The following is a 72,089-nucleotide window of genomic DNA, read 5'->3' on the forward strand; positions in this document are numbered from 1 at the left end:
GAGTGTATAACAAGCGGCCATCAAACACCACCAGTTTTCTGCCCCTCCCAAAAGTGAAAATTATCAATAGAGTTTTCTACTCCCACTACTAGTGTGCTCCCCGCACCTATAGTTATGGGCATGAACTAAGCTCAAAACTTGGTTTCAAACAGAAACCTTCCATTGGAATCAATCTAAAAGCCACCACTAGTCATTCAGGTCTAAAGTACTGAAAATCTAATCTAAGCCAACAGAAGTAGTATCTCGTGTTGGTGAGACTTGTCTGGTTTTGGTTTCCATATTACAGAAAAGATGTAGAACAATTAGAAGGAGTCCGGAGAGAGGCCAGTAGGCTGATTTCTGAACTCAGATGCTATATCATGAGCAAAGGTTAAAAAAAACTCTGTGACCTTACTTTCTTGAAAGGAGGATGAGTGAGGACTTGATGGAGGTCTTTAACGTTTTCAAAGGTATGGAGAAATTAGGTGCAGAAACATTCTTTCTCTTTATTAAGCAACTGTGATAATTCTCCAGAAGTTTGTATCAGAATCTGAATTCGAATGATTGCGTTCATTGGCTACTTTTCACTTATTTATACAGTTAGAGCAGCCTCTTGTAATGATTAACGATTTTTCTTACATGGGGTGTTGTTTTTAAACAAATGTAACTTTTTGCATGCGCAGTGTATATATGTCTAATAGATACCTTTCTGAGGTTCATCCATATTTCTGTCCAGCCAAATAGAACACTGGGCTCCCAGTCCATGGGTCTGAGTTTCAATCCTAACCTGGGTAAACAGGCGGGTTTCAGTGACCTATTCGATGGTTTATCTGCACAAATGTGGTTTCCGAAGGAATTTCTGCTGAAGTTACAGTGGAGGAGGGGGGAGAAGCACTGAGTTATCTCAACATCTTACTGGATTGGCAAAGATTGTTCTTGTAAAGGCTTCCATGCCACAAAATGTCTTAATAGATCTATAATATATTTTTCCTAAAAAAAACTTACAATATTCTGACATCTTTCAATATTCTTTTCCCTTCCAGTTGCAATGGACTGACAATAATACAATGTATAGGATATATCACGGTTACTGATGAGTTATAAAGCAGCTCTAACCACTGATGGATTTGGTTGGCATCACCTTACAGTATCATCTAAACTGGTGGATTAGTATAACCATCTTGAACGCACTCACTGCTGTCATTTGTTATAATGTACAAAATAATTGTGAATTACAATAACAGCCCTCAGTCGAAAGCAATATCATCATTTGTTCAGGTGTGTAAATCATTGATCACAAGTAGAACATGTGAGTTTTAGGTGATTCAGTGTGTTGTATATAATGGAGTAGAGCCCATTATTGATCAGCTTTGATAAATCCAATTCTGGATTAAGACTAAAACATTCACTATAATGTCAAATATTGTGGTTATGATCAAACTGATTACTATCCTTGAGTAAAATTTTACTTTATGACTCTTTAGGGGTAATTTTGACTTTGGGCGATAGTGTAAAACGGGTGATATCGGACAAGCTACCTATTATACATCTCTCCCGATGTTAATCTCTCCTGATTTTCAGTGACTTCAACGGAAATGAAAATGGGGAGAGATGTACAACGGGTAGCTGATCTGATATAGCCCGTTTTACACTATCGCCCAAAGTCAAAATGACCCCCTTTAAGATTAAATGCCATCTCTTTTCCCTCATTAAAGTTACTATTTTTTATCTTGTAAGTTTAGTATTTCCTCATCTTCCCTACTGAAGGTCTCTGTCCACCATACATCATGGTGCATCACTTTGCCACTGAAAGGGCACAGCCGCTCCCGGATTCATTCAAATGCTGCTGCTGAACTGAAATAAAGTAACGTCAATTATTTTTAACTGTGCAATTGTCAATCAGCCATGCAGCTTGTAGTGTCTGTTACTAACATTGGTAGCAAAGTAGAAGACTCATAACATGATGTGTACTGATCAGCCAATTCGACAGGACCAAATGCAGCTGTCATAGCATGTAAACACTTCCAGATCAGAGGTAATGAGGAACTTTCTGTAGTTGGCTAAGGATACAGAATTACACCAATGTAAGACCATGAGTTCATCCAACATGGCAGTAGCCACGAGGTCTTGCTTGGCTCTGCATGGTTGTTTGGCAGCTTTAAAACATTTTATCAGGTTCATAAACAGAGGAACTTGCAGTGATGCCATCACATCACCTTTCAAATCAGCTGCTCAGCATTTAGAAACATTCTAAATTTAAAGTGCAAATGAAAAATACAAAACCCAATAAATGCACTGCAGTCGTTCTCACAGGAACAGATAGAAGCAATGCAAACCTTTCCGTGCAGTCACCATGCTCCAATCTGCTGCAGCACTGAGACAACTTAAAAACCTCCCAATATGCTCAGACTTTCCCTTTAATAAATGTATTCTTGATTGTTGCAGTTCGATATAAACAAGATTCACAACACATAAAAGGTCTAAGACAGTACCAGAAACATAAACAATGATTAAAAAGTGCCTACTGCCTGCAATAGGTAGTTAATCAATTTATAATAGAATAGTGGAAAAATACAATTTTTACATTTAAGAGTACAGATAGAAAACTGTACCAAGATTAGACAATCATTAGGACTTAAAATGTATTGTAACTTCACCAGTAGGCCACAGCTGTATTATGTTCAAAATCTTAAAGTCCTTGTCTGGATATTTACCTGTACACTGTTTGGACCTTATGAGGACAAATAAACTTCACCATGGTGCGCCCCTCCCCACCCTCCCGGTCGATTGTCACCAGTGTTTCTAATGGACCACTTTAAGAATGGGAGAGTTAAATCAAAAACTATCTGTTCTGCTCCTCTAAAAAAATAATTAATATTATGCAGCCTTTCTACATGTTCAAACAAGGAGCTCTTTAATCTGCCTCAGCTTAATTAAAAAAGAAATCTTTCATTGATTAAGCAATTTGATCATGGAGGCAACATGATCTGTTCAGTATTTCATTGCTGTTTGTGGGACCTTGCTGTTCTTTCTCCCTTTCTAACATGCATCAGCACTCACAGTGGCAAGCAACAGGAGGGCAACTGTCATCCTGACTGAGGTTGCACTATTCTTTCTCTTGCCCCTTCAGACTCCCTTTGTTCAGTGACGGGACAGCTCAACTGGGCGTATTACAAGTCTTGAAAAAGTGTAATGCTGACAACTGGAAAAAGAGGTTAATTAGCCGTAGCAGTCTTCAGACCGAGCTACCTTAGAATGTGAAGCTCAGAGCAGAAGAAAACAAATCATCGTGGGGTTTTTTCAGTCTGTATTCTTTGCAATTACAGCTGTGATGGCATTTTGTGTGTTATTCCATAATGACGGAATCAGCAGTGATATTGTAATCAGAAAATAATTAATAAAAATGTAAAATGAAAGTTTGGCTGGTGGTTCAGTGGTTAACTGTGCAGATTGCTATGCCCTTAAAGCAGTGAATGAGGAAGGTCACAGATCAATCTGTGGTACACAGAGTTTTGTCTGTTTTCACTAGTGAAAGCCCAGCATATCTTGCACTGGTAGTTTGCAAGGACTAAGGACCTTTTCCTTTTTTTAAGTTCTTATATTCTTACAAAAGCAATTGGCAGATTTTTTTGAAGTGCAGCCTTACTGTGCAGTGCGTATTAGATCTTGCTCTATTTAGTTCAGTCTCCTCTACACTAGTAACCATGCCATGTATATCTTCATGTATGTAGATAATAAACCAAGGTAACCCTATATACCATAAAAAAATAAATAAACTCAAAACACCAATGCATTTTGTACATCGTGCATGTATGACTGTAGGAGAGGAGGTAATCAGTAGCATGATATTGAAAGTACCATACTTTATGATACAGGCACAATGGGCCGAATGGATTCCTTCTGTGCTGTACGATTCTATGATTATGTGAAAAAAGGTTCTAATTGTTAATTAAAAGTTTCAGAATGGACGGTGATAGTCCCGTTTCACTCACACTTTAATATTCTAGATCTGGGGGGGGGGCCTAGATTCACAACCGCGGACATTTCAAATAACCCAGTACATGGAAACTTTTGAGAGACTTCAGGGCAACTTTCCACTAACAAACACTAGAAACATCACGATTTGTTTCTCAAGTTTTATCTCCATTGCTGGACTTAGCTCAAGGTTGTGTTGAAGGAACCCACTACTGGGAACCACTGCTGTATGGGAATGGTTGTGGACCTCACACAGACTCCCTCATCGATTTGATTCTGGATGACTGGATACGAGCACTATTATCTGATATAATTAGTTAGGCTCTGATGTATCGTCAGTAAACATGGATGCCCCCCAGAATTCTTCAGGCATTCGACTCAGATTGATGATCTGAAGTTGTAAAATATAAACATCAGACGACACCATGAAATTAATATCACGTGATCAACTTCACATTATATTTAAAGCCCTGTGCAATTCATCTGCAATTGTATCAAATTTCAGCAACAGCTAGGATGAGGAATAGTGGCTTCATAAAAGGTGATGTTTCAGTAAGATAATCACTATGATAAAACACAAAGAGTTGCACTTTATCAATAAAATTAACAAGCAGTTATAAAAAACATAAATTACTGAATAGTTTGCTGTTCTTTAGCATAAATTCTCGTTACAATTTATACAAGTTGCATTATTCCGCGCTTTAAAAATAGTACCTAGGCATCCATAAAACCTTCACACCCATACAGTCCTCATGTAGAAGCAAATTGTAGTCATAGCTTAACATGATCAAGCCTTACGTTCGACCTTTACTTTGCAAATTAGGAACGGATCTCAAGGCTCCCAAGTATATTTATGAAGATTGCATATGTTATTAACCTTAACTCAGTGCTATGTTAGGTAGATACAGTTGTATAATCTATAGAGTTTTTGACAAATATCATTCAAGAACTTATAAAAGTGAATTATTGCTTAGTTTCCATATTCAGACAGAGTAGTTTAGTACTGCCTCGCTGAGTGGTTGTCCTTCAGAACTGGAGTGTTGATAATGCAATCCACCCCTCACTTCAAGAGCCTCTGTTTGTTAGGAAGTTCCTGAGCGAATACTGCAGGGCTTGTTTTGCCAGTCTCAACACCAAAATTCCCTGAAATAAAGAGAGAAAAAGCATCACTGACAATTCTACAGTAGACAGCATCTTAACTTTTAATTTATTCTATCCCAATATATGCAGACTTGCTGTGTGATTGATAATATTTATGCGCCTTATCAATGTAAGAGGGCAAACACATTAGTGAATAGCATGTTGCTCCAGTTTAAGATCCACAAACAGGACTGCCGCGGAAGGCCCATCATTTCAGCCTGTTCTTGGAACTTATTTCTTCCTATCTATTTTTTCTCCCCTTGTTCAGTTTCTTCCAACCTACATTCGCGACTCTTCCGACGCCCTCCGCCACTTTAAGTTTCCAGTTCCCCGGCCCTAACTGACTCCTTTTCACCATGGACGTCCAGTCCCTCTACACCTCCATCCTCCACCAGGATGGCCTGCGGGCCCTCCGCTTCTTCCTTGAACAGAGGCCCAACCAGTCACCATCCACACCACCCTCCTCCACCTGGCTGAACTTGTTCTTACGTTGAACAACTTCTCCTATGACTCCACTCACTTCCTCCAAATAAAAGGTGTCGCTATGAGAACCCGTATGGGTCCCAGCTTTGCCTGCCTTTTTGTGGGATACGTGGAACACTCTTTATTCCAGTCCTACTCAGGTCCCCTCCCTCACCTCTTTTTCCGGTACATTGATGACTGTATCGGTGCCGTTTCCTGCTTTCGCCCTGAACTGGAAAATTTCATCAACTTTGTTTCCAATTTCCACCCATCCCTCTTGTTCACATGGTCCATCTCCAACTCTTCCCTTCCCTTCCTCGACTTCTCTTTCTCAATTTCTTGGGATAGGCTGTCAACTAATATCTACTATAAGCCCACCGACTCCCACAGCTACCTTGATTACACTTCCTCCCACCCTGCTTCCTGTAAGGACCTTTGCCCTTCTTCCAGTTTCTCCGTCTCCATCACACTTGTTCCGACAATGCCACCTTCCACACCAGTGCTTCCAATGTGTCTTCCTTTTCCTCAACCGAGGATTCCCCTCCACTATAGTTGACAGGGCCCTCAACTGTGTCCGTCCCATTTTCCTTCTGCCCTCACTCCTTCCCCTCCCTCCCAGAACCATGATACGGTCCACTTTGTCCTCAAATTCCACTCAACCAGCTTCCACATTCAATGTATCATCTTCTGCCACTTTTGTCACCTCCAGTGTGATGCCACCACCAAACACATCTTCCCCTCCCCTCCATTTTCAGCATTCCGAAGGGACCGTTCCCCCCGCGATACCCTGGTCCACTCTTCCATTAATCCCAACACCCGCTTTCCTTCCCACGGCACCTTCCTGTGTGAGCATAAGAGATGCAACACCTGCCCTTTCACCTCCTCCCTTCCCACTATCCAGGGCCCCAAAATTTCAGGTGAAGGGGCGATTTACTTGTACTTCTTTCAATTTAGTATACTGTATTCGCTGATCACAATGCGGTCTCCTCTACATTGGGTAATCACTTTGCTGAACACCTCCGCTCAGTCCGCAAGTGTGACCCTGAACTGCCGGTCACTTGCCATTTTAATTCTCTGTCCCACTCCCACTTCTCTGTCCTTGGCCTTCTACACTGTTCCAATGAAGCTCAACGTGAGCTCAAGGAACAGCACCTCATCTTTCAATTAGACACTTTACAACCTTCTGGACTTAGCATTGATTTCAATAACTTCAGACCATAACCACTGCTCCCATTTTTTTTTGGACAGCAGGTGCTGGTAATGGTTCTGCTGTTGCCATTTACAGCTCATCTTTTATTTCTTAACCTGTCCCATTACCACCCTCCTTGCCTTGCACCATCATCCCTTTTGTCATTTAATCAGTCCTGCCTTCCACCATATCAGAGACCTTCTATCCTCCCCTCACCTTCCCCCCCCCCCTTTCCCTGGCTCTGTACTTGCTAAAAACTGTTGAATCTTCAACATCTTCCAATTCTGACGAAAGGTCTTCGACCTGAAACATTAACTCTGTTTCTTTCTCCACAGATGCTGCCTGACTAGCTGAGTATTTCCAGTATTTTCTGTTTTTATTTCAGATTTCCAGCATCCGCAGTATTTTGCTTTTGATTAAGTTAGCATTAGTTTAGCAACATTGTTTGAGATAGTGTTAGTTTGGTAACATTGAGTTAGTATTGGTATATAACATAGATACTGTTAGTAGGTAACACTGTTTGAATCAGTGCTGATTTAGTAACACAGTTTGAATTAGTATTAGTTTGGTAACACTAATGACAACTCACTGATAAGGGTCCTACAATAAAAAATACCCATGCTACACAAAACCACATCTAAGCTGTTGACTACTGCATTACTATAACCTCCCAGCTCCACCTCCCCACCCCCCCCCCCCCGCCTCATTGTATCAGACAGTTTCCCCTGTCTAAGTAGGGTTAAATTGGATTCTTGATAAGACCACAGTTATTATAGTGGTAAGTATTACTAGTACATTTAAAGTTACTAATAATTGCTGAAGGCAAAACATTATAGCAGGTACCGAGGACATGACTTGATCTTGTTAAGTGACTATAAAAAGTGGCTGGTCTCAATAAACCAGATGGAATAAGAAAAATGTTAAATAGTTATTGAGTTTGAATTCCTTTGTACACTATTTTAGTGCACCATTAATGTATTCAGGTTAATTCTTTTATTTTGCAGCTGTTAATTTGTATACTTTAAACAGGTTAATGTCAGGGCTAAGATAATGCAGACAGGGGATAGATCATGGCTTCGCGCGATAATGTAAAATGGGTAATAGAGAATTGGCAGCTTGTTTTACATCTCTTCCCATTTTTACTTCCATTGACTTTGATAAAGTGCATTTATCTACTATTTCTATAGCCTCCCCTGCAATACGTTTCATGCATCCATCTGAGTGTGCAAGTGTGGAGATCTGTCACCATTCCCACCCTCTGCAACATACCAGTACAAGTGGAAGGCACGACCTGAGACTCCCTGCTCAGATACTAACAGTACTGTGCTGGCGAGTGCTGGGCAATAATAGCATTAGGATACTTAAGTTAAAAACTATTAAAAAGGTTTCTTCATACAGTCTGCTAGCCTCTCCCTCCCCAATTTTCTCTCCTTCCTCCCCTGCACGTTGTGACTCATGCTGGGTCAAGTTCTACAGGCAAAGCAACACTCGGCCAAGGGCCGCCATTCACGTGTGAATCTCGACAGTCAGTGCTGGCAAAGACTACTTGAATGTGGGCAACCAACAGCGCTGTGCCAGATCCTGCCCGCACCCCACACCCATATCCCACACTTCTGGAAGAGGTCACTGGATGGTAATCAGGAGTGGGAACCCTTTGCTGATTTTTTTCCCCTTCATTGTCAAAGACACTGAGCCCAACTGCAGTATTCTGACCCAGCACAATGGTTGGTGCGGCATTTACTATGGGATTGAACCGTTTCTGGGCCTTTGAACTCAATAACGCACATAAAGTGTATTTATCTACTGAATACTGTTCAGGTAAACAAATTACATGCCTTCTAGGATTTCTACATTGAGCGAGATTCTTGGATCTCTCAGTATTGTTTTCTTCAGAGAAAAGAAATTTAATGAATGTCTCAGAAAAGCCAGCCAAATATGTGTTTGGTCAGTCAGCATTTTTAATCACAGCTTTTGCAAAGTCTGATCCAATGGCTGATTGCTGAATTACTATCTTCATAACCATGCCTTATTAGATATCTGGGTATTTACATTTCAATACCTGGGAGGCTGACTGGCACTTTTTGTACAGTAATCCTATGGTTTTTCTTTAAACCCAGGCAAAACAGAATGAACATACATGCTTGCGACACAGTGAGGCAGCAACATTAAAGCTTAATACCTACAGAATGGAACCAGAATTAAATTGTTTATATTGAGTCAAACAGCAGTGAGTGTAGCTCCCTACAAATAAATCAATACATCAAAATAAAGAACACAACACCGCAACAAATGTGTTTAGTACTAAAAATTTCTTTTAAGCACAGTTCAAAAACACAGTTCCACGACAAAGCCTTACCCATGAATTTCTATTGTATGGCTACGTTGAATTTAGTTAGTAATCAAAGTGTTTATCAATTTCTTATAAAAAGAAAAGACTTGCATTTATATAGCACCTTTCATGACCTCAGGACATCCCCAAGCACTTTACAGCCAATGCAGTACTTTTGAAGTGTAGTCACTGTTGTAATGTAGGAAACGCAGCAGCCAATTTGCACACAGCAAGATCCCACAAACAGCAATGCGATAATGGGCAGATCATCTGTTTTAGTGATGTTAGTTGAGGAACAAATGTGGGCCAGGACACTGGGGAGAACTCCCCTGCTCTTCTTTGAAATAGTGCCATGAAATCTTTTATGTCCACCTGAGAGGGCAGGCGGGGCCTCAGTATAATGTCTCATCCAAAAAACAGCACCTCCAACAGTGCAGCACTAGCCTCAGTGCAGCAGTGAAGTGTCAGCCTAGGTTTGGTGCTCAAGTCTCTGGAGTGAGAGTTGAACCCAGTACCTTCTGACACAGAGAAGAGAGTGCTACCACTGAGCCACGGCTGACACCTTTGTTAAGGAATTCGATCTTTAGGGATTTTAACATTTAGTTGATTAAACTACTTTGAATGCAGATTGCCAAATCTATACTGTAATCTTGGACATTAAACAGAATTTTGTTTTATTGTTACTAAGTAAAACTCAGATAATGCCTGAGGGGGTGGTGGAGGCAGATTCAATCGTGGCTTTCACAAGGGAATTGGATAAATACTTAAAGGGAAAAAATGTGCAGGGCTACAGGGAAAGGGCAGGGGAGTGGGGCTAGCTGGATTGCTCTTGCAGAGAGCCGGCACGGGCTCAATGGGCCGAATGGCCTCCTTCTGTGCTTAACCGTTCTATGATTTTATATTATGATGAGATTACAGTTGTGTTTATGATCATTTCGAGTCTGCTAATGATATTAAGTATCAGTTTACCTTTTCCTGTAGTCACCAATATTTAATTTTGTGATGGCATTAATTGGACTATCATAGATATTGTTAAATAAAGTAATGTCAGTTAAAGCATCTCTGTGTCTGACTCAATCTTTAATGCCCCTGGCAAGTAAGAGTTAATATACACTTTAGTCAGTGTTGCAACACAGCCCTGTTATGTACAAATCCAGTTTGGTTAACAGTCGCTATCTTTCAGACTGGGGTATATGGGACAGTCTGAGGTGAGCTAATGTAGGCGTCATATAGGAAACTATAAACATGAATGGTAAATCCTGATCCAGTTTTACAACGTGCAGATGTTGGTGAAATGGGGGGAAGGGGTTGGGGGAGGATTTGTCTGATACCCTTCAGCTAACATTAGTTGCAGATTGGGATACAATATTCTTTACACCTCGTGACATTATGCAGGATTTATTGCTTCCTATATCCTACATAAGCATAAGTTAGATGGTAAATATTGCACCAAAGTAATTAGATTCAACATTCTCTATTTATAAGGGAACTTTAATTTTACTCAAACAATTTTCAAATACAGATTCAGTCTTTGTATTATTTAGAAACTGTGTTCATTTTTCCAATCAATAAAATATATAATTTTTCCAAAGGTGAGATTGTCTTTTTAAAGCAAGTTCTTTCGTTCCCCTTCCTTGGTTTTCCCTGTATCTCACATCTTCCCTAGCTGAGAGAGGGGATGGACAACCTACTTCCAATATCACTCCAACGCTGGCTACTAGGGATGCCCGGTGTTGTTGGGGGGGTGGGTGGAGTGACTGTTCCTCTGAGTTTCTTCTAGTGTGTGGAAGATTGTGAGCCTTTATTCCATCACCATGTCAAAAAGGGCACCCTTACGTATAGAAAATATTTGTCATAACTCCACCACCCAACCCATGCACCATTCTCCAGCTGAAAAGATGGCTGACTGCTTGCTCTCAATTACCTGCCAAGAGCAGCACAAACCTTTGGGATTTGTGTCTACTCCCTGCAGAAGAAGTATCTGAATTTCACCAAGTGCCTCCATCTGACTCTAAGGGGCTAAACTGGTTAACCCCCGAACACAGGCGCAGGGATCGCGGTGCGCGATTAACCCGTGCCCGGTCGTTGAGATGCAGGTAGCACGTACCATTTGTGCTGCCTGCTGTTTTACATGATTGCTGCGTGCAGCCAGCCCTACCTGCGCTGTTGAGTGGCTGCTCACCAGCTGGGGCCCAGATATCACGAGTGGCTAGCACCTCTTAAAGGCAGCCTGCACCTCTTAAAGGGAAGGCGCATTGTGGCTGCAGGAAATGGTGGAAGTCAATGGTGAAGTGAATCTGTGCTTCAATATAGTGAAGCATGGTGATGATGGGAACTCTGGAGTTTTTAATAAGCAACAACTTGGCTGCTCAAAGTTTGCGGGACTCTTATATTTTCAAAATATAAGATACGGTTCTGAACAGAGATTAGAAATCGCATATGTATAACACAGATGCAGGTCCTGTCCTTATGTTTACAAACTGTTGAGTTCCTTCAAAACAATGAATAAAGATTGCTCACAACTACATCCCACATCCTCCAATGTGCACGCCAGACCCCACCAATCTGCCGATCTGAGTTTGTACCAGGCCTGCGAGAGAGTGTGCACCAAGGTTCTCTGATGATGCGCTAGAGGCCTTGGTGCAAGAGGTGGACAAAAGGAGGGGCATCCCATATCTGCAGTGGGGCAAGAGGCCCTCCAGACATATGCTCCCAAGGCAGTGGGAGGCAGTAGGGGACGAGGTCAGGAGCATAGCACCACGAACATGGATGCAGTGCAGGAAGAAGTGCAATGATTTGACATGAGTGGTCAAGGTGCGTGAGGTCAACTGTCAAGTGGCATCTCCAACCAGCTGCATTACTAACTGCATCCACTGCTCCAAGCACTACACCCCCCCATCACCCACCTACTAACAAACTCTTTGAATCAGTGCACAACCCTTCAAATCAGATACTTCATCTCACCCATTACCACTGTTTCAAGCCCCACACCCACAACTCACAGGTCACACACACTGGCAGCTATTCAACCATGACAGCCATATCACCCAAACATCTTGCAGGACACACCGACACACGTCCCACTTTCTTGCAGGAGAAGGTGGCGCATAACAGGAGGCAGCAATGGCAGTGGCGCCATGGAACATGAACCCACTGTCCTCTCTCAGGATGACAGCATTCCTGTCTCACCCCTGCCAATCTGCCAGTGCCCTTGCTGTTGCCTGTCAGCTAGCCTGCCCACTCCCTGTAGAGTATTGAAACTTTATTATAGGAACATAGGAAAATAGGAACAGGAGTAGGCTATTTAGCCTCGAGCCTGTTCCACCATTCAATGAGATCATGGCTGATCTGTGACCTAACTCCATACCCCCGCCTTAGCCCCATTTCCCTTATCTATCAATCTCAGATTTAAAATTAACAATTGAGCTAGCATCAATGTCATTTGTGGAAGAGAGTTCCAAAATTCGACCACCCTTTGCGTGTAGAAGTATTTCCTAACTTCACTCCTGCAAGTTCTGGCTCTAATTTTTAGGCTATGACCCCTCATCCTAGTATTCAAGAATAGTGCGTTGGCTGGAGCGCGGAGTTCCAAAATCGCATCTGTCCCTTTAAATCAGCATTGCACACTGAACTACAGCATGATCGCCCTACTTTACATGCTGCTGTCGTTCGTTAAGTACGCGTGTGCAAATGCCTTTACCAATATGGCGCCCTGCACGTCACGCCGGAAGTCCGCGTGCGCATCTTGGACGCCATTTTGGGTCCTTAGGAGTCGGCATAGCACCGGGCGCTACGTGGGCCAATTTAGTCCTCTATAACTTAAATCTGCAGCTCATTAAAAGGCAAGTGGTAAAAGTAATTTGTTACAGTGGAATAATTTGGTGATAAATAGAAAGAAGAAAGAAAGACTTGGATTTATAGGAAAGACTTGCATTTATATAGTGCCTTTCACGACCTCAGGATGTTCCAATTCGCTTTACAGCCAATGAAATATTTAGAAGCGTAGTCACTGGAATACATTTGTTTATTATAAATCGAACTGGTTTAGTTAAAAAAGCTGTTTAGAACAAAATCAGATTGTAACAAGCTGAAGCTCATTATTCTATTAAAACACATCCAAACAGCAATATGTCAGCCATACGCACCGTTCACATTGGGGTGTGAGCAATAATCCCGGGCCAGAAAAAGGGAGGCATTAGACTGTAAGGAGTTGGAAGCTGAGGACAGAGTCACGGCCTGGGCCAGAGGCTGCAGTTTCTTAGTGTTATTTGTTGCTGTTCTGCTCCACTCTGTAGGATAAACAATAATATTTTAAAAGAATATATCCTGTACTATAATGCAGGATTAAGTTCATTTGCAAAGGCTTCCCATTCCTTTTTCTACTTGGTCATGTTCATTTTGACTTTGGGTGATAGTGTAAAATGAGCAATATCGACTCAGCCACCCGTTATCCATCTCTCCCCATTTCCATCGGGAGAGATGTATGACGAGCAGCTGAATCAATGTCGCCTATTTTGCACTATCACCCAAAGTCAAAATTACCCCCATTGACTCTACAGTGAGATGAAAATTGGGAGAAGAGGCTAATGGTGGTCTCAATCCTCTCCCTGACTATTATCAATGATCTAAAAGCAGAAAATGGTGGGGGTCCTGGGGCAGTAGCACAAAAATAATTCAACGCTTACCTCTGGTGGGCCTCTTCGGTTTCATTGTCTGTACGCACAGCACAGGCTCCAACAAGTCCTGACTTAAGATGGCAATCAGGGTCCTATTTATGTCACAGGACCCCAATTTCCACGTTAAAAGGGGCCTATCGCCTGAAATAGGCGGGCATTTTGCACACCCGGCGGTAGGCCCTTTTCAAAATGGAGCCGGTTATTGGGGACCTTTTAAGTTCAGGAGGTAGACACCTGATATGAGTGGAGGTAGTCAGACTGTGTCTCCATTCATACTGAGCTGTCAGACAGCAAATAATCGACCAGTTGCTCATCTTGTTTTACAGGATGTGGAGATGCCGGTGATGGACTGGGGTTGACAATTGTAAACAATTTTACAACACCAAGTTATAGTCCAGCAATTTTATTTTAAATTCACAAGCTTTCGGAGGCTACCTCCTTCCTCAGGTGAACGATGTGGAAATGAAATCCTTGAATGAAATCCTTCCCTCATTTCGAGGATTTCATTTCCACATCGTTCACCTGAGGAAGGAGGTAGCCTCCGAAAGCTTGTGAATTTAAAATAAAATTGCTGGACTATAACTTGGTGTTGTAAAATTGTTTACACTTGTTTTACAGGATTAGCACCTGATGGTTGAAACTTTTTCCAATTCAATAGCACAAAGGCAGGATATTAGTGAAGTACAAACAGAAAAGCTCAGCAAGTGAGGCAGCATCTGTGGAGAAAGAAACAGAGTTAATGTTTCAGGTTGAAGACCTTTCATCAGAACTGGAAGATGTTAAAGAGTTAACAGTTTTTAAGCAAGTACAGAGTCAGGGAAAGCGGGGGGGGGAGCGGAGGGAGGGAAGGGAGTAAAGAACAAAAGGGAAGGTCTGTGATAAGGTAGAGGGCACGAGTGATTAAATGACAAAAGGGATGATGGTGCAAGGCAAGGAAGATGGTAATGGGACAGGTTAAGAAACAAAAGATCGGTCTAGAGTAGCTAAATGCCCTTTACCCTATCATAGACCTTCCCTTTTGTTCTTTCCTTCCCTCCCCCCTCCCCTCCCTTTCCCTGACTCTGTACTTGCTTAAAAACTGTTAACTCTTTAACATCTTCCCGTTCTGACGAAAGGTCTTCAACCTGAAACGTTAACTCTGTTTCTTTCTCCACAGACGCTGCCTCACTTGCTGAGCTTTTCCAGCATTTTCTGTTTTTATTTCAGATTTCCAGCATCCGTAGCTTTTGATATTAGCTAATTGATGGTCTCTTTAATACTCTGTTAAAAAAAGTAGGTGCTAAACTAGGTGAGAGGAGTGGTCATCATGAAATAGATCTTCTTGTTTACATGGAGTTTATTGCAGTGCTTTATTTAGATGCATGTTGTTTTCTTCACAGTGCACAACACCTGCAAAGTTCACCCTATGAACCAATGGGTTTAGTTCTTCATAGTGCGACAGAATTCCGTAAAAGGCAAGCACTTTACAGAAGAGATGTGTGTAAGGTTTGGGTGCAGGTAGATTAATCCAGGAATGCCAATTTTGGCTTCGTTGGTGAATTATATAATTGTTCCTTAGCTTGAAGCTCAGTCGGATGGTAGGGCTTCATCTGTGAACCGAATGAAGTGAAATTCTAGAATTAGGCAAACTTTCCAGAAATTAGTCACAAATCTGTGACAAAACAGCCCCTGAAAAATAATGAGTTGATAAAACAGAGGGTGAAATTACATGGGATAGATTAATAAATAATTCTTGTTCATCGACACCTAACTTCTGCTTGCCACCTTCCCGTACAACATGGCTGCAACTGGGGAACTGAAGGAACAGACCATGTTCTATTACACTATGGTGTAGCATGTTGCACCATTCTAGAAGAGTGGCCCTCTGGCTAGACATTGGTTGAGGAACACTGATCAATGTGGCAGGTCCCTGTGAATATGCCCCTAGTTGCTTTGTTAGATTGTCTTACCTGAATTTTCAGCCAGCCTCAATTTGCCGCAGCACAAATACCTCCTCCACTGTTTCTGGACATTTTCTTTGGCCGCACAGTGAAAAGTGAAGATATAAAGTCCTGCACAAATATAAAACTTGATTAATTTCCTTTTCAACCACAGTCTTGATGCAATTTAGCTAAATCTGCAGATGACAACAAGCTGGGGGTGAGGGTGAGGGGGTGCAGAATATTGTGGACTTACAGGAGGTATCCGAGCACTTACAATGAGATCTAGTAATTGGGCTGCACAGTGGTAAATGATGATCAAGGTACAGGGTATTGAAATACAAACAGAAGGAACCTTTCATTCATAGGTGAACCTGCCAAAGGGGAAGTTACTCAGGAGGGGAGATTTAATAGAGGGGTTCAAAATGATGAGGGATTTTGTTAGTGTAAATAAGGAGAAACTCGACCCCAACCAACGGCCCCTGGCCCCGATCTTGCAACCAATCCCCAGACCCACTTACCTGTCGGCCGCTGTGATGTAAGCAGCAGCCCAAAATCGCAGAACTCTTCCCCGGGGGGCTCTGATGCCAACCGTTCCCTTCGCACCCAGCGATAAAGCCGAAAATCAGGGCCATTTCCTCTTGGTAACCGAAAGGGTCTAACTGGCAGGACACTGTCAGTTACTGTGGTCAATTTTAACAAGTGTGTGTTCAACCAATGGAGCAATAATTAAAGTGTACCTTGCAGAGTATTGAAGATGGCAAAGAGGTACATAAACGGAAGATTAATTGGTCCCCACGCGAAGAAGGCAAATCCCCAGGTGATTCCTAGTAAGAAGGTGAGGCTGGCCACACTTTTCATGTCTTGTAACGTGCTCTTCTGTGCACTTTGATGGTGCTTCTTGTTTTTTATTCGGCAGAGTTGAATCATCACCACAATGAACATACTGAGGTTCACGAGGAACATTACACAGAAATAGGCCACTACAGCAACATAATACGCAGTGTCATTCATGATCCAGCAGCTGAAATGCAGAAGGAAAGTGCAAAACAGATTAAAAAATGGTCTTCAAATCTGTCAAAGGTATTTTTTATTTAAAGATGTTCAATTAGATGTTTACCAAAAGCCAAATAACTGCAATTAATACTAGGGTAGTTTCAGCACTAAGATTGGTCAATTGAGAGGCAATAGCTGAGAGTTTGTTCCTCGAGTTCTCTCTGCAGCCCGTCAATAGGAGTTGATTCTTTACTGGGTTGTGGTTCCGTGGGTGCCCACTTCCCTCCAAGGAATCATTATTCGCGTGTGAGCCTAGATAGAGTGTCTGCAGGCTATTACACCATAAGAGGCATCACAACTGAACCTGATCATTCACCCACTCAAAGATGCACTGAAAAGAAATCAGGAGTGGTCACCTTGGTTAAATTCTTTCCCCTCCCTAGCTCAGGGTGCTGAGGCCATAGGTCAATGACTTAATCAGTACAAGGTTTGCCTCTCCCATTCCCATCCCACAGACGTGAATTTGAGTATGGAGGTCAGGATACCTGTATTAGCTCTGACACAATATTTGCCTCCATTAATTTTAAAGGGCAGAAAATCATGTGGGCTGTGATTGACATTCCGTACTCAGTGCCTGATTTATGTCCTGTTATTCAAAACTCTGCACTGGGAGCCCTAATTCGTAACATTTAGCCTTCACATTTATTAGAAGAACGGATCCATTTTTTTTTCATGGTTAAACATTTGTGTTTTGCTCTTTTCCCTTTAATTTAAATTTGATGTTGGCTGAGGCCTAAGGGCAGCTCTCCTGCCCACCATTTTAACTGGGCAATAGCCTATACTAACAAAACAAATTAGAAAAGGCAAACAATACATATTGAAAACTTGCTTCTTTTCAGAATGAAGAAAGAGAGTAAAATCACTGTGACTTCGAAATGAAAAAAATGTGAACTAATAGAAACCTGAGTGAATTCAGAAATTGATGTTGTGGAATATGGGAAAGATCACATTAATATCACAGGGCAAAGGTTGAAGGCCAGTTCTTCTGAGGTTGTTTAAAGTATATTGTTGAGGCAAATCATTAGGAACTTTGAATCTGTATTCCCAGCACAAATATCCCTTACCATGATCACTAAAAAATGTGGGGAAAGAGCGGAACTGAATTATATTTTGCTTAGCAAATTACAATATCGAACCCTTTATAATAATAGGTTGTGTGTACAATAAAGCATCTAATTTTATATTGGACTGGCTGGTTGTTACAAAAGATTTCAGTGTACTTACTAACAATTAAACTACATAATAACAATCGAGAGGGGACATTTTCCTTTATGTGCTATGTGTTGTAAATGCGTCCTTAATAAATGTGTTTACGGTTTCACTGCATGTGGTGCACAAAGGAAATGTTTCACAAGAGAGGGCACAACGAATGGGCAGAAATAATATTTCCATTGCTATTTATCTGAATTGAAAAAAGAGGGCAATTAACGGCAGGAGGACAGAATTTGTGCTATTTGATACCAGCAGCCTTCCTCCGGCAAACCCACTTACAATATATCCCAGCTGTCATCACTCTGTTTTCCATATTGTCCAGGTCCATAGTTGTTTGGATTAAGACCGAGGACAATGACTATCACCACAATGGGAGTGCCTATTACAGACAGGAAGAAGAATGCTGTTAGCAAGGTGCTTCTTATAGTTACTAGTTGTACAGCAGTAATTTAGGCAACTACTTTAGCATCAACTCTATTACTGGACAGTGAATTCTTCTGCAATTCAGTATTGAAATGAACCAATAATAATTCACAGAGTACACACTATTTGAGGTCCTGCAATCATAAAACATAAGGCTGTCATTTGGATCAATGCACTCCTACTCGCAAAAAGCTGGTTTGCCACTAATGGGAATTTTCTCTAAATGTGTTGCTATCAACAAATTTATTTGTTAAATGTTGCCTTTTAATATAATAAAACCCTCAACTTTAAATGCTGGAAACAGTAAGAGTATCAGCTGTGGTGCACTCGCCCTGCTGTATCAGCTGTGGTGCACTCGCCCTGCTGTATCAGCTGTGGTGCACTCGCCCTGCTACATCAGCTGTGGTGCACTAGCCCTGCTACATCAGCTGTGGTGCACTAGCCCTGCTGTATCAGCCGTGGTGCATTAGCCCTGCTGTATCGGCCGTGGTGCACTAGCCCTGCTGTATCAGCCGTGGTGCACTAGCCCTGCTGTATCAGCCGTGGTGCACTCGCCCTGCTGTATCAGCTGTGGTGCACTAGACCTGCTGTATCAGCCGTGGTGCACTAGCCCTGCTGTATCAGCTGTGGTGAACTCGCCCTGCTGTATCAGCTGTGGTGCACTCGCCCTGCTGTATCAGCCGTGGTGCACTCGCCCTGTTGCATCAGCCGTGGTGCACTAGCCCTGCTGTATCAGCCGTGGTGCACTAGCTCTGCTGTATCAGCCGTGGTGCACTAGCCCTGCTGTATCAGCCGTGGTGCACTAGCCCTGCTGCATCAGCCGTGGTGCACTAGCCCTGCTGTATCAGCCGTGGTGCACTAGCTCTGCTGTATCAGCTGTGGTGCACTAGCCCTGCTGTATCAGCCGTGGTGCACTAGCTCTGCTGTATCAGCCGTGGTGCACTAGCTCTGCTGTATCAGCCGTGGTGCACTAGCCCTGCTGTATCAGCCGTGGTGCACTAGCTCTGCTGTATCAGCCGTGGTGCACTAGCTCTGCTGTATCAGCCGTGGTGCACTAGCCCTGCTGTATCAGCCGTGGTGCACTAGCCCTGCTGTATCAGCTGTGGTGAACTCGCCCTGCTGTATCAGCTGTGGTGCACTCGCCCTGTTGCATCAGCTGCGGTGCACTAGCCCTGCTGTATCAGCTGTGGTGCACTAGCTCTGCTGTATCAGCTGTGGTGCACTAGCCCTGCTGTATCAGCTGTGGTGCACTAACCCTGCTGCATCAGCTGTGGTGCACTCGCCCTGCTATATCAGCCGTGGTGCACTCGCCCTGCTATATCAGCTGTTGTGCACTTGCCCTGCTATATCAGCTGTGGTGCACTCGCCCTGCTGTATCAGCTGTGGTGCACTCACCCTGCTGCATCAGCCGTGGTGCACTAGCCCTGCTGTATCAGCCGTGGTGCACTAGCCCTGCTGTATCAGCCGTGGTGCTCTAGCCCTGTTGTATCAGCCGTGGTGAACTCGCCCTGCTGTATCAGCCATGGTGCACTAGCCCTGTTGCATCAGCCGTGGTTCACTAGCCCTGCTGTATCAGCTGTGGTGCACTCGCCTTCTGTATCAGCTGTGGTGCACTCGCCCTGTTGCATCAGCTGTGGTGCACTCGCCCTGCTGTATCAGCTGTGGTGCACTAGCCCTGCTGTATCAGCTGTGGTGCACTAACCCTGCTGTATCAGCTGTGGTGCACTCGCCCTGTTGCATCAGCTGTGGTGCACTAGCCCTGCTGTATCAGCTGTGGTGCACTAGCCCTGCTGTATCAGCTGTGGTGCACTAACCCTGCTATATCAGCTGTGGTGCACTTCCCCTGCTATATCAGCTGTGGTGCACTCGCCCTGTTGCATCAGCCGTGGTGCACTCGCCCTGCTGCATCAGCCGTGGTGCACTCGCCCTGCTATATCAGCCGTGGTGCACTTGCCCTGCTATATTAGCTGTACTGCATTAGCACTGCTGTATCTGGTAATGTAACACGGTTATTTAAAAAGGGTAGTAGGCAGAAGGCTGGAAATTATAGGCCAGTTAACCTAACATCTGTGGTGGGTAAAATTTTGGAGTCTATTATTAAGGAGACAGTAACGGAATATTAGATAAACATAATTTAATAGGACAAAGTCAGCATGGCTTTATGAAGGGGAAGTCATGTCTGACAAATTTGCTTGAGTTCTTTGAGGACATAACATACAGGGTGGATAAAGGGGAACCAGTGGACGTAGTGTATTTAGACTTCCAGAAGGCATTCGACAAGGTGCCACATAAAAAATTATTGCTTAAGATAAAAAATCACGGGATTGGGGGTAATATTCTGGCATGGGTGGAGGATTGGTTATCTAACAGGAAGCAGAGAGTTGGGATAAATGGTTCATTCTCGGACTGGCAACCAGTAACCAGTGGTGTTCCACAGGGGTCGATGCTGGGTCCACAACTCTTTACAATCTATATTAATGATTTGGAGGAGGGGACCGAGTGTAACATATCAAAATTTGCAGATGATACAAAGATGGGAGGGAAAGTAGAGAGTGAGGAGGACATAAAAAACCTACAAGGGGATATAGACAGGCTGGGTGAGTGGGCGGAGATTTGGCAGATGCAATATAATATTGGAAAATGTGAGGTTATGCACTTTGGCAGGAAAAATCAGAGAGCAAGTTATTATCTTAACGGCGAGAAACTGGAAAGTACTGCAGTACAAAGGGACCTGGGGATCCTAGTGCAAGAAAATCAAAAAGTTAGTATGCAGGTGCAGCAGGTGATCAAGAAGGTCAATGGAATGTTGGCTTTTATTGCTAGGGGGATAGAATATGAAAACAGGGAGGTATTGCTGCAGTTATATAAGGTATTGGTGAGACCGCACCTGGAATACTGCATACAGTTTTGGTGTCCACACTTAAGAAAAGACATACTTGCTCTCGAGGCAGTACAAAGAAGGTTCACTCGGTTAATCCCGGGGATGAGGGGGTGGACATATGAGGAGAGGTTGAGTAGATTGGGACTCTACTCATTGGAGTTCAGAAGAATGAGAGGCGATCTTATTGAAACATATAAGATTGAGAAGGGGCTTGATCGGGTGGATGTGGTAAGGATGTTCCCAAAGATGGGTGAAACTAGAACTAGGGGGCATAATCTTAGAATAAGGGGCTGCTCTTTCAAAACTGAGATGAGGAGAAACTTCTTCACTCAGAGGGTAGTAGGTCTATGGAATTTGCTGCCCCAGGAAGCTGTGGAAGCTACATCATTAAATACATTTAAAACAGAAATAGACAGTTTCCTAGAAGTAAAGGGAATTAGGGGTTATGGGGAGCGGGCAGAAAATTGGACATGAAGCTGAGTTCGGATCGGTCAAGGCCCTGTGGGTGGCGGAGAGGGCCCAGGGGCTGAGTGGCCGGGTCCTGCTCCTACTTCTTGTGTTCTTTAGATTTGTGGTTGGGATCAGATCAGCCATGATCTTATTGAATGGCGGAGCAGGCTCGAAGGGCCGATTGGCCTACTCCTGCTCCTATTTCTTATGTTCTTATGTTCTTATGTATCAGCTGTCGTGCATTCGCCTGCTATAGTTCACTAGCACTACTGTATCAGCTGTCGTGCACTAGCACTACTGTATCAGCTATTAAGCGCTGGCCTTACTGTATCAGCTGTAGTGCACAGGCACCACTATATCAACAGTAGTGCACCGGCACTACTGCAGCAACTATTGTGCACTGACACTATTGTATCAGTTGTAGTACCCCAGCACTATTGTATCAGCTGTACTGCACTAGCAGTATTGTAACAGCTGTGGTGCATTGGCACTACTGTACCATCGATAGTTGTGGAGTGCCTGTGCATTATATTACAGCTCCAGCTGATTCGGTACACCACTTCAGCTCATTTCATGTTTCATTTTCTACGAGCTCAAAAGGCACAATTTAATGACCACAGGAAGAGAGGAGCAGACTTGAAAAAAATATTCCGTAAAGTAATCAGCTTTTTTCTAAAGGACACTACTTGGGCCAGAATCCTGCTCCTTACATTAGTAACAAAGATCATGGGATCATTTACCACGGTTACAAATCCCCAGTCTTAATTGTGACTCCCTCAGAGTCCCTTCGATTTAAACAGTAACAGCAGTGTGTGGGAAACAGGTGGCAGCTTCAGATTGGGGGGTGGGGTGGTGGAAGGGGGATTTCCAAATGTTTCAGACTTCACAGCACCTCTATTCAGGACTAATAAAAAAAAAGGAGCTTAATACTAACTGGTCTGTGATTAGTTATCTGACCTCTATTGGGGCAGTGACAGAGTTGTACAATTGGTGTCAGCACTCCTGATGGGATATACCAGCCAGGTTTGCCAGCCCTGATTATTGTCCAATGACCGCCCGCCCCCCACCCCCCCATTCCCGAGCCTTCCACCCTCTCAAAAACGCTTGTGTGGGTGTCAAGCCAATCTTAAATAATGCACACGCTAATTAGAGTGGGAATATTCTTCTCTGGGGTCGCACTTGCCATGGGCCTCCCATGTTTACCCTCGGAGTTAATTTTGTACGTGACATTTTCTTTTTTACAATGAAAGCTGTGAAGCTTACTCACCCCAGCCGACAATGCAGAATTTCAACATGTATCTGTGCACGTAAGTGTTAAAGACTTTAACCAGGGACAGGTACATGTGGAAGGCCTCGAGGCTCATCCAGGTGAAGGAAACCAACAGAAAATAATGGAGGAAGACAGCCACTGTGATGCACAGGCCAGTGATTTCATAGATAGAAATCCAGGCATCAATGAGGAACATCATATTGAGGAGCAGCAGGGCTGTGCAAAGGTTTATTAGGATTTTTGAGGGATAGTCTCTGCGGAGTTTTCTGAAAGAAAAACAAAAGTTACTTAGTAACTAGAAATTAGTCATTCAATCATTTGCAATCTCATATCCATTATTCCATATTGTGCAGCATATAAATTTAGGATGATTAAATAAGTAGTTATATTACAGGATGTCAAATATAATTTTATATCTGCACAGACCAAAGGTCAGTAAGTATATGTATCCTTTAGTACAAATTAAACTGTTATTAACCGTATGACATTAAATAACATACCGATATCTTTAGAGAGCTGAGATCACAATACTGGTGGGAAGCTTCACCCAAGGGCAGTACATATCAGCAAATCACAGACTTGCTGCCCACGGTTCTCCATTCATTAATCTCATCAGTGCACCCGCGCTCTCCTGGCCAGCGGGTGAGGTCACGTGACCTCAGAAAAAGATTCCTTTTCCTTCACCTTTGGGATACTCATCACTCCACTTTTGAGGTCAGAGAACAGCCATTTCCCACACTCCATTTTCATCACCATGGTGGCAAGTGATGTAATGATGCTCTCTAACATGAATCATTTGATGAACTTGTGCATCGACAGAAAATAAAATGAGTTGCCAAGCACTTTCTATTGGTTGCAATGCCCCTGAACATCCACCTCTGCTGGAAGTGGGTGGCAGGAATGAGAGACTTTGTGACCTTGTCCCTGTAATGAGTCTGTCTTTCAATGGTGCCTTTTTAAAACATATGTTCAAATTTTAGTTTCAAAAGCAATAGGTAGAAAAGTAAAAGTAGTAGAAAATAAACATCAGTGATTTATCCATTTCGGTGTATATCCTCACCACTGTTCTAAGCCTCTCTGAAAAAGATGCCTTTTTTAACAGGTACCCTTGCTTGCAAACAGGTTTTACTATATCCCCCATCCAATCTGGCAAGTTAAGGGATGGCAGCACTTTTGAAAATAATGGGATAAATAAACCTTACCACTAGAGGCTTGGTTTTCTATAAGAGCACAATATAAAAACTTTTTGGACTAACTTCTATATTCACAGTGTGCATACGCATGTGCTGCACAAACTAAATCAGCTGGCAATTAACTTATTTCATTATCTGTGTTTTGAAGAATTTGGTTTCAATCAAGATGAAGGATATCATTGATCTGAATCAATGTTTCACTTGGGCCCCAAATCTCAACATTCATCACTCTGCTTAAACACAGGTTAGCTTCCTCTACTCTACCACATTGAGGCACCTTAGGGTAAAAATTCTGATGTGCCATTTCTTGGTGGGCACCAAGAGAACATATCAAAAAAATTGGGCACTCCATTAAAGTTAACAGATGGCAAATCACAGCTATGGGGCACAACTTTTCCATATGTGCTCCCAGCATGCTTAAAAAAGCAATAGATCAGAATTCTCATCCTTTTATTCCCAACTCAGAAACCCCGCTTACTGCAGCACTGTGAACTTCTCCATATCAGCCAGCCTTGTGGCCTCTCTGATGGTGATTGCCAATTCAATGACAATTATTCTGGAATTATAGGAATGATGTGCTTTAGCATCACATGCGTTTCCAATGGGTATGGAAAGAGAGGGAGGGTGGTGGGATTAGTTTTATATTGCTCTAGCAAAGGGTGGAATGATCTCTTTCTGTCCTGTAAACTTCTTCGGTCCTATAAGAATTGGGTGAGCCAGCACTGCCCAAACCCATTTCAAATGGGGGAAGGGGGAGGTTTCCTTTGTGTACTACATACAAGAAGATTGTAAACCCATTTCTAAAGAACAGGTTTACAATTTTGTTATGCATAGCACACAGGATTAATCTGCCCCTAGGTCAGCCACATCGAACAGTCAGAGAAGACTTTCATCCCAGCGGTCTTTGGCTGGATTTGAATGCAGGTGCCAGAGCTGACAGGACAGTGCCCAAAGCCAGTGAATCATCTTCTCCCTTCATTGCCTGTAGTTACTTATCATCTGACAAACGTACACATTTTCCATGTTGTTGATGAAGAACAAGAACAACAACTTGCATTTATATAGCGCCTTTAACATAGTAAAACAGCCCAAGGTGCTTCACAGGTGCGTAATCAGACAAAAAAATTGACACCGAGCCAAAGAAGGAGACATTAGGACAAATGACCAAAAGCTTGGTCAAAGAGGTAGGATTTAAGGGGCGTCATAAAGGAGAGGTGAAGAGGCGGAGAGATTTAGGGAGGGAATTCCAGAGCTTAGGGTCTAGTCAGCTCAAGGCACGGCCGCCAATGGTGGGGTGAAGGAAGTCGAGGATGCACAAGAGAAGACATACAATCAGCAGTCTATTACTGGAAACTTATTCTACGAGCTGTGTTTGTACTCAGTCCGAACAATGAAATATTACTCCCATCATTTCAAAGGTAATTTACTTAACCAACCCAAGCAGAAAATGGCTTTGCTATATCGCAACAAGTCTTTATTTTGTCAATGTCATGACTTGTCATAAACACAGACAGAAGAATAGGCTTCCTGTGCAGCAGTGCAATAAATATTATAAACAATACATCTCTCATGGTGACTCCTGATCGCACAAACAAAGGCTTTCCTCCCACGTCCCAAGTTGAAAGTAAATCCTAAGTCAGTAAAATGTCTCATCAGTTATGAGTGAAAAATGAAACGCGATTAGTTAAAGACCTTTTTAGGCTGAGGAATGCTGCCAAAATCGAATAGAAATCCTGGCCACTGGCTGATTCTTAGAAAACATTCTGTTCAATGCTTATGGCACCATGAAAAAGTTTCTCCAACAACACAGGGCTTAACCCTTGAGTTGAAGTTTAATTCCTTTCTCCTCCTCCACCCCGCAAATGATTTAGGCTGGGGTATGGTACCATGGGCATTGGCTGCCTTTCAGCACCTTGCCCAAAGGGCCATTCTATACGAATGAGCCTGGATAGTGAGTGTTTACAAACATTTTAATCATGGGGTCATCACAGTCAAACCTATATGTCGCAGACATGTCAATCCACATTGGAATTAGTAGGAGTGACCATTGCACAGTTGTAATTCAGTGCAGCACTGAGTACATGGCAGCTGCAGATGATCACTACTCGAGTTTCTCATGGAAGCATAAACTATCTTAAGTTGCATCATCAATGACCTTCAACATAAACAACAAGAACAATTTGCACTTATATAGCGTCTTTAACATAGTAAAATGTCCCAAGTCCCCAACCTTCCCTCTGTCATGAGGTCAGGAATAGGGATTTTTACTCACGGTGCCAAGTTCAGGTCCTATCATAACTCCTCTGATAATAAAACAACTCATGCCAGCTTACGGCAGAACTTGGACAACATTACAGCTTGGGTTGAAAAGTGGCAGGTAACATTCATACCGCAGAAGTGCCAGGCAATAACCATTTCCAACAAGAAAAATCCCCAACCATCACCCCCAAACCTTCAATGGCACTATCATCTCTGAGCCCCCCACCATCAACATCCTGGGGGTCACCATGGACCAGAAATTTAACTGGACCAGCCATATCAACGCTGGTTACAAGATCAAGGCAGAGGTTGGGTACTCTGCGATGAGTGATTCACCTCCTAATCTCTCAAAGACTATCGAGCATCTACAAGACTCAAGTCAGGAATGTGATGAAACACTCGTAGTCATTTGGATGGGTGCAGCTGCAACAATGCTCAAGAAACTCAACACTTTCTGGCACAAAGCAATTCATTTGATTTGCACCCCTGTCAGTGGAGGAGCTCAGCTAAAGTTTTATTTCAAAAATGAACTTGAATAAATTCTTTGGCACGACAGATGAGAAATCTAACATTTCAGAAGATATGTCAACCAATATGTTTTATAATGTTTTTCTACTCTTCAAGATGAGAGATATTTGTGCTGATATTGGTTGACATATTTTCTGAAATGGTACATTTCTCACCAGTAGTGCCAAAGGGTTTATCCATGTTCATGTTAGCCTTCATTGCAAGAGGATTTGGGTACAGGAGCAAGGATGTATTACTGCAATTATACAGTGCCTTAGTGAGACCACACCTGGAATATTGTGTGCAGTTTTGGTTTCCTTACCCAAGAAAGGATAAACTTGCCATAGAGGGAGTGCAGTGAAGGTTCACCAGACTGATCCCTGGGATGGCAGGACTCTCGTATGAGGAGAGATTGGGTCGTCTAGACCTGTACTCACTAGAATTTAGAAGAATGAGAGGGGATCTCATTGAAACGTATAAAATTCTGACAGGGCTAAACAGACAGGATGCAGGGAGGATGTTTCCCCTGGCTGGGGGGTCTAGAACGAGGGGTCACAGTCTCAGGATATGGGGTAGGACATTTAGGACTGAGATGAGGAGAAATTTCTTCACTCAGAGGGTGGTGAAGCTGTGGAATTCTCTACCACAGAAGGTTGTGGAGGCCAAGTCACTGAATATATTTAAGAAGGAGATAGATAGATTTCTAGATGCAGAAGACATCAAGGGATATGGGGAGAGAGCGGGAATATGGTATTGAGATAGAGGATCAGCCATGATCATATCGAATGGCGGAGCAGGCTCAAAGGGCCGAAAGGCCTACTCCTGCTCCTATTTTCTATGTTTCTATGTTTCATTTTAGAAATAAAACTTTAGCTATGCTCCTCCACTGAATTGGTACTGAATTGGTAATTGCCCTGCCCAGTGTGGAACTGAACAATACAGATGATGGTCCAAGTTTCATCTCCCACTTGTATTAACTTTGCTGATCTCATTTGAGTACTCTTCCCATTTCAGCAAGAAGCACTTCCTGGGCAGGTATATCACTATCAGCTGGAGAGTAAAATTCCCTCTACTTTGCCTCAAAACATGTATTAACCTCAATCTCAGAATGGGAGCTACCGAGGCACCTGTGCGACATTTTTTCCTTTTCTCCATATTAGCTACCTGTGATCTTTCTTGGTGAAATTGCCGATTTGTGTCAAAATAAGGACATCTTAATTCTCTAGGTGCATGTCCATGAGGTAATTGATTGAAACTGCCCAAACTCACTTCAGCTAACAGCTTCCAAAGACTGCCATGTCATTAGTATGGGCTGGTTTTGAACCTAGGTCCTGGAAGTGAAAGCCTAGTGTATAACACACTGCAGCACATAGGTCTAGCAACCAATGTTTTGTGCAACAGGTAGAGTACCTTGAACAAATGTTCTTGCCCTAGACCAGGGGTTTTCAAACATTTTTTGTGTGTGGTGGATGTCTATAAATATTGACACACTCCTGCAAATACCATCTAATGTCCAAAACAGTGTCAACTAGCTAAAGGAAAATACCTCTATAATTAAAAAAAAAACATTTTTTATTAGCATACAGAAATAACATGCTAATAAGTCAACAATTGTAGAAAAATACAGATATCTGATTGCCTTGTGGACCTCCTGGAATTCCCTCAGAGACATCCTAGGATCCAGGGATCCCAGTTTGAAACCTATGTACCTACTTTCTTTCCTCTTTTAAATGCATAGTTTGTACTTTAATAAATAATGAAGATTTCACAGTATTTGAAGATTTTGATGTATATTCTTTGTCTTTATAATCGAAAGTGAATGCTGAATCTCTCTGGGGTAACATGATGGAGCTGTTACTAAGAGTTACTACATAAGACTAATGCTTTGGGAAGGGGGAAAAGAAGAGTGAGCTCACATTGATGTAGAGCCTTTCATGCCCTTAGCATATCTCAGTCACTGACAGTCACTGATTTACTTTTGGAGTGCTGCCACTATTGATTTTGTAGCAAACACAGCATCCAATTTGTGCACAGCAAAGTCCCACAAACAGCAACAAGATGACTGGCCAGTTAATCTGTTTTTTGCTGGTGTAGGTTGTGGAATGAAGATTGTCCAAGCCACCAGGAGAACTGCCCGCTCTTCTTTGAAAAAATGCCTTGGGAATGTTTTACACCCACCTGATCTCAAGCACACAGGGTTTAACTTTTCTTCTGAAAGAAAAGCACCTCTGACAATGTGACATTCCCTCAGTACAACATTGAAGGGTCAGCCTATTAGATGCTCAAGTCCGGTAGTGGGGCTTGAATCCACAACCTTCTGACTTAGAGATGTGAGTACTACAATTGGGCCCAGCTGACCCTTGGAGTGAAAGCAAATAAACTCATGCCATATTACAGCTGTAAAATGTAAAACAGGTTTGACTCCGTGATTCTTTTTAAGTATGTTACACACTCCAATATAATAGTTCGATGAGGGAATTTCTCAGCATTGGAGTTTTTGAAGGTTTTTAATAAAACAAAAAAACTTACTCAAAGGCAAGGTATGTCACCAGGGTCACTGCCAAGAAAATCGATGAAAGGCCACAGCCTATGTATGTGATGAAAGTGAGGATTTGGTTGTTAACTGGATCGATCATAGGATCTCTGGAAAAATCCTATAAAAATAGCAAAATTCAAGGTAAAAAGAAATGAAACAACTACTGGAAATCTGAAATAAAAAGAGAAATGCTGAGCAGGTCAATCAACACCTGGGAGAGAGAGATAGGTTAATGGTTCAGTGTGAGGCTTCATCAGAACTACTACTGTAATTTGTTTAATGTAACTCTTGCTTCGTCTAGCTAAGTATAGCAACAGCACAGCTCCACTTTACACAATAATACTCCATAGCCTAGAAATTACTGTTGGAGATATCAGTAGATAAACATTTAGCTTGTTCATCTATGCACTGTTTTAATGCAGGTGTTAACCCACTTATTTTAAATGGGTTAACAGTTCCACGGGATAACAGAGAGAAGAACGCAATGTTAGTATGTTAGGTATTCATCTGCTAATATCGCCAAAAATAATTCTCAGGCTTCTAAACCTCAACCTAATGTTTAGGGTCAGAGTGCTGTAGCGCCCCTATTTTGTCTACCTGGGAATGATTTCTTTCTTCTATACCTTTGCCGAAATGGCACCTGTAAGACCCTTTTTGATAGTTGTTCCATCCCAGGACTCTCCAAAATGGCTTCCCTCTTCCTCTTCCTCCCCTGTCCTCCAACAAGAGATCAGATTTTTTTTTTCGGCTACTGTTTTTGAGCAGAAAAAATTGTTGCTGGTCTAGCTTGCTTGGCAAAATACTAAGACATGGCTTCATGCCAACCCAACTGAGTTCTCAATCCAGTCTGCATCACCCACGGTAGGCTGCCAAGCAGAAGCTGGCACTTCCCTATTGGAAGGGTGGGAAAATCAAAGAAAAAGTCATCATAGATTGCAGTCACATACTGTCTCAGCTGTTGGATTATAGAATAAGGTTGGTATGGGCCTGGGGACCCTGCCTGCATCTTTGGAGAACAGAGTATACTCAAGGTGACCTTAAAGAGGGAGCAGAGGAGAGGATACTAAAAGCAAATGCCAGTCATCTGTGGTTCTCATGGAAAAATGGATACGGTCACGGAAAGCATCCTCGAGACATGAGTAAAAATCCAGGAGTTATATATATATTTAATAAAAATGGAATTTGACTTAGTCAGTTAAAATAAAACTTTTACCTTGAAGATTATGTAAAATAAACAACTTTACACGTTATTATTTTAAAATACAGTTTGCCAGAGAATATTTTGTTCTTTATATAATTTGAGGAGCTTAAATCAATTTTTTTTAAGTACATATTCACGCTGTAGAAAGGAACTTAACAATGCATGTGTGTTCTGGGAACGGCAAAGGTATTTTCTAATTTCCAAATTAGATTTTAAGCATGTAGAATAGATAGACCATTTCGTGGCAACACTGAGGTAAGAGGGCAGTGGAGGGTGAGGGGTAGGTTTTACATGCTCCTGCTCCTGGTGCAGAGCTTCAGGGGACGGGTAGGAATTCAGGTGTCATTGTTCCTGATCCGCAGTCAGCTGGGTTTCCCCTCCCTTAGTTTTAAAGGACAGGACTGCAAATTTGATGCACTGGCCTTCGGCAGCTCTGAATTGTAACATTTGCCCCATTTAAACATCTCACACTTGTGAAGTGGACAATGAATCAATCATGAATTTGTCACTTGTGAGTTCTCCAGTAACCTTAGTTATGGAGATAGCTGACTGCTGGACAAAACCAGGTAATAATAGGCAGGTGATGTTCTTACACTTAAAAAGTTGAAAGTATGAAATACAGTTCCACACTAATAAAGTCATAATGATCTGGTGACATCACTAAGTAGTTTACTAGGCAAAATAAAATGCCCCAGATAATTTGTGGAATGAAAAAAATTGATCTATAAACCAATCTAATTCATGGAAGCAATAATTATACCACCCAGAGTGTAGGTACTGAGCATCCTTTACATTTGTCCTGATGATTTATTTCTTAAATTCTGCTACTTGTTTCCGATCCTATCCTGTTATGCCCTGTAACATGTTCATCTGATAATGGGCAAACTGTAGTTTTATTGCAATGTCTGATCAGACTGCAGATATTGTCTAGGTGTTTAGATGGATGGGTTCTACCATAGCTACAGCCAGGCTAAGAGTTTACACTGTATAGCTCAGAAGAAAGTTACACACTTTATTACTTCATTAACAAATTTCCTGGCAAAACAAGTCTGCCTCTGAAATGAAGCACTGTAAGTCCCTTTAGGTGCAAGACTCATTTCAGAAACTGTCAGGGATGCAGGAGACCAAACCAGGTTGAGACAAACTGGGTTAGACTGTAAGATCCCTGTATGGGCATCTATAGGGGACATCTATTTATCCCCCCAATTCCTAGAAATGTTCATCTTCTAACCAATATCACTAAAAACAGATTATCTGGTCATTTATCTAAGTGCTGTTTGTGGAACAATGCTGTGTGCAAATTGGCTGCCGCGTTTCCTACATTACAACAGTGACTACACTTTCAAAGTCCTTCATTGGCTGTAAATGCTTTGGGACATCCTGAGGTCATGAAAGGCATTTCTCCATTCTAGAAATAGGAAGAATTAAGAGATGTCCTTAATGGGCACCAAACTAATTAGGGTCAAACTGATTTTGTCTATTTTGACAGAATCATTGTACTTGGCACCTGGATCATATTTAACATCAGTCCAGTTCTGACAAAAGTCTGGCCCTTGAGGCATGATTGTGGGATCTTTCATTTTGTTTACATACCAGTAAGATGCCAAAGTGTGTGAGATGATTGCATTCACATACTGTCTCATTGGATGTTTTCTGTTCCGTACTACAGCCATCCGAACTCCATCCAGGAGTGCCATCTGCAAACATACAAAAACACATTATGACTGAAACCATCAGAGATTAAGTTCTGGCATCTAAGAGACAAATCCTTTCAGCTCCTGTGCAGATATCAAACTAGGAGGAGCAGTTGAATTAGAGAAGGCAGCTCATATGTGACAGAATGAGTTGGATAAAATATGCAATTGGGCCGAACAATGATAGAAGAAATTTAATGCAGACAAGTGTAAAGTACTGCACATAGGAAGGGAAAATGGGAAAGACACACGTACTCCATGAAGGGTGCTGAAATAGCTAAGGATAAAGTTGAAAGAGACCTAGGTGTTTTAGTAGACTCAATGCTCATGATGTCCAATCAATGCAGAGTAGCAATGAACAATGCCAACAGGATGTTGTACTACATAATCAAAACAGTAGAATACAAGCCAAAAGATGTTGTGATCAGCTCTGTAGGTCTAGTCAGACTACAGAATATTGTGCCCAGTTCTGATTACTGAGACACAAAGGAGACATTCAAGCGCTAGCGGCAGTGCAGAGAAAAGCCTCGGGGCTGGTCCCTAGTGTTAAAGATCCGATCTATAAGGAAAGACTGGAGAACCTGAAAAAGATGCATCTGAGAGGTCATCTTATCGAGTTATATAGATTGTTAAGGGAATGGAAAAGGTAAATCTCTAAAATGACTTTAAAGTAAATTGCGAGAGTAGGACAAGGGGACACAAGCTAATAACAAACAAATACAGGACTGGTATCAGGAAGTTCTCCATCACAATAAAGAGTGATCAACATATGGCATAGACCCCCAAATAGAATAGAGTGGGCAAAAATTCTCCAATCATTTAAGAATTGGATGCTGCAAAGGGGGAACTATTGACTCTTTCTGGATGGATGAACCAAGATGGGCTGAATGGCCTTCCTCATCCGTGGTGGTCTTATGATATTTAGATTAACAAACAACACCTTCTACAGGGCATTAAGTTAAAGATTAGCGACTCTCGGGTAAGAATTCCTCTGGTTGTTCTGAATAGCAATATGGTAAAAGCATTCCTGCCGAATTCCTCTGATCCCTATTTGTAGTGAAATTGTGAACACATCCTTTACAATCATATAGACTGGGCAAACTAAATTGGCAAAAGTAATTTGGAGGATGAGTTCATGGAATGGGTTTTGAAAGAGGTGGCTGCAGAGATAGTGAATGCATTGGTTTTGATCTTCCAAAATTCCTTAGATTCTGGAATGGTCCCCATGGATTGGAAGGTAGCAAATGTAACCCTGCTATTCAAGAAAGGAGGGAGAGAGAAAATAGAGACCTATAGGCCAGTTAGCCTGACATTAGTAGTAGGGAAAATGTTAGAATGTATTATTAAGGATGTAGTAACAGGGCACTTAGAAAATCATTATGTGATTAGGCAGAGTCAACATAGTTTTATGAAAGGGAAATTGTATTTGACAAATCTATTAGAGTTTTTTGAGGGTGTAACTAGCAGGGTAGGTAAGGGAGAACCAATAGATAGAGTATATTTGGATTTTCAAAAAGCATTCGATAAGGTGCCACATAAGAGGTTGTAACACAAGATTAGGGCTCATGAGATTGGGGTTAATATATCAGCATGGATTGAGGATTAGTTAACAGAGAGAAAACAGAGAATGGGAATAAACAGGTCACAAAAACATAAGAAATAGGAGCAGGAGTAGGCCATATCGCCCCTCGAATCTGCTCTGCCATTCACTAAGATCATAGCTGATCTTCTACCTCAACTCCACTTTCTTGCCTGTACCCCATATCTTTGATTCCCTCAGTGTCCAAAAGTTTTTGGGTTGGCAGGTTGTAACTAGTGGGGTGCCACAAGGATCAGTGCTTGGGCCTCAGCTGTTTACAATATATATCAATGACTTAGATGAAGGGACCGAGTGCAATGTATCCAAGTTTTCTGACAATGCAAAGCTAGGTGGGAAAGTAAGCTGTGAGGAGGACGCAAAGAGGCTACAAAGGGATATAAGCTGGTGAAATGAATGGGTGAGATGGTGGCAGCTGGACTATAATGTGGGGAGTTGTGAAATTATCCACTTTGGAGGAAGAATAGAAAAACAGAATATTTGTTAAAAGGTGACTAAGAAATGTTGGTAGCCAAAGGGATTTGGATGTCCTTGTACATGAATCACACTATCACGTGCAGGTACAGCAAGGAAGGCAAATGTATGTTAGCCTTTATTGCAAGGGGGTTGGAGTATAAGATTAAGAAGATCTTGCTGCAATAATATAGGGCTCTGGTGAGACCACACCTGGAGTACTGTGTACGGTTTTGGTCTCCTTACCAAAGGAAAGATATACTTGCCTTAGAGGGGGTGCAACAAAGGTTCACTAGATTGATTGCTGGGATGAAAAGATTGTCCTATGAGGAGAGATTGAGTAGAATGGGCCTAACCTCTCTGAAGTTTAGAAGAATAAGTGGTGATCTCTTTGAAACATATAAAATTCTTAGAGGGTTTTACAGAGTAGATGCTGAGAGGTCGTTTCCTTTGGCTGGAGAATCTAGATCTAGGGGTCATAGTCTCAAGAAAGGGGGTCGGCCATTTAGGACCGAGATGAGGAAAAATGTCTTCACTCAGAGGGTTGTGAATCTTTGGAATTCTCCACCCCAGAGGGCTGTGGATGCTCAGTCATTGAGCACGTTCAAGACTGAGATCAATAGATTTTTGGACACTAAGGGAATCAAGGGATATGAAAGTAGGGCAGGAAAGTGGAGTTGAGGTCGATCAGCCATGATCTTATTGAATGGCAGAGCAGCCTCAAGCGGCCAAATGGCCTACTCCAGTTCCTATTTCTTATGGTCTTACATTCTTATAATGGACGGCTGATCTGATATTGCCCGTTTTACACGATCACCAAAGATAAGCACTCTTATCTCTGAGTCAGCAGATCTTGCGTTCAAGACCCACTCCAGCAACTTGAGTACAAATATAGCCTGACACTCCAGTGCAGTACTGAGGGAGTGCTGCACTGTTGGAGGTGCTGCCTTCGGGATGAAACTGAGGTCCCTTTTGCCCTTTTGTGGATGTAAAAGATCCCATGGCACTAGTCAAAGAAGAGATAGGGAGGTGTCCTGGCCAATATTTATCCCTAAACTAAAATTAATAAAACAGATATAAAAACAGAAAATGCTGGAAAAGCTCAGTAAGTGAGGCAGCATCTGTGGAGAAAGAAACAGAGATAACGTTTCAGGTCGAAGACCTTTCGTCAGAACTGGTCCAGTTCCAGCATTTTCTGTTTTTATTTCAGATTTCCAGCATCCACAGTATTTTGCTTTTGATTTAATAAAACAGATTATCTGTTCATTTATAACACTGTTGTTTGTGGGACCTTAATGTGCACAAATTGGCTGCCGTGTTTTCTACATCACAACAGTGACTACACTTCAAAAGTACTTCATTGGCTGTGAAGTGCTTTGGGATGTCCTGAGATTGTGAAAGGTAGTGTTTGAATGGAATTTTGTTTGTCCATTCGAATATGGGGTGAAGTACTTACTGCTTTTATTGCAGTCCCAGAACACACACTGTACATCAGAGTCATTCTGCAATTACAAAACACATTGTCAATAATTGTTCATCTATTTAGTACTGAAGTAAAACATGAAATATAAATGGCTTATGCAGGATTAACAGTTTATAACATAGCAAGATTTTTTCAATCGTGACTGATCAGCTAATGCCACTTTACTGAATTCTCTTACAGCAAATATCCAAATATTAAATCTTACAAAATAGATATATATAAAAAAGGCACTTTAACCCATTTGACCTCATCCTTCCAGAATGCCAAACCTACCAACTGCCTATTACAGAATATAGCTGCCTCTTAAATGAGTTAGTCGCCGTCTGTGTAAAGAGATACTTCCTGACAACTGTCCTAAATTTTCCCTTCACAGCCTTGAACCTATGTCCTCTTGTGAAGCTGCCCTGGCTTATCTGAAGGTCTTGTTTGAGTCTACTTTCCCTATCCTGTTAAGTATCTCATTTATCTCTGTAAGGTGTCATTTGAAATGACTCTTTTGATGGCTGAAGAGCCCTTCCCTATCATGGAGCACCTCATAGTTCTTCCCTCTGACACCAGGGACCATCTTTATTGTTCTCCACTGCCCTCTTCTAAGGCCTGCATGGCCCCCTAAAGCCACAGTGATCAGAACAGCAGGCAGTGCTCCAGGTGCAGCATGATGTCTGGGGATTCAAACTCAACTGATTTGATTTTATACCCTAGGATTCTATTTGCTATGTTTTTTGCCACCTCAGACTGTTTAGACCTGGTGAACAATGGGTCAACTAACACCCCTGGGTTTCTTGCAACTTCCCCTTTGGAAAGTTCATCCCCACCCATGGAGTACACATTCCTCCTGTTTAACTTCCAATATACAGCACTTTGCATATTGAACTTCATTTGCCATCGATCAGTCCAGGATGTACACGTGTGCCCCACTGCCTTGTGGCGCTGCACTACTATCTGCAAATAGGCTTTCTTAACATCGTACTTGCCATCATGTTCCTCATTACTGGATGCAGTAAATTATCACATACCACTGACCAGCAACCTAGTGCCCAGTATTTGTGTGTATTGAAGAGCAGCCGCAGATCTCAGCAGTACCTGAGTGAGTTGAATGTTCCTGAATGTGATTCGGACTGGACTCGTCAAGTTATTGATACTGAGGTTTGCAACGCTGGATGCGATGATGTAACTGTTCAAGACAAATGTATTCTTAATGCTGGCATCCTGATAACAAAGGACACATACTTGTTAAAAATAAGAAGGACAGTAAAGCTAGTCACAAAAACATGCATTCCTCCCTGATCGATAACATAAGGGCCCTGAGGGAAGCAGTGAAAGACTCTTATGTATGCACCTGTTTTCACCCCTATTAAGGTGACATCTAGGTTGCACGCCATATGATGGCAAGCAGGGTGGCTTCATACTCTCTACTTTCTTCTTAAAGGGGAAAAGGGCTCACAATTGTAGGCAAGGAAGTGTCACCTCATCCCCCAAGGCTCCCTTAATCTCCCAAGGCTCCTGGTGGAAAGTATCTCCTGGTGGAAAGTATCTCCTGGTGGAAAGTATCTCCTGGTGGAAAGTATCTCCTAGCCACCTCCTTCCTACCACCGAGGGAGCACTGAGGAGAAGTAGGATTGAAAGAGTACACAATTGTAGGCATCAAGGGGAGGCACAGTGATATAAAAAAACAGTAGGAAGGCACCACATTTGTTTCCATTAAAATATTTTTATCAATGACAGGATATGTGGGGAACAATTTGGTGCAAGGTAGGGGAATGGCTGTGAGAAAAAGATAACAGAGTATTTTCCAAATGGGTGCCTTGGAAGTTGTGGAGGAGAGTTACATGCCAGCAGGTGAATGAGCTGATGTAGTAGCCAATGGAGAACCTTGATGGCAGGACTGATTTTCTAACATGCATTATAACCCACCAAGCAAACCTGCTTCCCTCCCCACGATCGGCCGAGGCCCACCACCACCCTACCCCCCACCGTGATCTGACCCTCCCCAACATGATTGGATGCCCCCCTGTGATCTGATCCCCCCCGCGATCTGAAGCCCCCATGATTTAACCTCCCCCCCCCCACCATCTCCGCAATCCATTTGCCCCCGATTTCCCCCACGGCCAGCGGCCCCCTGGATCTCGTCCCCGGCCCTCCACGATGTTCCCCCCGGCGTGAGGCCTCCTCTCCAGCCCTTCTGATATCGTCCCCCCAGGTCCTCCATGGTATGCCCTCCGACCCACAATCTCCCTCCCTCCCTCTCTCCTCTCCGCTCCTCGGCTGCGGCCGCCAGCCTCTCAAATTGGCTGGCGGCCAGCTGGGAAACAGAGACGAAAAGTTTAAATTTGGCTGGACCTCCGGGTTACCCGCATTTACGGGTTTCCCAGCCGCCAGGACCCCCACCCCTGTTCCCTCCCCTCCTCCCCGTAAATATTGGGGCCAATGACTTTGACACTACAGAGAGATATTTCTATTGGACCCTGTCATTCTTTTTAAATCATGGAAATACACTTCAATGGCAATACACTCGATAGTGTACACTGTGTGCAAGAATAGAGGGTTGAAGAAGCCAGCCATGCTTGTGCCTGATACTCCACTCAGCAACATCATCAATAATGGGTGAAACTCACCAAACTGAAGAGGCTGAATTGAAGCAATTGGCGACCTTGGAGATTCAGCCTCATAACCACCTGCTCACAAGGCAACCAGCCAGTTGTTTGGACAACTGGGCCAATCTATATGAACATTAGACAGATGAGGCCCGAGTCCCAATTTCAAATGAGCCTTCTGGTGCATGCTGCGTGTGTGATGATCCTTTCAGGCCTGGGAATGGGCCAAAACGAAATTCCTCCCCACTCTCTCACTTCCATCAATGGTTCACATCGTGCATATGATGTACACCAGACGTAACGCACAGTGACAAAGAAGTGTTTTGATGGGTTTTAGCCAAGAATTAAAACTATCAAAAAAGGGCAGAGGTTTCATTTTACTTTAATCAATTATTTGAAACTCACGAATTTAAGGTGCCATTAAATTTCAGTCTAAATGGCTGCGGCAAGAAAACTGGCCAGGAAATTGGCGATCCGCCATGCACTTGACTGAAAACCCACGATAATCAGTTTTGCACGGTGTCGGAAAGGGTATTCGTGGAGCAGGGCAAATGTTCCAGGAAATTACGGCACAGCATGAATAATGGCGTAAGTCATGCCGTAACTTCCTAGGACTTTTACCGTGTAAAACAAACCCAACACCGCCATTCCAATGGTGCAAGACTCAAGGAAATTTTGGTCCAAAATTCCTGAGGCCCACCTCTTCCTCCCCTCTACCACCAAGGTCTATATTTATGTTTAAACTTCCTGAGGGTGCAGAATCATCCATTGAAAAAAAGCTAACAAAATTATCGGTTAGAATTCTACCTGGAAAAGTGTAGGTCTTTCATAGAAAGAGAACTGAATTCTCGAAGCCAGATCCTTGTCTTCTGATGTGAGATTGTTCAATAGGGAAGCTGGAAGCTCGATAGCTGCAAAACTGGCCTGAGGAGATCTTTCATCCAGAGAAATCTGGAATATGAGACAGAACCGTTACACAGTTAAGAGACAAATTCTTTGTTTTTTTTAATGAACGATGAAGGAAGGGAATCAGGGATAGATTTTCCCAGTCCCTCCTGGGGCTACTGGATTGTCTGGGTGCAGCGAATACAGGAAGATCTTCCTAAGGCCTATTGAAAATTTACTTCTCATTCATTTAAATTATTGGGCCAGAAATCGCGAGGCAATGCTCACTGCAGCTCCTGTGAATTTAATTAACGAAAATACTTACTGCGGGCTCTGTGGCGTCGAATTGCTTGAATTTGAACTTTAAACAAAATGTGCGCTAACAACCCCGCCTCTGAGCAGCGTGAGTTGCCGCGCAGCTGGAAATGTCTGTGAGGTGAAGACATGCCCATAAAATCTGTCAGGAAGAGAAGTCGTGCCCACAGATTCAGGCTGCACTTCTCCAGCAGGCAAGCAGACTTCATTCATTTAAAGTTTGTATTCTGTATGTCATTGTAAATAAAAATTTAAATTTTTAAAATAAAAAACAAAGAAACAATTGACGAAAAACCATTAAAATAAGGAATAATATGAGACTCCACATCTATAAAAGTTAATTTTTAGTTTTTTGGCAGTCATTAAGATTAACCACACTTTTAATGTTTAGTTTAGACCTGTATTTTTAAGTGTACCTGTTCCGTGGTGTAATTAGTTACTTTCCAGCTGGGCAGGTGAGCAAGTTGGCACTTTTTCAATGATTTCTCTGATTGCAGCGTGCGATGGCCCTTTAATTCGAAGCTGTCATATTGCTGGCGAACCACTAGGAGCAAGTTCATGATTTCCGCGCTTTACTGCTCATGTGCAAATGCCGGAAGTTGCTCCTTCAATTCACCACAAAAAACGGAGAGCACTGTTGGGCTCCAACATGATTTCAGGAGCAATTTCTGGCCCTATGTTCTCTGGCCCGACCAGCCTGTCTTACTTTGAAATAATACTTCAAGGGAGTTATAATATCTGTCAGTATATCTGACAAACTACTGCCATCATAAAGTGTTTGGGAAATCATTGTTTAAAATCTACCAATAAAACTGAAAGAAGAAAATCTCATCAAATTACAAGTTCCAAATCCCGAGCTGTCACAGGAACAAACTACATAATTTGAAGAATTGTCAAGCTAATTTTATATCTTTTTATCGGTGATATATATTAGGTGCCTGAGCTACTTTGCATCCTACATGTCAGGCAATAAGTTCCAAACAACCACATTGTTAAGCAAGATGAAAAGGTTGGGTCTGTGCTACCTGCAGGTTGGTGATGTTGCTGATGCTGAAGTCTGCCCCACCGAAGCCAGTAGCGTTGATTTTGGTCACAGCCAGAGCCAAAGAAGAGGAGGTGATGTTTACTGAATCGGTCGTGAAATTCAGCTTCAGGCCGATCTTGTCCACAATTCGAATTATCCTAATAAAGAACAGGCTCCGTTAGCAGCTAGAAGGATAGTTTGTGTGGAAGATGAGGGCGGAGGGATTGCAGTGGAAGTAGATTCAAGTAGTAACTTATCATCTGTAGTACAGTCTACTTAATGAAGTGTCTTAGTCTTTTTGTTCTTATATTTATTTTCCCTTACTCCGTCTCAGGGTGCTGTGAAATTCCATTGCGTTTTTTTAAGATATTGAAATAAACAGGGAATTGAACACTAATCCAAGGAGTCTCACCTCTCTGCATTCTATCTCTCGATGGGCTGGTGTAATAATCTCAATAGTGAGCCCATCTCGTCTATGACTGTACCATGGACCTCCTGAGATGAGGTACAGGTATAGCTACAGTCTGCTTCGTCTGCCCAAATGCAAAATTTGGTGCCCAGTGAAGAGTCCTATGCCAACTTAAACTAATCAAATTTTTAAAAAAGACAAGAATACAATTATACAGGGTCGGTGACCAAATGAGCGACTACACCAACACACAGTGCCACGGAGTCACTGAACACTGCTTTGTGTCTATGATCACCACATCGTTGAGTTCCTCATCTCAGTTGACTGTCCCTTTATTCACTAACTATAGCATCATAGTCACGTCAGTGTCTCTTTAAATTGTAAATTGCAAAACATTTTTTAACACTGTAAACCATGTAATTTAAATTTCTTTCTGCAATGTTTACATACAGGATTACTGAATACATTCTTTACTGGAAAATCAAACACATCACAGGGAAGACAGCTACATGGGTAGATAACATGGATAGGGATTGATTCACCCAACAGCTACCGCATTAGATCTTATTTATTGACTTCAATAGATGTCGACTCACAGAGTTCAATAGACACCTAAGGGGGAATTTTAACCCACCCCACAGTGCGTTGGGGGGGGGGGGTTTAAATTGTTAAAAATGTGAAACCCAACCCCAACCTGCCGCAAACACACCTATTTCCGGTGTAATCACGGCGGGTTTGGGGCCGTGTGAGTAACCAGCTCTGAGGAGGTGAGTCAGTGATTTTAATATGTTAATGAGGCACGGTTCCTCAGATTTTGGCAGGGGCTGCGTTTCCCAAGGCTCGGGAAACCCGGCAGCTAAGGGGAGGAGGGAACAGACGGATCCAGCAGGTAAGAGTTTTTCCACAGTGTTCAATAGATGCCTAGTCTCAGAGTTCAATAGATATCCACACACTGAGTTCAATAGATATCCACACACTGAGTTCAATAGATATCCACTCACTGAGTTCAATAGATATCCACTCACTGAGTTCAATAGATATCCACTCACTGAGTTCAATAGATATCCACTCACTGAGTTCAATAGATATCCACTCACTGAGTTCAATAGATATCCACTCACAGAGTTCAATAGATATCCACTCACAGAGTTCAATAGATATCCACTCACTGAGTTCAATAGATATCCACTCACTGAGTTCAATAGATATCCACTCACTGAGTTCAATAGATATCCACTCACTGAGTTCAATAGATATCCACTCACAGAGTTCAATAGATATCCACTCACAGAGTTCAATAGATATCCACTCACTGAGTTCAATAGATATCCACTCACTGAGTTCAATAGATATCCACTCACTGAGTTCAATAGATATCCACTCACAGTGTTCAATAGATATCCACTCACTGAGTTCAATAGATATCCACTCACTGAGTTCAATAGATATCCACTCACTGAGTTCAATAGATATCCACTCACAGTGTTCAATAGATATCCACTCACTGAGTTCAATAGATATCCACTCACTGAGTTCAATAGATATCCACTCACTGAGTTCAATAGATATCCACTCACTGAGTTCAATAGATATCCACTCACTGAGTTCAATAGATATCCACTCACTGAGTTCAATAGATATCCACTCACTGAGTTCAATAGATATCCACTCACAGAGTTCAATAGATATCCACTCACAGAGTTCAATAGATATCCACTCACTGAGTTCAATAGATATCCACTCACTGAGTTCAATAGATATCCACTCACTGAGTTCAATAGATATCCACTCACAGTGTTCAATAGATATCCACTCACTGAGTTCAATAGATATCCACTCACTGAGTTCAATAGATATCCACTCACTGAGTTCAATAGATATCCACTCACAGTGTTCAATAGATATCCACTCACAGAGTTCAATAGATATCCACTCACAGTGTTCAATAGATATCCACTCACAGTGTTCAATAGATATCCACTCACTGAGTTCAATAGATATCCACTCACTGAGTTCAATAGATATCCACTCACAGAGTTCAATAGATATCCACTCACAGAGTTCAATAGATATCCACTCACTGAGTTCAATAGATATCCACTCACTGAGTTCAATAGATATCCACTCACTGAGTTCAATAGATATCCACTCACAGTGTTCAATAGATATCCACTCACTGAGTTCAATAGATATCCACTCACTGAGTTCAATAGATATCCACTCACTGAGTTCAATAGATATCCACTCACAGTGTTCAATAGATATCCACTCACAGAGTTCAATAGATATCCACTCACAGTGTTCAATAGATATCCACTCACAGTGTTCAATAGATATCCACTCACTGAGTTCAATAGATATCCACTCACTGAGTTCAATAGATATCCACTCACAGTGTTCAATAGATATCCACTCACTGAGTTCAATAGATATCCACACACAGTGTTCAATAGATGCCTAGTCACAGCGTTCAATAGATATCCACACACTGAGTTCAATAGATATCCACTCACAGTATTCAATAGATATCCACTCACTGAGTTCAATAGATGCGTAGTCACAGAGTTCAATAGATATCCACACAGAGTTCAATAGATATCCACTCACTGAGTTCAATAGATATCCACTCACAGTGTTCAATAGATATCCACTCACAGTGTTCAATAGATATCCACTCACTGAGTTCAATAGATATCCACTCACAGTGTTCAATAGATATCCACTCACAGTGTTCAATAGATATCCACTCACTGAGTTCAATAGATATCCACTCACTGAGTTTATTAGGTATCTAATCACTGAGTTCAATAGATATCCACTCACTGAGTTCAATAGATATCCACTCACAGAGTTCAATAGATATCCACTCACTGAGTTCAATAGATATCCACTCACTGAGTTCAATAGATATCCACTCACTGAGTTCAATAGATATCCACTCACAGTGTTCAATAGATATCCACTCACTGAGTTCAATAGATATCCACTCACTGAGTTCAATAGATATCCACTCACTGAGTTCAATAGATATCCACTCACAGTGTTCAATAGATATCCACTCACAGAGTTCAATAGATATCCACTCACAGTGTTCAATAGATATCCACTCACAGTGTTCAATAGATATCCACTCACTGAGTTCAATAGATATCCACTCACTGAGTTCAATAGATATCCACTCACAGTGTTCAATAGATATCCACTCACTGAGTTCAATAGATATCCACACACAGTGTTCAATAGATGCCTAGTCACAGCGTTCAATAGATATCCACACACTGAGTTCAATAGATATCCACTCACAGTATTCAATAGATATCCACTCACTGAGTTCAATAGATGCGTAGTCACAGAGTTCAATAGATATCCACACAGAGTTCAATAGATATCCACTCACTGAGTTCAATAGATATCCACTCACAGTGTTCAATAGATATCCACTCACAGTGTTCAATAGATATCCACTCACTGAGTTCAATAGATATCCACTCACAGTGTTCAATAGATATCCACTCACAGTGTTCAATAGATATCCACTCACAGTGTTCAATAGATATCCACTCACAGTGTTCAATAGATATCCACTCACAGAGTTCGATAGATATCCACTCGCTGAGTTTAATAGGTATTTAATCACTGAGTTCAATAGATATCCACTCACAGAGTTCAATAGATATCCACTCACTGAGTTCAATAGATATCCACTCACTGAGTTTATTAGGTATCTAATCACTGAGTTCAATAGATATCCACTCACTGAGTTCAATAGATATCCACTCACTGAGTTTAATAGATATCCACTCACTGAGTTCAATAGATATCCACTCACTGAGTTTAATAGATATCCACTCACTGAGTTTAATAGGTATCTAATCACTGAGTTCAATAGATGCCTACTCACAGAACCCAGTATGTGCCTGTTCACTTACTTCAATAAGTGCCTAGTCACAGATTTCAATAGGTGCATAGTCCCATTCTTCCATAGGCGTCTACTCACTGAGTTCAGGATGTTCTTATCTACAGACTTCTTCATAGCAGTGTATAATTTTAGGCAGTCTATTTGTACTTCGGGTGACATCAGTCAGAGGACTCCCATTGACCTCTGCCCTACAGAACAGAGACCTCCTTTTTTCTGGTCTTCCATGGAACATTCATGGTGGAACTCTCCTGATTTATTCTTACAATTTTGTTTTTTAATTTTACAGTTTACCAGCCAGCAAAAATACATCCCCAAAAATATAAACAGATGCTGAATGGGTTTCTGGAGCTTAAGCTTATTTCCAGTTTAACACCTAAATATGAAATAAATAATAATAAACCTACTTGTGTTATTGCTTCACCAAATCTAGATACTTGGCCATCAAAGTACAAAATTAGATGACAGCACAGGAGTTGCACCTTGTTGTAAATAGGCACAATGTACCCCAACCACCAACCCCCAAACCTGAGATGTGGTAAATATATAAATAAACTACATTCAAAACTCAGCTTATCCAAAACTCTGCTGCCTGTATCCTAACTCACACCAAGAACCATTCCCCCATCACCCCTGTGCTGGCTGACCTACATTGGCTCTCGGCCCAGCAACGCCTCGAATTTAAAATTCACATCCTTGTGTTCAAATCTCTCCATGGCCTCACCCCTCCCTGTCTCTGTAATCTCCTCCAGCCCTACAACCCTCCGAGAGCTTTGCGCTCTTCCAATTCTTGCCTCTTGCACATCCCCGATTTTACTCGCTCCACCATTGGCAGCCGTGCCTTCAGCTGCCTAGGTCTTATGCTCTGCAATTCCCTCCCCAAACCTCTCCGCCTCTCTACCTCTCTCTCCTTAAAACCTACCTCTTTGACCGAGCTTTTGGTCACCTGTCCTAATATCTCCTCACGTGGCTCGGTGTCAAATTTTGTCTGAATACGCCCCTGTGAAGTGCCTTGGGACATTTTACTATGTGAAAGGCGGTATATAAATGCAAGTTGTTATTGTTATTCGAACTTACCTTGTGGAAAATGAAGCAACAACAGCAGCGGAGGCGTTGAGGAGGTTGCTTACAATGTTAATGAGTTTTCCTGCGAGCGCCTCGTCTACATTCGCCTTTTCCAAAATCTCTTCCATTTGGGACATGATAAAAGCCACGACAGAGGCAGTCAACTCCGCAGTATTTTCTGAAAGGTTCTGCAGTTCATCTGCGGTTAAAAAGAGAATGGAATGATGACGGAATTTTATAACACATCCCATAGCGTTCCATTGACTAATAATAAAATGCATCTGTCCCGGGCAACAAAGTATTGAGATGCATTGCATTTTCAATAGAACAAAGTAGAACTGGAAGACCCCTTCACAACCTAATCACTAAATAAATAAATGTTACTGCACCAAAAATACGACATAAATGAAGATTTATGAATTTGCAAATCTCTACCTCCACAGGGCTTCCAACAACTGGTTTTATGAAAAGAAATTGCGGTTCCAGATGTACCTTTAGTATGATAAATTATGGAATGGACCTTGCTACACTCATAGGATCCACTCATAGGCCTCCCAACATTGTATCAGTGAATAGCCTCTTACTGCGTATATGTGTCTCCAAATTCAGCAAGGTTTTTTTGTAAGCCATTCAAGACTTTTTGATCTTTTTTGGGTGCTTTCTCTATAAAAGCTCAAAGTCAGTTCAAAATGATAGCTGGAGAATTCATATGGTAATGCACTGAAGGCCTAAACTTGAAACCTTCTGCAGTTCAGGTACAAGATACTCTTGTTGCACAGATTTACCATTTTGCATAGTAAAATACTTGTGCTGCTATTTCTGGAAATAAAAACTGGAGAGTCGGCAATGGTTTACGAAATGATGAACCATCAACTGACATATAACCTACAGAGCAGGAGTTAAAGTTTTCAATTGGGGAAAGGCCAATTTTACTAAACGGAGAAGTTGAAGGTAAATCAATGTCAGAGCAGTGGGAGACATTTAAAGGGGTGATTCAAGGGGTTCAGGGTAAACATGCTCCCACAAAGAAAGCGGGAGGGGCTGCCAAATCTAGAGCCACCTGGATGTCAAGAAGCATTCAGGGTAAGATAAGGCAGAAAAAGAAAGCCTAGGATAGACACCGGGAACTCAATACTGCGGAAAGCTTAGAGGAGTATAGAAAGTGCAGGGGTGAAGTTAAAAAGGAAATTAGGAAAGCAAAGAGAGGGCATGAAAATATATTAGCAGGTAAAATCAAAGAAAACTCAAAGATGTTTTATAAAAACATTAAGAGCAAGAGGATAACTAAGGAAAGAGTAGGGCCTATTAGAGAACAAAAAGGTAACCTATGTGTGGAGGCAAAAGATGTGGGTATGGTTCTTAATGAATACTTTGCATCTGTCTTCACAAAGGAGAGGGATGATACAGGGATTGATGTTAAGGAGGAGGAGTGTGAAATATTGGATGGGATAAACATAGTGAGAGAGGAAGTATTAAGGGGATTAGCATCTTTGAAAGTGGATAAATCACCAGGGCCGGATGAAATGTATCCCAGGCTGTTAAAAGAAGCCAGGGAGGAAATAGTGGCGGCTTTAACAATCATTTTCCAAACTTCACTGGATACAGGCGTAGTGCTGGAGGATTGGAGGACTGCTAACATTGTACCGTTGTTTCAAAAGGGAGCAAAGGATAGACCGAGTAATTACAGGCCAGTCAGCCTAACCTCGGTGGTGGGAAAATTATTGGAATCAATTCTGAGGGACAGGATAAACTGTCACTTAGAAAGACACGGACTAATCAAGGGCAGTCAGCACGGGTTTGTTAAGGGAAGGTCGTGTCTGACTAACTTGATTGAATATTTCGAGGAGGTGACAAGGAGGATCGATGAGGGTAGTGCAATTGATGTAGTCTACATGGATTTTAGCAAGGCTTTTGACAAGGTCCCACGTGGCAGATTGGTCAAAAAAGTAAATGTGGCAAATTGGATCCAAAATTGGCTCAGTGGCAGGAAGCAAAGGGTAATGGTCGACGGATGTTTTTGTGACTGGAAAGCTGTTTCCAGTGGGGTGCCGCAGGGCTCAGTACTAGGTCCTTTGCTTTTTGTGGTATACATTAACGATTTGGACTTAAACGTAGGGGGCATGATTAAGAAATTTGCGGATGACGCAAAGATAGGCTGTGTGGTTGATAGTGAGGAGGAAAGCTGTAGACTGCAGGAAGATATCGATAGACTGGTCAGATGGGCAGAAAAGTGGCAAATGGAGTTCAATCCAGAGAAGTGTGAGGTGATGCATTTTGGGAGAGCAAACAAGGCAAGGGAATACACAATAAATGGGGGGACACTGAAAGGTGTAGAGGAAGTGAGGGACCTTGGAGTGCATGTCCACAGGTCCCCGAAGGTAGCAGGACAGGTGGATAAGGTGGTTAAGAAGGCATATGGAATGCTTTCCTTTATTAGCCTAGGCATAGAATATACCAGTTGAACCAGGAACACTTCTCACCACGATGGACGTCTCGGCACTATACACCAGTATCTCCCACGATGACGGCATCGCTGCGACAGCATCAATACTCAACACCAACAACAGCCAATCATCGGACGCCATCCTACAACTCATCCGCTTCATCCTGGATCACAATGTCTTCACCTTCGATAACCAGTTCTTTACCCAAACACACGGAACAGCCATGGGGACCAAATTCGCACCCCAATACGCCAACATTTTCATGCACAAGTTCGAGCAGGACTTCTTCACTGGACAAGACCTCCAACCAACACTATACACCAGATACATCGACGACATTTTCTTTCTATGGACCCACGGCAAGGAATCACTAAAGAGACTACACGATAACATCAACAAGTTCCATCCCGCCATCAAGCTCACCATGGACTACTCCTCAGAATCAGTTTCTTTCTTGGACACACGAATCTCCATCAAAGACGGGCACCTCAGCACCTCACTCTACCGCAAGCCCACGGACAACCTCACGATGCTCCACTTTTCCAGCTTCCACCCTAACCACGTCAAAGAGGCCATCCCCTATGGACAGGCCCTGCGAATACACAGGGTCTGCTCAGACGAGGAGGAACGCGATGGACACCTACAGACGCTGAAAGACGCCCTAGTAAGAACGGGATATGACGCTCGACTCATCGATCGACAGTTCCGACGGGCCACAGCAAAAAATCACATAGACCTCCTCAGGAGACTAACACGGGACGCAACCAACAGAGTACCCTTTGTCGTCCAGTACTTCCCCGGAGCGGAGAAACTACGCCATGTTCTCCGCAGCCTTCAACATGTCATCAATGAGGACAAACACCTCGCTATGGCCATCCCCACACCTCCACTACTCACCTTTAAACAGCCACCCAACCTCAAACAGACCATCGTTTGCAGCAAATTACCTAACTTTCAAGAGAACAGCGTCCACGACACCACACAACCCTGCCACGGTAACCTCTGCAAGACATGCCAGATCATCGACACAGACACCACCATCACACGAGAGGACACCACCCACCAGGTGCATGGTTCATACTCCTGTGACTCGGCCAACGTTGTCTACCTCATACGTTGCAGGAAAGGATGCCCCAGAGCATGGTACATTGGCGAGACCATGCAGACGCTGCGACAACGGATGAACGGACACCGCGCAACAATCGCCAAACAAGAGGGTTCCCTCCCAGTCGGGGAACACTTCAGCAGTCATGGACATTCATCCACCGACCTTCGGGTAAGCGTACTCCAAGGCGGCCTTCAAGACACACGACAACGCAAAATCGTCGAGCAGAAATTGATAGCCAAGTTCCGCACCCATGAGGACGGCCTCAACCGGGATCTTGGGTTCATGTCACACTACACGTTACCCCACCAGCTAACAAATGTTATCTGTTTTTAATATAACGGGTCAGTTGCTGTCTTTTCTATGTTTCTACCTCTCTATCTCTGTTTTTTTTTGTTGTTTTTTTTTGGTGATTTGTATATTCTGTGAGACCTGGCAGGTAACACCTGTCTGTCTGCACACTGATTGCCTTGGCAACGGGCAGTTGAAAAAACTGTCTGTACTCACCAAGCATTGTTCTGTGAATTATAAATGCGATTTCATTTCGAGGATTTCATTTTCACATCGTTCACCTGACGAAGGAAGAAGCCTCCGAAAGCTTGTGAATTTAAAATAAAATTGCTGGACTATAACTTGGTGTTGTAAAATTGTTTACAATAGAATATAAAAGCAGGGATGTTATGCTGGAACTGTATAAAACACAGCTTGAGTACTGCGCACAGTTCTGGTCACCACATTACAGGAAAAATGTAATTGCACTAGAGAGGGTGCAGAGGAGATTTACGAGGATGTTGCCAGGACTGGAGAATTTTAGCTATGATGACAGATTGGATAGGCTGAGATTGTTTTCTTTGGAACAGAGGAGGCTGAGTGGTGATTTAATTGAGGTGTACAAAATGATGAGGGGCCGAGATAAAGTGGATAGGAAGGACCTATTTCCCTTAGCGGAGGGGGTCAATAACCAGGGGGCATAAATTTAAAGTGATTGATAGAAGGATTAGAGCAGAAATTAGGAAAAATATTTTCACCCAGAGGGTGGTGGAGGCCTGGAACTCACTGCCTGTGAGGGTGGTAGAGGCAGAAACCCTCAACTCATTTAAAAATACCTGGATGTGCACCTGAAGAGCTGTGACCTGCAGGGCTACGAACCAAATGCGGGAAAGTGAGATTAGGCTAGGTGGCTTGTTTCTCAGCCGGCGCGGACACGATGGGCCGAATGGCCTCCTTCTGTGCCGTAAATTTTCTATGATTCTATGATTGTACAGAACAAAGGAATAATTGAAAGGCATTCATCTATACAACCTGTAGGTGGGGCAGGGGGGTGGGGGAAGGATCATCAGTTGGATAAAACTGGAATTTGGATTCAAAGGGACCAAAATGAAGAGCTTCTCCCTGATCACCAGGGATTCATGCCACCACCAGACCCAGGTTTTGTTGTGGCAGGCCCTGGAATCTAATGGTACCGGTGACCTCGGAGCTGTTGGACTCATAACCACCAGCCTAAAGGGTCGAATAGACTACAATAAATTGAGATGCATCTCCAGTGTAAGTGGCACATTCACCTGCAATGAGGATGTGCTACTGACCTTATGGCCTCGTGTCCATCAACTTAAAGAAAGAAAGACTTGCATTTATATAGTACCTTTCATGACCTCAGAACAAGCACTTTACAGACACTGAAGTACTTTTGATGAGCAGTCACTGACATAATGTAGGAAACGCAAGCAGCCAATTTGTGCAAAGCAAGGTCCCACAAACAGCAACGAGATAATGAGCAGATTATCTGTTTTGGTGTTGTTAGTTGAGGGATAAATATTGGCTAGGACACCAGGAGAACTCCCCTGCTCTTCTTTGAAATAGTGCCATTGAGTACTCCCTCAGTACTGTGCTGGAGAGTCAGCCCAGATTTTGTGCTCAAGTCTCTGCTGGTGGGCTGCCCGACCTCCACTGGGGAGTTCAGTCAGAGTCGAAGCTGAATTCTGCTGCGGCAGGTTCTGGAGAATTTCACTATTGGTGGCCTCTGAGCTGCTGGCAAAACATTACGGCCCGGGTTTCCTGTAAAATCGGCAACATAGACCATCAATTTAGCCATCTAGCCCGCCGACCCCGCCGTCGATAAGTTCCTCCATATTTTCCTGCATTTGTAATTCGAGTAGACCGCAGTGAGGATGGCGACAGATTGGAAGTGGCCCGGCCATTTTATCCTGGCGATTCCATGAATACAAAAATTAAATGCACTTCATGTCCTGCCGTGGCTTTGCAGGACTCCAGAGATGGACAAATGTCCTCGGCATTAGTATGGCACAAATGATATATTCCTCAGATAGGCTCAGGGATCTTGTGTCCATTTATTTCAGAGGAGACCTGATAGAGGTCTATGAAATAATTAAAGGGCTCAATAGCGTTCCTATTGATAGATTATTCCAGTTTAACCGATTGGAGAGAACCGGGGGCATGAGTTTAAACTAGGAGTAAAGTGGATGTTGTGTGGTTCTTCTTTTCCCAGATAATAATGAGTCTCTGGAATACATTGCAGGCTGGTGTGGTGGGGCTGGACCAGTTCTTGACTGGGGCAGGGATCACATCATATAGAAGGTATATAAATAACACTGGTTGCACGTGATCTCCTGGACTGGTGTCGATCGCCTGAGGGGGTCGGAGTGGAGTGGTCATTTCTCTGTTTATTTTGCTCCTCTCAGGAGAGGGGTTGGAGAAGGAAGCAGTGTTTAGTCACGGCGGTCCAGCCACCATGGTGCGAGGCAGGCTTGATGCACCAGCTGGTCTTTTCCTGTCCGTCAGTTTTGTACGTTCGTATATATTGAAATATACGGGTGTGCGTATTGAAGACATCCAGCGGTTGGCCAAATGGGCAGGGATGTGGCAGAGGACGTCTCTGTCCAATCCTCCGACCCTGCCCGCCCCAGCTCTGCCCGTAAGTGGGTGAGGGTCCCAGCCAGGATGTCCTTTTTGATTTCAGAGATGAAAAGAAAGGTACACAGCAAATCTGACCTGGATTACCAAATCCTGGTCCATTTCAGATATAAATTGGATTCAGATTTCAGACTCCAAGTGAATTCCTAACTCGTGTGGTGAATGGACTGCATTTGAGAACGGGAAGTGACTTACAAGACATTTATGTAAAGTGGTTTCAGCTGCGTATCGATGTGAACTTTACCCCAACAGGAGTTAGGAGGGGAGGGGGTTAATTGGAGAAAGCAGCAAGTTTTTAGAAAAATTATATAATAGTAAACTGAAAAATAAAGTTCTCTACCAGGAATAATAATAAATGTACATTAAGCTACTATTATTCCCGATCAGTTTGTGCTTGGTAGGTGTTGCTATTCTTTCTTTGTCCACTTGGTGCTGCTATTTACACATTAAGCAAGTGAACATTCAGCACTGCATTAAACCAATCTGTTCTGATGAAAAGACAGTGCCTGAAACATCAACTCCATTTCTCTCCACAGGTGCTGTGGCTGACTTGCTGAGTGTTTCTAGTATTTTGTGTTTTTGTTTAAACAAGCTATTACTGGCTACTGTCCAAACATTTCGTGCTACCTAACTGCTTTACACTTTGTGCTAAACTGCTGCTTTCCCCATTGCTTGCTGCGTGCAAGATGTGAATTGGCGTGAATTGTATAAAAGGCGCTTAAGATGAAATGAGATTAAATCTAAGGTCCTGAAACAACTCTTCAAAATGATAAGTTAATCCACAATGATTTAACTCATATTATCTGTGATGCCTTTGACCTTAGAGTTTGACAATGCATACTAACTGGTTATCAAAATGTCACATAAAGGCTGCAAATTAATCTGTCCAATATTTAACCAAACAATTGAGCCTCCACTAAAAGGAATTCCATGCAAACAAAGTATTCACCCGTTAATACTGCAAACAGTAATCTCTAAACCATAAGAGTCCCTACGTATTTCAATTATGTACTTTATAACAAAACTAAAAATAGATCGTGCTATTTCAGCTAAGTAACCAACCCTGAAGGAAGGTTGTAACTAACATCCATGTGAATTAATCACCTCAAAGATAATCTTTCTGTCTCTGTTGTGATCTTCACACATCTAAATCCCCCACCCAACTCTCCCCTTCACCCAACCCCTAAACTTCATTGTCATCCTTACCTTAGCTGTCAGCTGTGGTTCAGTTGGTGGCACTCTCACCTCTGAGTCAAAAGGTTGTGGTTTCAAACCCCCCTCCAGAGATTTGAGCCCATAATCCAGGCTGCTACTCTAGTGCAGTGCTGCACTGTCGAAGGTGCCATTTTTTGGATGAAAAGTTAAACCGAGGTCCCGTCTGCCATAAGAACATAAGAACATAAGAAATTGGAGCAGGAGTAGGCCAATCGGCCCCTCGAGCCTGCTCCGCCATTCAATAAGATCATGGCTGATCTGATCCCAACCACAAATCTAAAGAACACAAGAAGTCGGAGCAGGACCCGGCCACATAGCCCCTGGGCCCTCTCCGCCACCCACAGGGCATTGACCGATCCGAACTCAGCTTCATGTCCAATTTCCTGCCCGCTCCCCATAACCCCTAATTCCCTTTACTTCTAGGAAACTGTCTATTTCTGTTTTAAATTTATCTAATGATGTAGCTTCCACAGCTTCCTGGGGCAGCAAATTCCACAGACCTACCACCCTCTGAGTGAAGAAGTTTCTCCTCATCTCAGTTTTGAAAGAGCAGCCCCTTTTACGCCCTCTCAGGTGGACGTAAAAGATCCCATGGTACTATTTTGAAGAAGAGCAGGAGAGTTCTCCCCGGTGTCCTGACCAATATTTATCCCTCAACCAACATCACTAAAAAACAGATTATCTGATCATTATCTCATTGCTGTTTGTGGGACCTTCCTGTGCGCAAATGGCTGCTGCGTTTCCTCCATTACAACAGACTTTAAAAGTACTTAATTGTATGTAAAGCACTATGGGACGTCCTGAGGTGGTGAAAGATGCTATATAAATGCAAGTCTTCCTTTCTTTTTCCTTTTATAACATGCAATCTACATTATTTGATTCTGGAATATTGCATTTCACAGTCGGTCTTCCCATGATTGCCACAAGACCCGAGTCATGGTATTTCATACAGGATTTAATCATCTGTGTCAATATTTATCTTAATAACCTTCATATCCACGATTACTCATCAAAAGCATTTCATCTGATCTGGTGTGTATTCATATGTCTTCTAGTTGGAGTGAAGGGAGGGCAATGGAATTTTGCCAATGTTGATATCATGTCCTCTAGCTCTGTGATCACAATTTAAGTTAAATAAAACTGTAATTATTTTATATGTAGAGTGATGGGAGGTAGCTCTTACAACACAGCAGGGAGAATTAAACAATTCTTAATACCTGTCACAGTCCTCATTAGAAAAATTGAGTTACCTTATTCAACTCTTCCCCTGATATTGTGTTAACAGGATTTACAGTGGGAATACGGAATATCTCACTGGATCAAATTATTACCTCATTACAATTTATAATAGAATATGGATAAATATTTCACAACCATCAGGTGAGTAGTTGAGTTCATGTTGCTAATTATGGCTATTATACTAATTCTACAAGGACGGACAGTAAGATCATTGTCAGAAACAGAACTTCCTTTCTGCTTCTTCCCAAATCCAGGTGAAGAAAATCTTTTTAATAAAACTTATTATCAAGGTTTTCATGAGTCTTTATGCCTCTTCAGTCTTCACATAAATAAATGTGTAAGCCTGTCCTTTCTCAGTAATGAATATTCATAACTTGTGCATGTTGTAAGAGACACCATTCGATCACCATTAAATCACTGATACTCACCTGCAGTGATTGAGTCGTTGGTAGAGCCAGAAACACAAATATTTTGTGCAGATGCCGAAAGCCACATTGATTCATTGAGAAAGCTGCCACAGGAAGAAAAAGTACACAGTGAGAAGACTGAGCGGGAGGGACTAAGTAAAGAATGTAAGACAGAATTCCAATTAGCCTTTTAAGTCATCTTATTAAAGGTGCTACAGATCACTGATCCTCCTCTCCTCTATATTGTCCAACCCTGATCCCCATCTCGGCCTTATTTTCCCCAGACCTCCATTCTTTACATCACGTCCCTCATACCTTGTTTTCCTACTTCACTCAGTCCCAGACACAATTCTAACTTTCCAATAATAGTATAGGCTAAAATTGACGGCTCCTCCGGAGCATTCCTGATGTAAGTCCAGTGGGAATACGGTGAAAGGGCCAAGAATTAGATATACTGAGTCCTGGCCTATCACGCAGCTTCCATGGGCTCTCGTTGCAGGTGGAGTCCCCACCCTCCCCAATCAGGATCAGTGGCATAAGAAAGGGCATGGCTGGGGGGAGCAGGGATTGCAAGGCTGGCAGCTTCCTTGTCCCCAGCCTGGCAGAGGAGCAGCAGGCCAGTATGCTGAGTGAGGCCAGGCATCCCAGCCTGCAATCCGGTGGATGTGGGCACCACCTGGGCATCTAGGCTCAGACCACTGAAGAGGTAGGATGATTATTTTTTGCCCCGTTAATAAAGAGGGCTGATGGGACACTGCAGGTATCTTTGCAGAGGGGGAGGGGTTGCCAAAAGCCTCCCCCCACCAGGAGCAGACACACGGCTGCATTTTAAGGCCTCCTCCAACAGGTGGGCACCCAAGATATGCCCCTAGTGGTGTGGGCACCTGCCCCAATTACTCAATTCAAGTGACCTCCCTGATCCCTCAACCGTTGGCAGGTTCAGCTCCAGAGGTCACAGGCAGGCACATCCTGGCACTTACAGTGGGATGGATGGCCTCGTGCTTTTCAGGCCCAGTATATTTAAATATATCTTCTTCTTGTGTCAGTGTAAACTGCTATCTCTGGGACTCAATGCAAAATAAGTGTGTTTTAAGTCAATGGTTTGGGAAGGGCCTGAGGGAAGGAAGCTGTTCCAGGTTTTGTGGTAATTCTACATACCAGTACTGATAAAAATTATTGAATTTTTTTAATACCAAACTCCAAAAAGACAGGGATCTAGAAATTCCAATTAGCTGCCTGAAAAACCAATTTAATAAATATCTGTTGAATTTTAAACTAGTCTTAGCTTCTTTCCCTGCCAAAGGGATATTCAAGATGGCAGACAAAACCTTCCAGAGAGAGATGAAGCCTGCATTACAGACAGACATAGAAAGTATAATTCTCCAGGCTATATTGTATCACTGATAATGTAATACAATAATATTGACGGCAGTACTGGAAGAGCTACTATTGTCCCAGTGTGTGGGTGAGGGAAATGAAATAGCCAGCGTTCCTGCTCCTGATCGCTTTCTGGTGATCCCTGCTATAAAATGTATATGTGGGGGTGGTGGGTCTGGACAGGATTTGGTTCGACTGTGATACTCCCCTTAGTTCAACAGCCTATTGACATTCACTGTCCAGACTCACACATGAAGATATTGTCCACTGGTTGAATGAACACTTTCAATAGGATGAAAATTGGAAATGAAACATCCCTTGCTTTGTATTTTATGTTACATGTGCGGCATGAATAGACTATCTGAGGGTAAGCTGTTGAATATGACATTCATTACTGTTATGACTAGGAGCTACACAACTCACTCATGCGGTAAAGGGGTAAATCATATGGTTTAGTTCTCCTGTCGCAGAGTTTTGAATTGGAGGAGAAAGCACATAAAGGCAATTCAGGCAAGGAGGTCAGCTGGCCTGATTCATAGTCCACATGATCTTCTGTCCATTCACATATTGGATGGACTGACCTCCACCTGAATTCCTGATATTGCTCCCTTTCATGTGAATCTCTGTGCGAGGAGGGTTAGATGGTAATATTTACCCCAAGCTGTATGTGATGGCTGTGTGTCAAGTATTCTCTGTTCCTGCTACCTACCAGTCACTGGGCGGGGTTAACTCTCCCGTTGATTCACACACATAAGTGCAATTGGTGTCATCTGTAGAACAGACCGCATAATTTTAAAGGCAGAAAGTATTACACAAGTGACCATTTTTAGATTCTCAAACCACTTTTTGGTGTGGAAATATTCACATTTAAGACTCAATTAATTGCCCTTTTCTTGGCTAAATCTCTACTCGGAAAGAATCAAATTAAGTTAACAATATGTAAATATAAAGCCCATAGTGATGTTGGGGGTTATGAAAAATAGGGTATATTCATCGCAATAATCAATCAGATGATTGACTGTGACTATAAAAACAATTCACATTGTGTAAGAATTAGATTTCTGCAATAGTAGTGTCCTGGGGTAAAGTTGTTTTGGGCATTGTCAGCCTCCGTACCTTATTTTAAAGACGATTCTTTATGCATAGATGTATTTTCAAGGAAAGACCATTCAGCCCCCTGCAGTTCCAGCTACTAGTACTCTAGCTCTCAGAAATGTTACCTTTTGTGCAGGGTACCTGACAAAAAAACTAATTTAAAAATAACATTTGAAAGCTGAGTTTCACCATCGGTACCACTTTCAAAAATTAAAAGACACTTGGCAAGACTTCCTCTTTTTAAAAAAACAGTTGTAATTATGTTTCACCTTAAGAGCCTTCATTTTTGTTGGATTTTGTTCTGAATAATTAAACAGTGTGTGGGGATGACATCAGTGGAAACTGGGCCTAGAGGGGAATTCCCAAGCCTGAAATTCAGAGGACTGAATTAATATCCCCACATATTGGACATACCATGGTTGCTGAAGCATCCCAATTTAATGATCGTATTTCTATGATACTGAATTCTCTCAGTGCAGGGCACAGTAACTCCTCCCAGGCAGTTCCCTTTGTTATATCAGTAACACTCATGTTTAAAACAAAGAATTGGCCTCCCCTAATAGCTCAGTTGGAAATTCACTAACCAGTAATTTGCTAAGGTGTGCATACCAGGACAGTCCTAGGTTCAATCCCTGTCTTTGCTAAACTATCTGATCCACAGGAGTAGGCCTTTCAGCCCCTAGAGCCTGTTCTGCCTTTCAAAGAGATCTCAGCTGGGCAGTGGTAGGGGAGCTATAATTTGACCCAGCATCCCTAGACGAGAGAGAGGGGGAAAATCAGCAATTTCCTTCCTGACTGTTATCCAGTGACTTGTGTTATACAGAAATACATAGAAATTTGCAGGCCATTCAGCCCAACAGGTCTATGCTAGTGTTTACTCTCCACATGTGCCTCCTCACCACCTTACTTCATCTTACCCTAACAACATATCCTTCTATTCCTTTCTCCCTCATGCCTAGCTTCCCCTTAAATACATCTATGCTATTCGCCTCAAATACTCCATGTGGTAGCGAGTTTCACATTCTCATCACTCTCTGAGTAGAGAAGTGTTGTAAAGGCAAGGACATGATCAGGTTCAATTACCATGTGCTACTGATCCAATAATCTGTTAACTTTGATTGTCTGGGCTCACACTTTGAAGAGTGAGTGAGCGACCAGGAGGCAGCTGTTGGCAGCTGCGCTTTACCAGGGCGTGAGTCACCATCTTCAGCGAGGAAAAAACCGAAGAGGGAAAGTAGTCAAATAAATCAACAGTTGGAGAAGGCTGCTTAAATCAACAATCATTCATGTTAAAGGTTTTTGTAAAAGTGTCAGTAGATATGCTCCTTAACTGTGGTATAAGAATTGGCCAAAAATTAAAACTGAACTCACTTCAGTGTTTGAAGCTAATTGGAAGCAAGTAAGTTAACTGGGCAGGATGGAAACATTGTGGACTGAACTATGACATTCACCCTTATAGGCCCTGCTGCTCAGTCCCTTCCACCCTGCCCCAGTCAGACATACCTCAGTACCAGTTTCATACCATACTTACAATGTCTTTACCAAAAGGCTTCGGAGACACTTACCTGCTCCCTCGACTGTAGTTTTTGAGTTTAAAGAGGAATTGTCAGCAGACACGCTAAAAAACGTTTTGATTTCACATATACTGACAATGCTTTCATTTCTCACTCTTATCGTTGCTTCATAGTTGAATGAACTAAAAAAAAGATAGCAAGATTTTCCTTCAGTTTACAACATATCAGTTTGTAGCAGTGATTATATCTGGTGCCGCGTAATTCAGATTAAATTATACTCACAACGAGGGGATGAATTTCCGTAGGTGATTCTCCCGATCATTTGCCATTACTTCAGTGGAAGATCCACAGAAAGCCGGGCTTTCTGTGGATTTTTCGCCAAACTTACAGCAGACGGTCAAGAGAACCCCCCACGGAAAGACAACCTCTTCGTTTCTAATCTTGACCTAACCCCAGAATGATTTGCCTGTCCTGTTCTTGCCTTCTGTGGGTGATTTGCCGATTGGATTAAGATGAGAATCACATTTACGCTGCTACTTGTTTAAATCACCTTCCAGGAGACAGGTGTCCATGAGCTGGCTCCCGGCATTTACACATCTGCTTATCCTGAACTAAATTGTATACCCACACAAAACTATCCCCAGGAATTTCCTCGGAACTTCTCCCTCTCCGCCGGTGTAAAATGGCGGAAGCATGGCAGAATCCCTGTTTAAGTGCATAAATGGGGTTCTGCTGAAGCGGGAGAAGCCTTGATGAAATTCCCAGCGTATGATTCTGCCACATGGATATGAGATCTGGATCATGTAGTGTAAACAGGGGGAGCTGGCCTAAGTGCGCTGGTCTCCTGGAATCTGATGTAAATAAGCAGGAGAATAAAAGTGGCTAAAAACGGTAATGCAAGCAAGTGAGACAAGGGGCTGTGATGTAAGCAAATGAGACAAGGGGCTGTGATGTAAGCAAATGAGACAAGGGCTGTGATGTAAGCAAATGAGACAAGGGGCTGTGATGTAAGCAAATGAGACAAGGGCTGTGATGTAAGCAAATGAGACAAGGGCTGTGATGTAAGCAAATGAGATAAGGGGCTGTGATGTAAGCAAATGAGACAAGGGCTGTGATGTAAGCAAATGAGACAAGGGGCTGTGATGTAAGCAAATGAGACAAGGGGCTGTGATGTAAGCAAATGAGACAAGGGCTGTGATGTAAGCAAATGAGACAAGGGCTGTGATGTAAGCAAGTGAGACAAGGGCTGTGATGTAAGCAAGTGAGACAAGGGCTGTGATGTAAGCAAATGAGACAAGGGGCTGTGATGTAAGCAAGTGAGACAAGGGCTGTGATGTAAGCAAGTGAGACAAGGGCTGTGATGTAAGCAAGTGAGACAAGGGCTGTGATGTAAGCAAGTGAGACAAGGGCTGTGATGTAAGCAAGTGAGACAAGGGCTGTGATGTAAGCAAATGAGACAAGGGGCTGTGATGTAAGCAAGTGAGACAAGGGCTGTGATGTAAGCAAGTGAGACAAGGGCTGTGATGTAAGCAAATGAGACAAGGGGCTGTGATGTAAGCAAGTGAGACAAGGGCTGTGATGTAAGCAAGTGAGACAAGGGCTGTGATGAAAGCAAATGAGACAAGGGCTGTGATGAAAGCAAGTGAATTGACTTCAATGGAAAGGAAAATCAGGTGGGTGTTTAATGGGCAGCTGATCTGCTTCTGGCCACTTTGTGTCCTCACTAAGGTTGAATTTCACTCCCAAGGACTGTAATGTAGGTAAGGGAAGTGAGGCCTGATATTTCTGGGTGAATTTGGTGAGGCTCATGCTTGCAGCCAGTACATATCGGAAAGTTATGACTCACAATGCGCCCAAGCGTTTCTGATATGCATTGGCTGTGCCGTAGGCTTCCATTGTGTGTGTCATTGCTGTTTTTCTAAAAGACATTTCTGATTCTACGGTGACTGGTGATGACATCATCGACAGCACTTGCTTGGTGTATTACTGAACTCAATCGTATGATGGATCTGAATTAAAATGCACAATTGACAAGAACCTTTGAAGCATTTCAAATGAATGACTACTTTTTGCTGATGAGACTTGAAATCATTACGTTGCTGACTAAGCAATTTGCTTTCTCCCAGCTCAGTTGGTTGCACTCTCACCTTAGAACCAGATGGTTGTGGTTTCAATTCCTCCCTCAGGACTTGAGTATCTAATCAAAGGTGACATTCCAGTTCTATAATGCAGGAGTGCTACATTATCAGAGCCTGTTTAACTGAAGCCTTTATTGAATGTTATTTGAATAAACAAAGAGCTCTGTGCTGTTTTCCTACATATCAATAATACTTCTGAGAGACACGATAAGTTGTTAGATGAATTAACAAATATTAATAGGATATCAATATTATTCACATTTCTTTTAATTAAGTATTTTTTAAAAGAGCAATGAACCATTAAATAATCTATTTACTGTATGAAACAGCAATAACTTTAAAAATCGATGAACATTGAATATAACACCAGATGTGCTCACTGCCACTCCTTAACTCACCTGGATTTATCTGTCCAATTATACTGCAAAACCTGTATAATTAAAAAGCAAGATATATGTGAATTTATGTGAAAATAGTCAGTCATATATGATATAGATCGTAATTAGTTACAACAATTCTCTGGTTGATTTTACACTGAAGATTACCAGTCAATTTTCAATGACAACTTACTGCTCTTCATATGACACACCCATGAACAATACTAAACGAGGATCGCGTTATAGAGCTTTCATCACAGATAAGCGGACTTGTCTGGGAATAGAATTAGTCTAGAATTCAAATTAATTCCTCAAATGCTATTAGAGATCCCAAAGCATTGCTCACAGTTAGGCCCCGATTTTAACTCCCCCACCTGGTGGAAATGAGGTGGAGGGGGCAGTTAAAATGAGGGCAGTCACTTAACCCCTCTGATCTCGCTGCCTTCTCGCCATGTCCCGGTGAGGGAGTAGGATCCTTCTTTAAATACGCAGATCGGGGCCCGCTGACATCATCAGGACACGACTACAATATTAGTTGGAGGCCTCAGTGGGGGAGCAGTAACAACTTCCCCGTCAGGTCATACCTGCTGGAAGGTGAATGGTGGGCCAGCAGGGGCCTAGGCAGGAGTGTTCCCCAGGGCCTTAAATATCTAACTGTGGCCCCCTTAGAAGGGAACATCTGGGGGCATTTCAAAATTCCATCTGTGTGGGGCGACCCCTAGACTGGGGAAGTGTTGCACCAATTTGTGGCCCGTGGGGCATGCAGTCACCCTATATATGTCCCTAGTGGTGTGCTGCCCATCAATGACATTTAAATGAAGGGACCTCCCCTTGGGTTAGTGGCAGAGCCACTGGGCAGGCACATCCTGGCACCTATAGCAGGATGTCCCTCCAATACCCAACCTCACAGATTTTCAGCACAACTGTTTCATTTCAGTCTGAGGAAATGTTTGCCCCATGATGGATGATGGATGATGGAGTCCTTCAACTACACAAGGTAAAAGGTAAAAGAAAACTACAAAAATTCAGAACACATGAGGGAATCAGAACGTCATGATCAAGGCACGTTTTTGCTTCCCATTATGTGTGGTACTGAGGCACAGACCAGAAAGTTTACAGGTTCAATGCCCACTGTGCATGAGTTAGCTGATTCAATTAGTTATCATTGGACTCAGTTTCTTGGGCCAAGGAAGGGAACCAGTGTTCACCTGCTTCTGATTACTATGGAGTGATCCATGCCGGGAAGTGTATATGTATGGACAATGAGTAAAGTCAGGATTGGGCTCAACTGTGATATCCCCCCCAGGTCAAATGCTCTGCAGACAGTCTATCTATGTTCATGCCTGTAGTGTCAGTGTGGCTCAGTTGGTAGCTCTCTCACCTCTAAGTCAGAAGGCTGTCGGTTCAAGTCCCACTCTAGAGACTTGAGCACATCAGCTAGGCTGACACTTCGGTGCAGTACTGAGGGGAGTGCTGCATTTTCAGTAGGTGCCATCTTTCAGATGAGATGTTAAACAGAGGCCCCTTCTGCCCTCTCAGGTGGATGTAAACAATCCCATGGCACTGTTCGAAGAACAGCAAGGGAGTTCTCCCTGGTGTCTGTTTATATAGAATCTTTGCCAATTTTTATCCCTCAACCAACATCATTAAAACAGTTTATTTGTTCATTATCACATTGCTGTTTCGTGGGAGCTTGCTGTGCACAAATTTATAGTCGCACTTCGCACATTACAATAATGATTACACTTCAAAAGTACCTATCAGGAAAGATTGAACAAGCTGGGGCCCTTTTCTCTATAAAAGAAAAGGTAGAGGGGTGACATGATAGAGGCTTGTAAGATTATGCAATGGTTTGATAGGGTAGACATAGAGAAGATATTTCCACTTATGGGGGAGACCGAAACTAGGGGCCATAAATATAAGACAGTCACTAATAAATCCAATAGGGAATTCAAGGGAAACTTCATTACCCAGATAGTGGCTAGAATGTTGAACTCGCTACCACATGGAGTAGTTGAGGCAAATAATGCAATTAAGGAGAAGCTAGATAAATACATGCGGAAGAAAGGAATAGAAGGTTATGCCGATAGGCCTAGCTGAAGTAGGGTGGGAGAAGGCTCGTGTGGAGCATGAACACTAGCATGGACCATTTGAGCCAAATGGCCTGTTTCTGCACTGTACATTCTATGTAAGAAGATAAGAAATAGGAGCAGGAGTAGGCCATACATCCCCTCGAGCCTGCTCCGCTATTCAATAAGATCATGGCTGATCTTCCACCTCAACTGCACTTTCCCACCCTATCCCCATATCCCTTAGTTCCCTTAGTGTCCAAATATTCATCGATCTCAGTCTTGAATATACTCAATGACTGAGCATCCACAGCCCTCTAGGGTAGAGAATTCCAAAGATTCACAACCCTCTGAGTGAAGAAATCTTTCCTCATCTCAGTCCTAAATGGCCTACCTTGGGACCATGAGCCCTAGTTCTAGACTCTTCAGCCGGGGAAGCAGCATCTTAGCATCTACATTTATACATTTCAATGAGATCACCTCTCATCCTTCTAAATTCCAGAGAGTATAGACCCATTCTACACAATCTCTCCTCTGTAGGACAACCCTCTCATCCCAGGAATCAATCTAGTGAACCTTCGTTGCGCCCCCTCTAAGGCAAGTATATCCTTCCTTAGGTAAGGAGACCAAATCTGTATACAGTACTCCAGGTGTGGTCTCCCTAGAGCCATATAAAATTGCAGCAAGAACTCCTTATTCTCATACTCCAACCCACTTGCAATAAAGGGTACCATACTATTTGCTTTCCTAATTGCTTGCTGTACCTGCATATTAACTTTCTGTGATTCATGTACAAGGACATGCAAATCCCTCTGACTACCAACATTTCTTAATCTTTCACTTTTTAAAAAATATTCTGTTTTTCTATTCTCCCTACCAAAGTGACTAATTTCACAATTCCCCACATTATACTCCATCTGCCACTTTCTCGCCCACTCACTTAACCTGTCTATATCCCTTTGCAGTCTCTTTCTGACCTATAGTTCCATTTTCCCTCTCTCTTCATTTGCTGTAAAGCGCTTTGGGATGTCCTGAGGTCATGAAAGGTGCTATGTAAATTTTTCTTTAGAATAGCTCCTTGAATATGTAATCAGTGAGTGGCTTGTGCTAGTGTATTCAAATCCCAGCAAAATTCAGTGCCTTTGAGAGAGGATGGGTCAAAACTAGTGTATGAGGAAATAGTTTTCTGTTAACCCAAGGTAACAATTAATATGTCAGTTATGCAAAGCCTTGACACTGCATCATTGTTGAGCTCTATAACTTACCTCAACAACCCTGGCACTTGCTGGGGTGTCATGACAAGCTGGCTTCTCACTAAAAATGTTAATTTGGAGAAATTATACATTACTCTAACCATTAAAAGACAAGCACAATCTCAAACTACCTGGGCACTAAACCGCTTAAGATAATGGTTACATGCAGACCAGTGATGTATTATTAAAGTGTCCCATCCATCAGTACTGCACTGCTTGTCAGCAGCTTCAACGATATGATACACCTATCGTGTGACCTACAGGACAAAGTTATAGTCAGGTAATGGTTCTCTGATGATGCATTCCTTCGTCTGGCAAACAGAGTAATTCAGCAATGTACTTTTTTCAGCTGAATCACAATAAACCCATATACAATTTGCTAACTGTCTATGATTTTTTAGCAAGCTGTATTTTGTATGTGAGAATGGTTATGTGCTATAGAATGCATGCAATTATATTTAAATGAGTGCTACTTTGAGCTTTACTAAAGCCTCAGAGAAATATTGCCCCTCTCTGGAGCCACTTACCTTTAAGGGCCCACATTTTATATTTTCCCAGCAGCCCTTTGTTGATATCCTGCTGATGCATCAAGTGTACATCCTGCACCTGAGCCTATGTTCACGGGAAGCGTATTCAAATTACTTAAATAAGCTGCCCTCATCTCCCCACACTACGTGCACACTAAACACGTGATGTGTTGTGGTCTCATTCCCACTCCCCGGTATTAATTCTTAATATACCTGTCTATTTAATGCTGCAACTCAATCTACATTTAAACGTATTAATATACAAACCTTGTGCGGCTGCTTATCGATGTGTTAAAGGTGAGCCACGTGTGTCAGATTCACTGTGTTTAGTGTGCTGTGAGACAAGGTTAAGGGGGATAATTTTGACTTTGTGTGATAGTGTAAAACGGGGATAGTGAATCGGCAGCCTGTGTTACAGCTCTCCCCATTTTTATTTCCATTGACTTCTATACTATCGCACAAAGTCAAAATTACCTCTAAGGATTGGAACATTTTACGGCTGAGGCAGGAATCCTATAGGATGAGAGTAAATGGGCAGTGATTTAATCCTTTGGAGGTCTTTCCTTGTTTGGTAAACATTAGGTAGATTTTCTCCTGTAATTACGCCAACACTCCAATACCAATGTCATGCTCTATTAGAATCCTGCTGACACCATGAACCTCATTACATCGATGCTCAGGACCATCAGCCATTGCAGCAGAGGATGGCTCCCATCTCCGAGCAGCAAAGCCAAACCCTCAGCTTTCGGTTGGAAGCAGTGGCCATACGGTAGACTGCATTAAAATAAAAATAATTCACCACATGGCTCGAAGGGAATCCCTATGGGAGACACCACTACTTCCTGTGGTGAATGCCTGAAGGTGTAAACATAGAAGCCCCAGGGCACAAGCAGCAATGCTGAACCCACCAGCAAGGTTTACATGAAAATAAATGACTCCTGATAATTATTTACATGTAAAGTTACGGCAATGACAATATCCGCTGAAAGTTCATTTTAAATCCACTTCCACCTTGTCAGCAGCCTGGTGGACTGGTAAAGGAGGCTGGGTCAATGTACATGGTAAAGTTCATATTGGCCCTTCCTAAATACATGTCCATTAAGTGAACTGTCTAAGGTTTCTGTCAACAACAAATGAGACTGTCAGTAAAAACCCTAAAATACTCAATAAATGGAGTTCACTCTCACTCTTCCCAGCTCTAAGCAGCAGGTTCCAATTACTATTTTTACTTTTGACACATCCAACCCTGGACCTTTGGAGCCAGGACTATTGAAGAAGGAGCACTTTTCCTCATTGGACAATCCGCTTATCGAGGGACAACTAGAGATGTTCAAATTCATTTCACTTAACAGTTACAGAGCAGACTTTTCTTCCAACACACTGCAGCACATTGTTATATCTGCATTTATGTTCTAACACGTACCTTGCAGTCGATCCATTTCCATTTTCGCTGCCATTTGCTGGATAAGCACAACTCAGTTTGCAGAGCATTTCTTTGAACTGGTTAATCAAGAAGAGTAGATCAACATGGGGACTTTTGAAATACATACTGTTCTCACTGCCTCAGTTAGAAATCAGATGCAAAGCATTTCCAGACCATCAGCGTTTTGATGGTAACTGAAATTTATAATAAAAGGCGGACAATAAGAGGCAGTTATGAAAGTGGAATTGATTCTTGCAATAGGAAAGGCTTACCCATTTCTGAATATCTGTTGTTTGATTTGTATTCTGTGTAATATTCATTAAAATGCGGTAGATGTGGACTGTAACAAAAGAATATAATTGTTAAAGATTACTCTATATTACTAAAAAAAATTGCAACCTAAACATGTTTCTGATCGGAAGCAACTCCTGAAAATTGCACCTCTCTTTATAACCTGCGTTTTCTGTACACTGCACGTGGGATTCTTTATCCGAATCTTTCCTCCATTAGGTTCGGTTCCATTGGCTGCCTACTCCCATAGCACTTCAACCATCGGCCAGCAGTGTTGGATGATCAAAGCTACGGACTTGTTTGAATTGGAGTCCATGTCCTCCCATAGTTATTTGAGAGTTTCTGAGGAGTGGGGGGTATTAGTCCGGTTGAGATGCATCACTCCATCACCATTAAATAGCCCATTCAGTGACCTAGTCAAGAACTTGAGAGCTCACCCAATTGATGGATGGTGGAGGAGGGACCCTGGGACATTTGACCTCAGGTCCTTTGGTTTGAAGGCCCAATTCTCTACTGCCAGAGATACCAAAAAATAAATAATCTTTCAGTTTCAAATTGATTCTTGAGAATCCAATGACAATACACAAAACATGAAGTAGGTAAAAGCTGACAGTCCACTCACAGGTGGTACTATACATCCTATGTAAAGTTATCAATACATTTATGTCAATAGTACATGCCAAGTTGGTAATAATTGACTTAAACTGATACTGTACAGTTCATCTATGGCTCAGTGGCATGTCCTGTTTGTAGAAATAAGTAAGCCCACCAATAGCACAGAAGATGATGTCCACGTTGTCAATGCTGAATCCTTGTCCAGCATCACTCATGTGAATGAACTATGTCTCCAGTGTAAATAGCATGCACCCTCCTTTCATATGATTTAATCACTCATGTCACCTTCATATAACATACACTGTATATGAGTAATATTTCACCTTAAGATAGATTTTTGATTTAAAAGTATCAAACTGTAAATAGATTGCATTGCCCTGAAACTCAGGTGATTGAATCCCAGCCTACCAATCCAACACTCCCAGCTATATGATGGTTGTAGTAATCCTGTAATGTGAAAATGGGTGCAGTTGGTATTTTAGAAGGATGAGATCAAATGTGCTGAAGGACCTTCTAGATTCAAACCTCTCTTGTGATGCTGCGATCGACTTGTCCCGCCACCGTTAAGACACCAGATTATGCTACTTTTAAACCAGACCACCAAATGGACCTCTTTGTTATAACAGAACACTCCATTAGGCAAGGGCAAAGTAGGAAAGGCTAATAAAGCCAGCTTCCTGAACTGTAAATGCACTTATCTGTCATTTATTCAAAGAACACCATTAACAATGGTTGAAGCCAAGTCTATACTCAGTCTATCTGTTCCTCCATCCAAATTGACTGAAGCAAGGATATTTGAAGATAAATAACTCAAAAGGAAATATGAGGAAAAATGGAGAGTAAAAAATTAAACTATATGCCTGGCACAACACTGCTGTGCTATTCATGAGAAATAGTCATGAAGGGCAAAGCCCATGCAGAGAATAGAGGTTAAAGTTAAAACTGGAGTATCTGAATATTACAATGGAATGTGCCCAAGACTATTTAAAAAATGAAGCAGAAATATTTCACAGCTCATTAGTTGTAGCTGTTATTTCAGGTTTAAAGGAAGGTCAGATGTATTACTTGAGATTAATGCATCTGTTAGGAAGAAAGTCTAGTATCAAGAAAGAAATTCAAAGAAATGTAACTAAAGACAACAGCCCCAAAATTTTGCGGAACCTGTTCCACCATTGGAAGGATGGCAAAACGGGAATCCCGATTGGCTGCAGCAGAGGACATTGATCCTGCCTCAAATCCCCAGACAGGTTCATGTAAATAATCAGGGTAGGTGACCCATGTCTATAGAGGCACTACGGAGGTGCCCACTCCGAAGAAGTGGCCCAGAGGCCCAGAATGGGTCAAAAAGAAAATTGTTAAAAATTATTGTTTCATCTAAAATATAATAATTGTGGCCATATTAGTCAATCAATCTCCTCTGCAATCAGTTATTTTTTCTCCCTCAACTATTAGAGGCATTCTTAAGGCCCAGCACAGAACTTACACCTGCTCTCAGGGAGTGTGGCTCCCCGCTGGGCCTAATGTGAGCATAACATTTGAAATTCCCAGGAACGCCCCCAGAAATGCCACCAAAAACTCGCCTACATGTGGAACATAGGACAGGAGTAGGCCATTCAGCCCCTCGAGCTTGTTTCTGCCAGTCAAAACTTTGCAGGGCTATGGGAGAAGAGCAGGGGACTGGGACTAATTGGATAGCTCTTTCAAAGAGCCGGCACAGACACGATAGGCCGAATGGCCTCCTTTTGTCCTGTATGATTCTATGATAAATCACATCAGCAGTATTCTGTGGTTCTCAGGTTTCTTATATTCTTAATATTTCCAGTACCTGTTCTGTTCGGTGGAGAAGATGTCATGAATTTAACTGCAAGGAAAGTACAAGGTATCAGATCAGACAATGAACAACCATGCCCTGTCTGTGACATTTCTGTGCAAAGTGTCCACAGGTGAAATATGTTCACAAAAAAACTACTTACGGAATATATTGTAAAATATTACATTTTGCATGAGTTTAATAGATCCAGATTTCCCTCCACCCTTGACTCATTGGTGCCTACCAGAAAGGGAACCATACCAGGGAAGTTAACAATTTAAGTGATCTGTGACTCAACGACCCAACAGTTTCTGCAACTAAGTTACAGCCTTGACTGTACTGAATAGAAGCAACATCTACTCCCAGTCAAACACCGGATAGACTTTTTGTTGTCAAAAGCCCACTTTTGAATTTAAGTCAGCCCAAACAGATCCAATTTCAGAAATTTTAATTTTGATTCTATGTCATTGCTCCCCTCCCACCCCCGACCATTAAAATTGTGCTGCTGATAATACTCAGAGGAATGGCTAGCTACCCTGAGTTTCTACATGCAATATACTCACTCTGATGCAAATTTTGCCCTTCTGGTGTCAATACATGCTTTTTGCAAGGAGTTGATTGATTTTTTTTTGTGTTATTAAAAAGTATATTGATACTTCTCTGAGTTTCTAGCACCAGTGATAAGGGGCGTGTGACGAGACAATTGGATCTGACTCTTACTATCTCTGTCCAGTCCTTCCCTGTGCACCTTAAAGGAGATGTCGTTTGCAAATGAACAGAGGGAGCAGAATTTGTCAATCAATGTGTATTGGTGAGAGAGGGAGCACAAATGCAGTCGTATAGTCATGTAAACAAAAATCAAACTTTGTCCATTAATGTCATAGAGTCATAGAGTTATACAGCACGGATAGAGGCCCTTCGGCCCATCGTGTCCGCGCCAGCCATCAAGCCCTGTCTACTCTAATCCCATATTCCAGCATTTGGTCCGTAGCCCTGTATGCTATGGCATTTCAAGTGCTCATCCAAATGCTTCTTGAATGTTGTGAGGGTTCCTGCCTCCACAACCCTTTCAGGCAGTGAGTTCCAGACTTCAACCACCCTCTGGGTGAAAAAGTTCTTTCTCAAATCCCCTCTAAACCTCCCGCCTTTTACCTTGAATCTATGTCCCCTTGTTATAGAACACTCAACGAAGGGAAAAAGCTCCTTAGTATCCATCCTATCTGTGCCCCTCATAATTTTGTACACCTCAATCATGTCCCCCCTCAGCCTCCTCTGCTCCAAGGAAAACAAACCCAATCTTCCCAGTCTCTCTTCATAGCTGAAGCGCTCCAGCCCTGGTAACATCCTGGTGAATCTCCTCTGCACCCTCTCCAAAGCGATCACATCCTTCCTGTAGTGTGGCGACCAGAACTGCACACAGTACTCCAGCTGTGGCCTAACCAGTGTTTTATACAGCTCCATCATAACCTCCTTGCTCTTATATTCTATGCCTCGGCTAATAAAGGCAAGTATCCCATATGCCTTCTTTACCACCTTATCTACCTGTTCCGCCGCCTTCAGGGATCTGTGAACTTGCACACCAAGATCCCTCTGACCCTCTGTCTTGCCTAGGGTCCTCCCATTCATTGTGTATTCCCTTGCCTTGTTAGTCCCTCCAAAGTGCATCACCTCGCACTTTTCCGGGTTAAATTCCATTTGCCACTGTTCCGCCCATCTGACCAACCCATCTATATCGTCCTGCAGACTGAGGCTATCCTCCTCGCTATTTACCACCCCACCAATTTTGTATCATCAGCGAACTTACTGATCATACCTTTTACATACCTTTTACATTCATATCCAAGTCATTAATGTAGACCACAAACAGCAAGGGACCCAGCACCGATCCCTGTGGCACCCCACTGGCCACAGGCTTCCAGTCACAAAAACGTGCACAAAAATGTAAGGCTGTCATTTTCAAAAAATAGAATTCTCAAACACCTATTTGCCATTACCTGTCACATTGGATGTGGGTGAGGTGGTAGTAGCAGTAAAGGAATTCCCTGTAAAAAGATTACAAGCGGTTAGGTCGGATGTGGTAATCTGGCAGAGTGGCCTTTTATAGAAGCCGCCCGCAGACAATGGATAAGAACTTCGAGTGAAGTGTATAACAGGTGACCAATCCGCT

The 72,089-nt window shown here is 42.5% G+C and overlaps 1 protein-coding gene and 1 long non-coding RNA gene across 3 annotated transcripts; both read right to left on the bottom strand.

Moving 5' to 3' along the window:
- Positions 1-4,408: 4,408 nt before the first annotated feature.
- Positions 4,409-46,239, bottom strand: LOC137326905 (adhesion G-protein coupled receptor G2-like). Its single transcript, XM_067992291.1, has 13 exons — positions 46,105-46,239; positions 40,704-40,860; positions 39,286-39,429; positions 36,968-37,093; positions 35,858-35,903; positions 32,251-32,354; positions 29,450-29,574; positions 22,959-23,227; positions 18,217-18,316; positions 16,410-16,693; positions 15,700-15,801; positions 13,220-13,363; positions 4,409-5,097 (listed from the first exon to the last, which is right to left on the bottom strand). Exons 1-13 carry the CDS (start codon positions 46,227-46,229, stop codon positions 5,015-5,017), a joined length of 1,809 nt encoding a protein of 602 aa, XP_067848392.1. The 5' UTR covers positions 46,230-46,239; the 3' UTR covers positions 4,409-5,014.
- A 1-nt stretch (position 46,240) lies between these two features.
- Positions 46,241-59,547, bottom strand: LOC137326906 (uncharacterized). 2 transcript variants are annotated; one of them, XR_010964287.1, is made up of 4 exons: positions 59,471-59,547; positions 57,520-57,580; positions 55,455-55,537; positions 46,241-46,291 (listed from the first exon to the last, which is right to left on the bottom strand). It is a non-coding gene; the product is annotated as an uncharacterized lncRNA (long non-coding RNA). The 2 variants fall into 2 exon arrangements; XR_010964286.1 differs by lacking the exon at positions 59,471-59,547 and having other exon boundaries at positions 57,520-57,603.
- Between the last annotated feature and the right edge of the window lie 12,542 nt (positions 59,548-72,089).

The sequence above is a fragment of the Heptranchias perlo genome, chromosome 11 (assembly GCF_035084215.1).
Source record: "Heptranchias perlo isolate sHepPer1 chromosome 11, sHepPer1.hap1, whole genome shotgun sequence".
NCBI classification, from domain to species: domain Eukaryota; kingdom Metazoa; phylum Chordata; class Chondrichthyes; order Hexanchiformes; family Hexanchidae; genus Heptranchias; species Heptranchias perlo.

Bases quoted from the DNA above. Each gene is read 5' to 3' on its own strand.
- LOC137326905 (XM_067992291.1), bottom strand. From the start codon at position 46,229: ATGTCCCAAATGGAAGAGATTTTGGAAAAGGCGAATGTAGACGAGGCG. The intron at 39,430-40,703 runs GTAGCACAGACC...CTCATATTCCAG, and splicing joins GCAACATCACCAACCTGCAG to ATTTCTCTGGATGAAAGATC. The intron at 18,317-22,958 runs GTGAGTAAGCTT...TGTCTGTAATAG, and splicing joins ATTCTGCATTGTCGGCTGGG to GCACTCCCATTGTGGTGATA.